The sequence below is a fragment of a genome, unplaced genomic scaffold (assembly GCF_019419815.1).
Source record: "Pyrus x bretschneideri cultivar Hongxiangsu unplaced genomic scaffold, Pyrus_bretschneideri_v1 Contig21, whole genome shotgun sequence".
NCBI classification, from domain to species: domain Eukaryota; kingdom Viridiplantae; phylum Streptophyta; class Magnoliopsida; order Rosales; family Rosaceae; genus Pyrus; species Pyrus x bretschneideri.
In genome coordinates this window covers 3,724,659-3,796,747 of record NW_025999513.1, presented here as the reverse complement: position 1 = coordinate 3,796,747, position 72,089 = coordinate 3,724,659, and the positions used below count along the sequence as shown (strand labels likewise).

General features: G+C 38.2%; 6 protein-coding genes across 6 annotated transcripts; 3 read left to right on the top strand and 3 right to left on the bottom strand.

Annotated features, from left to right (window-relative positions):
- Positions 1-22,970: 22,970 nt before the first annotated feature.
- LOC103930794 (ARM REPEAT PROTEIN INTERACTING WITH ABF2) lies at positions 22,971-28,723 on the bottom strand. Its single transcript, XM_009340168.3, is given in 20 exon segments — positions 22,971-23,286; positions 23,471-23,595; positions 23,691-23,808; positions 23,892-23,956; positions 24,072-24,151; positions 24,295-24,358; positions 24,722-24,766; positions 24,768-24,862; positions 24,972-25,095; positions 25,208-25,267; positions 25,478-25,546; positions 25,646-25,774; positions 26,162-26,269; positions 26,537-26,612; positions 26,722-26,816; positions 26,932-27,006; positions 27,094-27,214; positions 27,301-27,473; positions 28,176-28,333; positions 28,464-28,723. Coding segments are annotated over 20 exon segments (2,115 nt in total). The 5' UTR covers positions 28,705-28,723; the 3' UTR covers positions 22,971-23,192.
- Positions 28,724-31,872: 3,149 nt separating this feature from the next.
- Positions 31,873-35,722, top strand: LOC103930792 (probable LRR receptor-like serine/threonine-protein kinase At1g67720). Its single transcript, XM_009340167.3, is given in 10 exon segments — positions 31,873-32,073; positions 32,185-32,716; positions 33,095-33,330; positions 33,333-33,557; positions 33,707-33,842; positions 33,965-34,036; positions 34,120-34,188; positions 34,501-34,572; positions 35,152-35,223; positions 35,310-35,722. Coding segments are annotated over 10 exon segments (1,533 nt in total). The 5' UTR covers positions 31,873-31,994; the 3' UTR covers positions 35,350-35,722.
- A 1,039-nt stretch (positions 35,723-36,761) lies between these two features.
- On the bottom strand, positions 36,762-38,049 carry LOC103930791. The gene has a single exon (XM_009340166.3). It carries the CDS (start codon positions 37,770-37,772, stop codon positions 37,047-37,049), a length of 726 nt encoding a protein of 241 aa, XP_009338441.2. The 5' UTR covers positions 37,773-38,049; the 3' UTR covers positions 36,762-37,046.
- A 7,142-nt stretch (positions 38,050-45,191) lies between these two features.
- Positions 45,192-45,791, top strand: LOC125477294 (uncharacterized protein At5g39865-like). Its single transcript, XM_048584250.1, has one exon. It carries the CDS (start codon positions 45,192-45,194, stop codon positions 45,789-45,791), a length of 600 nt encoding a protein of 199 aa, XP_048440207.1.
- Positions 45,792-51,702: 5,911 nt separating this feature from the next.
- On the bottom strand, positions 51,703-53,193 carry LOC103930790 (probable membrane-associated kinase regulator 1). The gene has a single exon (XM_009340165.3). It carries the CDS (start codon positions 53,012-53,014, stop codon positions 51,833-51,835), a length of 1,182 nt encoding a protein of 393 aa, XP_009338440.2. The 5' UTR covers positions 53,015-53,193; the 3' UTR covers positions 51,703-51,832.
- A 12,101-nt stretch (positions 53,194-65,294) lies between these two features.
- LOC103956614 (cyclin-T1-4) lies at positions 65,295-71,536 on the top strand. Its single transcript, XM_048584282.1, has 8 exons — positions 65,295-65,515; positions 66,121-66,452; positions 66,510-66,751; positions 66,949-67,030; positions 67,344-67,478; positions 67,815-67,990; positions 71,018-71,163; positions 71,260-71,536. Exons 2-8 carry the CDS (start codon positions 66,126-66,128, stop codon positions 71,289-71,291), a joined length of 1,140 nt encoding a protein of 379 aa, XP_048440239.1. The 5' UTR covers positions 65,295-65,515; positions 66,121-66,125; the 3' UTR covers positions 71,292-71,536.
- The last annotated feature ends 553 nt before the right edge of the window (positions 71,537-72,089 follow it).

Here is a 72,089-nt window from a genome sequence, read left to right as displayed (position 1 = left end):
TTCGTACTCTGCTTCGTTGTTGGATGCTTTGAAGCCTAGAATAATTGCCTGCTCGAGCATTGAATCATCTGGGGTGACAAGGACCACACCTGCACCTGAGCCTTTGTAGTTGGAAGCGTCGTCGACATGCAAATGCCAGAAGTATCCATCTGGTGAAGCAGGCGTGGCTAGGGGCGTGCTCGGTTACCTCCGAGGCGTCGTTGGGTAGCTTTGTTGTGTCGACTAGGCTAGGCATGAATTATGCTATGAAGTCTACCAAGGCTTGGGCCTTTATCGCTGTGTAGGGTCGGAAAACTAAGTCGTATTGGCCAAGTTCCAATGCTCATTTCATTACTCATTAAAAAACATATGGACCACGTAGGATTGATCGTAGAGGATACTGAATCATGATGATGACTATAGTAGCTTGACAATTTGGTCTGAGATTCCGAGCCACAACAACTAGCACCAAAATTAATTTCTTGATCTTCAGATATTTGGTTTCCGCATCGAGAAGAGCTTTAGAATTGTAGAATAGCAGTAGTTAGGCCCCTAACTCTTCTCGTATGAGGGTAGAGCTTACTAGAGGTGGGCACAGGCCCGGCCCGGCCCAAATTCGTAAGAACGGGACTCGACCCGTTTTAAAATGCAACGGACAAGGATGGGCCGGGTATATGAATTTTGAGATTTAGAACCAAACTTAACCCGGCCCATTTAAAACAGGCCAATTCGGGCCGAGTCCACACGTCCAAATTACTTTTTTTTTTTTTTTTTTTTTTAAGAACAGGTTAGTTAGATTATATATAAAAAAAAAAAAATTTGTATCATCTACTTTGTAAATATTTGCCAAGTACAGACTATTGCATCAAAAAAGAAATTACAGGCTAAATTAGCAACTATATAAATCATTTGAACATATAGAATAGCAGCCTTCTCCCAGTTCTCATCCAGTTCTAAACAATGAGAAAGGCTCTGCTGTCAGTACAAGATGTTCGTAGCCTTCTCCCAGTTCTCAGAGGGGTGAAATACATCTTTCTCTACCAATAGTTACAAATAAAAGCTTATAAAGAGGAGTTTACATTCAAATCCAATTTGCATGAAATGGTCATAGTTAAAACTTAAAGTGGGATTTTGAATACCTCTTCTGATCATATTTGGTGTCAACTTGTTGGGCTTGCATACGTGATAGTCTACAAATTGCAAACATATATTGCATCTCAACGTCAAATTGGGGATTTCAAATCGATTAAATTTCAGAACTTGAATCAAGTGGACTTGCATATTATCAAAGATTGTTGGTCCACAATGAAACTAAATGCAACTGTGTAACTTATTTGACTGGAATTACAAAATTCTCCACCAAATTTTCTCATCAACCAACAATTATCTATTTACATTACTTGGATTTACATAAATGTTCCACCAATCATTCAAACATAATCTAATTAAAAATACCAAAATATGAAATAGAAGATTCAAATATATACAAGTCTGAAACTAGTCACAGAACACACAAATAAATTCAAATTCAATTTAATTCAACAGAAGATTCAAATTCAATTCACCAAAAGATTTGAAATTGGAACATAACAGAGGTCAAGATTTAAGAACCCAAACAAATCCCTAAATCTAGTGCACCATCAATCTCTCGTTCAAGCACAACAATTTTGGTTATGTTAATCAAAGCATCAGCATGTGCAGCATTCATTTTGTAATCCTATGAAGGAAAATTTATGAACCCTCTAATTCATATAAGTTAAATTTATAGATTGGGTTTGGGGTTTTCTTGAAATCCCATATGATTACCAAATGCAGAGACTCAAAGATTGTAAAGTCAGAAAGGGCATATATCTAGAAAACCTTAAATCCTTAAATCTAAAAAATTAATCAGAGATTGCAGAATGCAGAGACTCCAGAGAGTTAAGATTTAAGAAATTATACTACATTAATTTGGGAGGACATGAGATTTTGATTTCGATTTGCAGGATGATAGTGGTGTTCTAGATGGCGATGATGGGGTAGTCGTGATTGCAAGATGATGGTGGTGTTATAGATGACGATGATGGAGTAGTCGCGATTGGGAGGAGAATGTGGTAATGTGGTTGGTGATTGTGGTCGTACTCGCAAGTCGCGAGAGAGAGAAAGAGACAGAGATAGAGAATTGGTGATAGCTACTGTCAAGAAGAAGAAGAAGATCGATTTTTCTGTCTGAGATGAGACTGGGTGAGGAAAAATATGCAATCAAATGGTGGAGAGTGAAGGTGTGAATAATCCCACGCTAGAAATGGTTTGGGCCGAGGGCCCGTTCCTCTTAATATTTGGATCTACCCACCCCATTTCTTCTTTGAAATATTTAAACCCGCCCGAACCTGTCCCAAACCACGAGGACCCACCCTAACCCGCATGTCTAGGGCTCGTTTGCCCACCCCTAAAGCTCAAACCAACTTCTCAGACTGCCAAGTAGATGTTCAAGCTTAGACGTGAGTCAATTCTAGCAGTCTTCTCTAGCTGTTGGGGATCAAGAATGATGTGCTCGGCATCCTCTTTAGGTTTCCATCTGTCTCGTCTGTTGGCATTGATTTGAACACCATCTTCTTGATCTGGTTGTTGTAGTTTTTATTTGGTAGCTTTGTCGTCCTTTTAGACCTCAGTAGCCTATACAGGGATAAAGGTTTTCGGGATGTGAATCAGATTTTTTGATACTTGACGGACGTTACGGCGCCCAACTTTATCAGCTAAGGTCACCCTAGAATCCTATTGTAGGGAGACGAATCGCTTACTATTGTGAACATCTACTTTGAGACAACTGGCGGTGTTCTCACGTCAAGTGTAATGTTGCTGATGGCAGTTGAGGTCTGTCCGTTGAATCCAACGAGTACCTCTACTTGGCGTATGATTGTGCTTTCCAGGCCCATCTTATGAATTACTGAGAGCTAAAGTAGGTTGATTGCACTTCCGTTATTAACCATAATTTTGTCGACTATAGCATGGGCTAGTTGGACAGATAGCACTAGTGCATCGTCATGTGGGAAGTCGACGTCTTCAACATCCTACTTGGTGAACCAACGATGGGTTCTGCTCGATAAGTCAACAATAGGTCCAGGTTTGGTGTTGACTGCCTGGACCTGTGAGACTAGTAGAGCCTGCTGGATCTTCCTCTTCTTTGAGTTGTTGGTAGCACCTAAATGTTCAGATTCAGGCAAAGATGTCATTGATCCGAATCATCTTGGTTGGCAGCTCTTCATCGACGTCTGCACTCCTTCTAGGCTGCGCAACTGGCTTGTCTAAGTATATGTCGACCTTGCTCTCTTTCACCAGCTTCTCTAGGTAGTTTCTCCAAGTGTAGCAATCGTCAGTTGTGTGACTGGGACCTTGATGGAATGCACAGTTGTAATACCCTGAAAAAAAATATATATATATATATATATGATTATGTGGAATTTTTTTTTTTTAGAAAGTGGAATTACTAAAATGTCCTTCGTTGACTAAACGTAATAATACGAGGATGTATTTTAACCTCATATATTTTATCATATTTCTTGGATACTTGGATAGAGCTCGATCTCACGAATGTGTAGGCGCAAACCATTTGTGAAATGGAGTTATAACAAATGAGGTACGAACTAGCAAAGTTAGGGGTGAAATGGTCATTTGACCATGATCTGGATTTCTCCAGAAATTGTGAGGTGCCATGTGTATGGAAGTGGCTGGGAGAGAAATGGGCACTGCCCAATGAGAAAATGGGGGATGAAGGAAATGAGAGAACAAGGAAATGAGGGGGAAAGAACCAGGTCACCCTCAACCCGTATGAACAAAACTCCGACGTCGATTCTGGCATTTTCCAGATGAGTTAGGCGACGCCACCACTACCAATCCACTCCTCGTCGTCCCAACTTCCATTTCCACCTAATTTGGATTGCCGTGATCGAGGTTTAGCGACGAACACTCGTCGTCTTCTCCAGCGAGTTTGAAGACACCCACGGCGGCGATCCATCCTATTCTGAAGCTACTTGGTATGATCTTTTCAAGAAAATTGAGCTAAAAGTAAATGCAATCAGGAACTCAAAGATAAAAGTGCTGTCATATTTCTCATAGCTATCAAAGAGGCGCAACCTTACAGATATATAGTCGAATGAAATGGAAACCCTAATGATTTGGTGCTCTGCACCCTACTGTAACTATTGGGAAAAGGTTTACAATATGCCAGCTATATAATAGATATATCATACAAGGGTCTAAATGTAATTGTACGCATCAAATCCACCCCGCTGAGAAGCAGGCCTGCTCTCAGGACTGAAACTGAGGAAAACGAGCAATGATGTCGTCAGCATTTTCCCAAGTTGCATCTTGTTCAGGAAGTCTTGCCACTGAATCAGCCAACTGAATCATAGCTTTGTTCTTGACTTTAAACATTCCTCTTTGCAAAACTTTTGCAAGTGTCCATTCATTGTTCCAGTAGGTGCAATCCAGAGGTGGGAGGGTGGGTGAGAAAGGGATAGAATCACTTATTCTTTTCTTGAGCAGTGACACATGAAACACATTATGAATTCTGGAATTGTGAGGAAGCTGCAAATGATATGCCACTTTGCCAGCTCTTGCTAAAATCTTATAAGGGCCATAATACCTTGGAGATAACTTGTGATTTTGGTGAGAAGCTTGACAGTAAGGCTGTAGCTTTAGAAATACCAAATCACCTACTTCAAATTCACGCTCTGTCCTGTGTTTGTCAACTTTCTGTTTCATTCTATTTTGAGCCAAGAGCATATTGTGGCGAAGACGAGATAGCAAGTCATCACGTGATTGTAAAGCAATGTCTACCTGATTAACTGCAGTGGAGCCAGGGATGTAAGTTTGAACTGTGGGGGGTTGTTTTCCGTAAAGTGCTTCAAATGGAGTCATCTGAATACTGGAATGGAAAGACGTATTGTACCACCATTCTGCCCAAAGTAAATATGTGGTCTAAGATGATGGTTTATCACCCACAAAGCATCTCAAATAATGTTCAAAGCGTCCTATTCAATACTTCCGTTTGCCCATCAGATTGAGGATGGTAAGCAAAGCTTCGACAAAATGATGAACCTTGTGATTTGAAGAATGCATTCCAAAATTGACTGAGAAATGTGGGATCACGGTCACTTGCTATGGATCTCGGCATTCCATGGAGACGAAATATGTTTTGGATGAAGAGATTAACCACACTGACTACTGTGTAGGGATGTGAGAGTGCTATGAAGTGCCCGTACTTAGTAAGTCTATCCACCACAACGAGAATCGCATTTTTGTGTTATGATGTAGGCAAACGTTCAATAAAATCCAAAGATATGTCTTGCCAAGCATCAGTGGGGATTAGTAGAGGCTGCAAGAGAACTGGTGGTCAAATAGCTTCATAATTTTGCCTTTGACACGTATCCCATGCTGCCACAAATGCCTTGATATCCTTTCTCATTCCTGGCCACATAAAATTTTGACACAATCATTTTTAAGTTGCCAAATATCCTGAGTGCCCTGCAGTAACAGAAGAATGAAATTCTTGGAGCAATGTTTGGTGCCACTGCGAAGTTTGAGTAAAAAAAAAGTCGATGCTTATAATACATTGTGCCATTTTGAATGAAGTAATTTTTTTGGTGCGGTTGGTTGTTCTGAATGTTACTGAAAATAACTAAAGCTTCATGATCATTTGTACAAGCCCTTTGTATCTCTTCAATACCCTCAAAAATTGGTTGTCACAATCCCATCAACATGTGAATTTCCTCTTTCCTTGAAAGTGCATCAAGAACAATCTTTTGAGCACATGCCTTGTATTCAACCACATAGTTACAGTCAAGTAACTTAGAGAGCCACTTTTGTTGATTTGGTGTGGTTATTCGTTGATCCAAAAAATGTCGAATTGTCTGGTGATCTGTAACAATTTTGAATTGTTGTCCTAACAAATAAGGTCTCTATTTCTGGACCGCATACACAATCGCAAGAATCTCCTTATCATATACCGACATATTCAAGTTGGATCCGGACAGTGGTTTGCTCAAAAATGCAATGGGATATTTGTCCTGTGAGAGGACTGCTCCAATTCCAATGCCCGAAGCATCATATTCCACCGTAAACTGCTTGTTAAAATCTGGTAAAGCTAGCACTGGAGTGGAACAAAGGGCAAGCTTAAGCTGTTCAAACACTACTTCAGAGGCTGGAGTCCATTTGAAGTTGTCAAGTTTCAACATATCAGTAAGTGGGCGAGCAATTTTACCAAAATCTCACACGAACTTGCGATAATATCCAGCCAAATCTAAAAAACCTCTCAGGCCCTTCACATTCTGGGGTTTACTCCAATTACGAATAGTTTGTATTTTTTGTGGATTAACTGCAACTCTACTTGTAGAGATGATGTGACCCAAATATTCCACACTACTCTGCCCAAAGGAACACTTCGACATTGTCAGTTTCAATGAATGAGTGCGCAGCAAAGAGAGAACCTCAGAAATATGTCGTAGATGATCTGACATATTGGCACTATAAATTAGGATATCGTCAAAGAAAACCAGAACAGATGTGCGCAACAGAGGACTAAATATATCATTCTTCAGTGACTGACAAGTTGATGGGGCGTTGGTAAGCCCAAACGGCATCACGATGAAACTCGTAATGCCTTTCATGAGTACGAAAGGCAGTCTTCAAAATGTCCTCCGCATTCATTCTGATTTGGTGGTAACCAGATCGTAAATCCAGTTTTGAGAAGATAGTTGAACCGTGCAACTCATCCAACAATTCATCTATTACCGGAATTGGATATCTATCATTCACGGTTGCAGCATTCAATGCTCGAAAATCAATGCAAAGATGCCAAAAGCCATCTTTCTTCTTAACCAAAAAATTGGGGAAGAGCTAGCTTGAATTATACCTGCATCCAACATTTCCTTAAGAATATTGTCAATCAATTTTCTGAAAGTGCAGATACTTGTATGGGCGCACATTTATCAGGGAAGTGCCAGGGATCAAGGGAATCCAATGGTCGAACGTCCATTCTGGAGGGAGGTGTGTTGGCGCTTCAAACAACATCTGGGACTAATACCAACTGAGCAATGACCCCCATTTTCTCTTGGTTAAGGAATTTCATCATCACAGATGACTTAACTACAGAGGCATCAAAGGAAGTTTGTCCCTGTAGACGATAATGTACTCCATCAACATCAAAATCCATGGTCTTATTCAGGAAATGCCAACCTATCATGCCAAGAGATTCTAGCCACTCTGCTCCTAGAACCAAGTCACAGCCCGATACCGCTAACAACAGAAAATCTCTTTTTAAAGTATAGCCTTGCATTTCCACCATTACAGCATGTGTCAGGCCCTTAGTTGTAAAAGTTGCATCATTGGCGACAATAATGCTCTTGTTAATGGCAGAATTGATTCTCAGTCCCGCTTTCTTTGCAACAACCGGATTTAAAAAATTATGAGTTGCCCCACAATCAATGAACACTTGAATGACCTGATTCCCAATCTTACCCTCAAGTTTCATCATTCGTGGTCACATGGATCCGGTGAGAGCATACATCGAAACTAGTTCTTCCGTATTTGTTAAATCACAAGTATCATCATCGTCTTTTAATTCTTCTTGTGCGACTTCAATTTCATCACTATCCGGAGTAGCCACAATCAACAGTATTTGGGATTGAGACCTTGCACACTTATGATCAGGAACATAAGTTTCTGGACAAAAAAAAAAAAAAAACTCATTCTTTCTCCTTTTTTTCTTGGTATTCTGCTTGAGTAAGTTTCATGGTGGGGAGAGATGAATTATGTGAAAAATTGTTGGGTTTGTAAGAGGAACTTGTGAAGCTTGTGGAAGGGCTAAATTTACAGGTTCTGGAAGTTCTGGGGATTAGATGAAGCTGGCTTAATGGAACGATTAAAGGTTCGAATATTTTGGGTCTTTACATTGTAAATTTGAGCTAATTTCATGGCCCCAGATAGTGAATGGGGAAATTAAGCCAACACATCTGTTTCAGTTCTTCCTTCAGCCCACCAATGAACACACCCTTAAGTTGGTCATATGTCCAATCAGGTACCTGGCAAGACAAGCGAGTAAACTCTGTCATATAATCTTCGAGAGACCTATTTTGTTGAATGTGAGATAACCGAGCCGTGAAACTGGCATGATTGCCTGAGCCAAATCGCTTAATCAATTCCTCTCCAAATTTTCCCCAATTGTTGCTTTGGAACCGTGATTCAAAAGAGCTCATCCACAAGGTGGCGTCTCCGGTTAGGTGCATTGCTACCACTACCACCTTCATATGCCCTGGAACCTCATGATAGGTCAACAATCTCCCAGCTATGGCAAGCCAACTCAACGGATCATCACCAGAAAATTTAGGCAAATCCAACTTCATAGGTTTCATCCCACTGTGCAATCCTTGGGGTGTTGGTTCTAATTGGAACATATGGTTACCATATGGGCTAGCATGGGAGTGAAATTGGTAGTTTGGTAATGTTGATGATGGTATTTCAGCTGTAGGGTATGGAGGAAGGGTGGCGTTTAAATATGGCGAGGGGTAGGGTATGGAATTTGGAATCGACGTGTGATTAGGGCTATATCTAGTGGTCGACGGAGATGCTCTGCAGGTCAGAGTCGGTCCCGCTGTTGTTAAGTAGGGGTACAACGGCAATTGACGGGAAGAATGTGAAAAAGTTGTGGCGTAACCCAAGATGGGATTTGTAGAAATAGGGCTCGGTGGTGGGATAACTGTCGCTCCCAACACTGTGAACGAAGGTGGCAAAGAAATTGATCCAAAAGTAGGGACCGATGATGTTCTCTCTGTCGACGGCGGCCTCGTTTCAACTTGAATCTGACGAATCTCCTCCAACATCGTTCGTCAGACTGTTAAATTGTTGGTTTTGCAAAGTCGCCTGAAACTGGGCTTGCTGATTTGTCAACATCATGATAGATCGTTGCAACTCCACCATGCCGGTCTGAAACTCATCCCGGTGTGTGAACAACGTCGCTACTATCTCTTGCATCACATAAAGTTGGGTGGTGAGATGTTTTGTTTGGGTGTCCATGGCTACCACCCGCAATACTCGATTTCATCGGTGGAGCTTGGTTTTTTCTTGCCATAAACCTGGCTCTGATACCAAATTGGTATGATCTTTTCAAGAAAATTAAGCTAAAAGTGTTGTCATGTTTCTCATAGCTATCAAAGAGGCGCAACCTTACAGATATATCGTAGTATGAAATGGAAGACCTAATGATTTAGTGCTCTGCACCCTATTGTAACTATTGGGAAAAGGTTTACAATATGCCAGCTAGATAATAGATATATCATATAAATGTCTAAATGTAATTGTACGCATCACTACCACCATCGACCACCACCATGGGTTAACTCCTCATGAACCCAAGAACATGTCCCAAGCCTTGATTGGGACGGCGGAGCACCGAAGGTGATGGATCAAGGCCACCAAATTTCTAGGGTTTACCAAGGCGAATTGGAGTTTTCCTCGACCAAATTGGACTTGGCCACATGTATAAAGTTTGTTCTACACTTCGAGATCTTCATTTCAATAATTTTTGAGAATTTTTAGAAATAGTTGAAATTTTCCGATGAGTCGGGGCAGCCAACTGCCATCCATGCGGTGCGTGCGATGACGCATGGCCAGAGGGCTATCAATGCTATTTTTATGCTAAATTAGATGTCTTCAATTTAGTTGTGATATCCGGATGACGTAGGTGGATTGTTTGAACCTAAATTCACCACGATACGTTACTAAGTCATTATATGAACAGACGATCCGACCGTTAGATTATCACCAAACTTTGAGACCTTATTGTACGTAATATTTGAGGACCTTAGGAACTTATGGATCAAGAATTGGACGTGTGGATCTTCCCGAATTGGATTTGCAAGTTTGTGAAATAAAACATTGACTGCCATTTGATTTCGCGATTAACGGAGATCCAACCGTTGGATCGGAATGAAATTTTAGTATGTTGTTCGAGAATCATAAGGTGAACTACGAATGGCTTGATCCTTTCATTTAGGGTACGTGGGCAGTCTAACCAGGATGTTAGATGCATCCATAAATTAAACAAAATGATTTTTTTTTGTATGGTTAGTTAGAATTATAATTAACCATTATTTTATTGTGGCCTACCTGTGTGTTTGGCTTCCAAAGTAGAAATTTTGGGTCGTTACAGCAGTACTTGGTGTGGTCCAACTTGGAGGTACCTCCTTTTGATTACTTCGGCAGCTTGAACCCTTGTTCACTCTTGATGTCGTGGAGGATTTGGTAGATCAAGATCGAGAACTTAAAGTATTTATTGGGTATCAAGCCTTCTTTAATCAAGGATCAGTCTCTGGGTTTGGCCTCCTACCTGTTTTAGTTGTTGTATTGCTTCCCATCTTCCTTCTTTTGAGCTACTGTCGATTCTTTTCAAGGTTACTTGGGTGCCTTGTCTACTCGTCGAGCCTCGTCCCAAAGTGCATGTTTCTCTACTAGAGTGAAAGAGTCTGTCAAAGTTAAATCTTCTTTCATGATTAATTATCCGAACAACAGGTGGTCAGCTATGAGTCCTTTTTGGAAGGTTGCACTAGTTATCGAGTCGTTGTATCTGACTATCTTTGTTTTCTCTACTTTGAATCTCTTCACATAGTCGCAAAGTGACTCTTTTGGGTTCTTTTTTATTGTGAACAAATGGTAGGATTTCCTTTTGATCGAGCGATAGGATGAATATTTTGTTTTCTCTACTTTGAATCTCTTCACATAGTCGCAAAGTGACTCTTTTGGGTTCTTTTTTATTGTGAACAAATGGTAGGATTTCCTTTTGATCGAGCGATAGGATGAATATTGAAAACCAAAGAAAGTTCATCGAAACTCCGGATGGATTGTGGCAGTAGGGTGTGGAACCATTCTTGTGCCTCTCCTTGTAGAGTGGTGGCAAATATCTTTCACATAAGAGTGTCATTGTTCTGATAGAGGTTCATTGCATTTATGTAGTGTTTTAGGTGTCTATCCAAGTCTTCATCCCCTTTAAAGAATGTGAAATGCAGCATGCTGAAATTGGTGGAGGCTCTACCTACTCGATCTCGTCTGTGAAGGATGACCTGCTTATTTTGGTCATGTCCCATTGTAGTGCCTCTTTAATAACCTCGTTGCATTGGAAATCGCATAATTGTTCAATCAGAAGCCTCTCAACTTCTTCCTAAATTTGCCTTTGTTGGGGTAGCGGAGCTCTCGGCTGCCCCCGGTTGTGTCCTGTTGGTCTAGGCTACTCTTTATATGCTTGGCTCGTCTATGTCACGGCTGCAATACATATGGTACGTTCTTAATAAGTGAGCGAGTTCCTCGTAGGTTGTCGATTGAACTTAAGCCGGATTGAGTGATTGTTTCTCTCAATCTGTCGTGCTACTTACTCCAATGTGAGGTGGAGGATGCTCATTGCAAACCTAGTCGCGAATGAACACTTCGCCTGGAAGGTTGCTCATGTTTATTATCGGAGTGTGGCCCCAACCGTAAATGTATGCTTATTTGTAGGCCTAACCGATAGTGCATGCTCCTACGCGTGCTAAGTATGCGCTATCTGAGGGGCCGACTTGGGAGTATACATTATCTAAATACTCAGTTTGTGACTGGTCGAGTGACTGCTTACCAAGACGTTGTTGGAGAGGTTCATCGTCTACCCTTGTCCTACTTTGGGACACCTCGTTAGGCCACGCTGCATCTCGGTACACTATAAAAGCTGATTCACCAAGGTCGTCTATTGCGTGAGGGCGCTTGTCAACTTTATGACTTGTCAAGACAAGTGTTGTTCGTCGTTTGGGGTGAAAGAGCTTGGACTATAGTCTCATTGAATGGTGGAAGTGTAATGGACTCCGGGCATGAGATTTAAGTTGGGATATATCAAATCTACGGAGAAATAGGGTGAAAATACCCCTGGTTCAATCATCGATCTAGAAATCTAAAGCCAGGACGGTTGAACTGGTCTTGGGCCTATTGGGATTACTTAGAGGGCCACAGGAATGGGTTAGACCTCGAATTGGACCGCGGGAACGAGTTGAATCACCAGAGCAAGTCGGGAGGCTGGCATGGATTACTCCGCTTGCGGTGCACGTATGCGCTGGGCCTAGGCTCGGCTTAGGAGCTCACTAGGCTCACGCTGGCCTTGGGCCATTGAATGCTAGCCTGCTTCTCTTGCTGCAACTGCTTGGGCTTGCACTGCAAAGTGGCGTGGGCCTGGGCTTATGACTGACTCGCTACTCCCTGCTTACAGTGGGCTGGCAGCCACAGAGTTGGCACACTCCCCACTACCATGGTGGTCCCCGTGGTAGTGGTGCTCCTTGGTGTCAAAGTTGCTCATTTTGCCATCGTATTGAGCCTCGTGGATCGTCGTGCTGGGGTTACGTCTCGTCCTCCATCATTTGATTTGGATCTTTGAACGTATGAAGTTCCGTTCATCGTGGTTTCTGAATTTCCCGTCATTGTATTTTTTTTCCTCACCTCTATTCAAAGAATTAAAAAATTATAGGAATAAGAAAGTACGAAAATTTTACGAACGAACGAGAAACGAGAAACTTTGAATGCGAAAGCCTTCTTTGAGCATGTTAATCAAACTCTCAATAAAAGCTCCAATTTGTGGATGCAAAATTCTGCCATCTTCTCATTTGATGAAAATGTAGCTGCAAAATAATAACACCCAAGATTAAGGCCAAAAGCCTCACGCGCCCACGATGAATGGGAGAGGTTTTGGCAGAAGTATCTCCAATGCCAAAGTTAGAATTCTAAGAATAATGTGTTTAGGAGTTTGTGGGTAACCAATGGCTTAACTTTTTAGTGGGAGAATAGGGTTATTTATAAGGGAGTGGCCGACCCTATTTGGAGAATAAGGATTGGCCATATATTGTGGAATTATGAGTATATTGCAAGATATTATGTGAAATAATATCTAAGATTAAGGTCATTTTGATGAGGAGTGATGAGAGGGATCTGAATAAATACCATTTTGATCACATTTGACTCTTCCTTGATTGAGTCGTTATTTTTCGTTGCATGAGCGTGCGAATCCTGGTGTGCCTCAAGGGTAATTTAGTCCTTTTCACCCAAAAGTACACATGTCACCTCCATAATTTTCTTGATTTTTTTTTGCTCCACAGTCTATTTTTCAAGTTGCATCTCATAGATCATCTTACAAAATATTAGCCAAATTGGAAATACTTAAGACATCTAATTGAGTTCAAAAAAATTAACGAATATTTTGTTACATAACAAATAATGAAATTTTATCTTGATAATTAAATGGACAAATGGTTTCAGATTAAATTGAATTTTTGTAAGGATGATCAATGAATCAAGACTTACAAAATAGATGGTTTGGATCGTTGAAGTTCGACGTTAATTGAGCCCCACACATAATTCCCATATATATATATATATATGTTATATGTTTTGAAGGAATGAGGATATTTTGTGATTGTAAAATTTGGAACATTTGGTGAGTTATGACCAAATCTGAAATTATTAACTTTCCTTTTTTGCAACCCGAATAGTTGATTAAGGAAAAGGTCAAATACCTCCATGTAATAAAATTTACTTAGGGTGAAGTACCAATTTAGTTTTTGAACTATCACATCAATGAAAATTAGTTCTCTGAAGTGTTTTTTCGGTGAAATAAGTCCCTAAATTCATTAAAAATTGTTAATTTCATCCCTACTATTATATTCAAAGCTATTTTATCAAATTTTTTGTCAACTTAAGTCACTTGACACACTTTAAAGTGTAATACCATCATTTTCTTGCCTATAAGCCTTAACATTTCATAAAGGTTGTGAATCTAACGTCTAATTTACCCTCCAAAGTTAATTTACTCTATTTCTTATGAAAAAACTACCAATTTACCCTCCAAAGTTTACTTCATACACGAAATCTGAAGAGCCAGGGAACGAGAGTCGAGAAGGGGAAAAGGGGGAAATTTCTAGGGTTAGGGTTAGGGTTCACCCTATTACAATTATTCCACTTGATTAATCGTGTGTGTTCTGCAAATTCTAGCTAGAGTGTAATCATTTGGTTAACTAGTTGGATAAGGGAGGTGAGGAAAATTGCTATCTAGGCAATTGATCAAAGGAAGTTAGAGTGCAATTCCGATCAAGCTATTAAGGTTACTTGCTTAAATGAATCTATGTCTCGAGGTGGTAATGATAGGAGCATATTCATGCGACTTAATTAGCTTGTTCTCGTGCATTTATGTTGTGTTTCCTTAGCTATTTTAGTGTTTAAAGTCACTTTGTTGCATTTTCAGATTATAAGGCCAAAGTGTGCAAGAAGATGCAAATTGGAGTCTTTTGGAGCGAAAGAGGAATGAATGAGTTGAAGACTTGAAGAAACGACGAATTCCTACTCCAACGATGAATTCTTACCAAAACGAGGAATCCTACTCAAACAAGGTTTCCTACTTGAAGTGGGAAAGTTAACCCTAAGTTTCCCGTTTTGGTAACCTTTCCTAATCTAAACGTCCATATTTTTCTAGCCACTTTATAGGCCTCGTATGCACTTTAGGACCCAAAACAAAGGCCCTAGCCCAAATTCTAGCCCTAAGCCGTGCCTTTCCCCTTCTTTCCTTCCCTTGCCGTGCAAGGGAGGGTACTTTGGTCCCATTTTATGCACAAAAACCCTAACCCTAATCACCCTAATTACATAGCAGGCGCACCCTTTAATCTTTCCCCCTTTAATTTCTGATTTAATTCCCTAATTCTAGCAGCCTTTGAATTAACTTTAATATAATTTTAATAAGCTAGGGTTTATTTTCTAAAACCCTACACATTTTTACAACCTAGCCGCACATTATTCTCTATTTTCTCCCAAAGCCTTGCATTCCATCACACAAAAACCTAACAGCCGCAAGTCCCCATCCATTGATTTTCACCCTAATAATTCATAAAACCATCTCAGCCATTGATTTTCACCCTAATAACCCTATTTACCATGCAACCATTATCCCATTTATTTTCTGACCTAAGCCGTGGCCCCCCCCCCCCATTTAATTATTCACCCTAATTTCAACCTAGCCGCAAGGATTCCATTTTTCTCTCCTAATTCACTCCATCAGCCGTGCATCCCACCATTCCATAATCATGCACCCTAATTCCTTAAGCCGTCACCCTTTTTCCTCCCATTCATTTTTCAAACCGTAACCTAATCTTCCCATTCTCTCCATAATCCGCATTCACCCTAATTCTCCCATTCATAAATTAATCAGCCACCATATCATTTTTATTCTTCCCAACCGCACCTTTTCCCCATTAATTTCAGCCCTTCCCCTCTAATCCGTGCACTACCATAACCCTAAATTCATTCACACAATAATCAGCCACAATAACCCTCCCATTCTCTCAACCAGCCGCAGCCATCTCCACCACTCCTCACACAATTCCACACCATCCCCCACCTTCTACCACCATTGCCGCACCACCAAACCTCCATAACTCCAACCCTAAACGAGAAAATCACCCAAAAACACCATTTAACCTCACTGCCGCAGCAAGGAGAAGAGGAAAGAGGAGCTTCGACGCGCACCAATTCACGTGGATTCGTTGGGCGTTCTAGGTGTAATCAATCCTTTATGCTTCATGTTTAAATTCATTTGTAATTCTCTTTTTGTGAACATGAGAGGCTAAATCCCCCTAGTTAGCTAGGGGGTGATTCGAAACCATGTTTATGCTTGCAATATGAATTGATTACTTTTGGTTGGAATTTCATGAATGTTGGATTCAATTCATTTAACCGTTTGATTGATAACTTGTTTGTGTATGTTTATTGAGAGTGCACGCTTAATGTTCATGCATGAATTTGACGCTAGAATATAAGTGAGTTTCACCTAATAGTTATGAACTTATATTCACAAGTAGTGGAGGTTGCTTATAAACAATCGCGTTGAATGAATTCTTGGCACTAGTTTCATGCTCATCATAGTAACGAATGCCTCGTCAACACTTATAGTTTTCATGATGCTTAATGATCTGTGATTGTATCTTTAGTGTGCTTTTCACGTAAAGGACTTTTGGAGAATGTTTTGAATTGCGTTGCGCTAACCCATCCAATTCATTAACTTAAGGAAAACTTGACGGTTAATTTAAGCGGACCTAATTAACCCGGGGTGTTGAGTTTCATAATTCATCGAAAGACTAACTGAAAATCAAAGTGTATGCAAGTGTGACATGTGTGGAGAAAAACCCCTTAGCTATTCCATCATCCATATTTTCATCAAATTTATATTTAGAATCTGCCTACTTTACAATTTGTGCATTTTAATTAATTTCGTCAAAAACTCAATCCCCCTTTACTTTAGTGTCCAATTTAGTTAGAAAGTGTCTTAGTTTGTGTTTTTAAGCATTTTGATTCATTTTATTACCCAAATTCGTCCAAAGTTGTCAAAGTGCTCAAAACTGCCCAGAAAGTGATTTTAAGGCAGTTTTGAGTGTTTTGGGGCTGTTTTGAGTCTTTTGATTTGTTTTAGTGTTTTTATTGTTTTGTTTTGCATTCTTTGAGTCTAGTTTAGTGTTTCAAACTTTATTTTACATTTTTGAGTCAGTTTCCAAGTGATTTTGCAATCCCTCCTAATCCCCGGTTAAGAACGATCCCTACTTATTTATATACTACAATTGTCACAAGAGGGTTTTAATTTATGTGCTTACTTAGTTCGCATCAGGTAACTATAATCATTATGATAAGGAAGGTGTGTAAGATGAATGTATACTCAATGAGAAGATCAAGAGGCTGATGATGTATCCAAGGTGGGTAATTGGGGTGGTGATGCAAGACGGCATAAGCTGCTACATTATCAAGAACCGCCTAATCGGAGCGTGCAAGGTATGGTTTATTTATCATTGGTTATTATTGGGCAAGGATAATCATAACACCTCCAAGAAGCTTTACAGTCACTTTGATTTGATGGAGGGTTTAATGTATAGGCTTAATTACATTTGTTTAAATCCTATCTTTTGGTTTGGAGTGTTTTGGCGTTTAATTAATTTGTTGTTTTGGTTCTCAGTTAGTTCGGTTTTCGAGTTTTTGATTGTCATTTACACCATCTGGGCTAGTCTTAAGACTTTGGTGTTAATTATTGCTAAGGGCTATTGTGTGTCTTTTAAGCTTCTGGGTTTGCCCGTTTCATCTTACTGGAATTGTGTCAGAAGCTTGACACTTAGTATTTATAGGTATGGATTGGTGAGGCTTAGTGTTTCATCCTAAAACTTGTATACCTTAACCATGATTGTCATCTCTCAACTTGAGGCCTCCTCCTCCAAATATGCTAGGATTCCCACCAGCCCTAGAATTCCTGATTAGGGGAACAAGTTTGCCGACCCACTTCCCGGTTAGCCCCATGTTGTGGTTGAGGGTGCCCGTGGCACCTTCACCATGGAGAATGGTGTTACTAGAGTGTTGACTAGTCTCTACTCAAACCTGAATGTTGAGTACATGAAGAGTAGGGTCCTTATGGGTAAGTTAGTGGGAAAACAATTGGATGCTAGGACTATTAAATGGAAGTTGGGGTTAACTTGGGGTTCTAGAGTTAAGAATCCGTTCTACTTGAACCACTTTGGGCATAGGTGGTATACCATTGAGTTTACTGTATCATCCCACATCGACCAACGGAGAGGGGGTAATGTGCCTTATATGTACATGCCCACCTTCATATAGCACGAGGCCTTTTAGGAACTCACTAGCTTCGGATTCCATCGGAACTCTGAATTTAAGCGAGTTTGGGCTAGAGCAATCCCAAGATGGGTGACCCACTGGGAAGTTGCTCGTGAGTTCCCAGAAACAAAACCATGAGGGTGTGGTCAGGGCCCAAAGCGGACAATATCGTCCTATGGTGGAGTCGAGTCTGGGATGTGACAGAATGGTATCAGAGCCACTATGCCGTGTGGTGCGAGTATGCCGACGAAGACGTCGGGCCCCTAAAGGGGGTGGATTGTAACATCCCACATCAACCAACGGAGAGAGGGTGATATGCCTTATATGTACATGCTCACCTCCATATAGCACGAGGCCTTTTGGGACCTCACTAGCTTCAGATTCCATCGGAACTCCGAAGTTAAGCTAGTTCACGCGAGAGCAATCCCAGGATGGGTGACCCACTGGGAAGTTCTCGTGTGAGTTCCCAGAAACAAAATCGTGATAGAGTGGCTGGGGCCCAAAACGAACAACATCATGCTATGGCGGAGTCGAGCCCGAGATGTGGTGGAGCCCAGGTCGGGATATGACATTTACTAATGAAGAATAAATGGAGTTTACTCTAGATAACAAGCCTTGGTATGTGAGGGGTCAGATTTTCCATATAGAGAGGTGAAATTTTCATTTCAGGGACACAGATTTCATTTCTAATATGAAGGTGTGGATTAGGATTTCTAGAGTCCTAGTTAAATATCGAGATGCGGAGATCTTGGAAGTTATCACATAACTTGTGGGCAATTCTATCCATGCTGATAAAACCAATTCTAGAAGTTGACTTGAGGCTGCTCCTAAAGAGAATCCTAATGGTGAATGATGATGAAGATTGCCCTTTGTTGCTCAGCGACGAGAAACTTTTCGAGATTTGCTTTTATTGTGGGAGGAAAATGAATGACAAGCACTCGTGCCCTACTGATTTTGACAACGACGGGTGCCTTCTTGTGGACAGAATTTTTGAGGATAAACCATTGGTGTGCCCTGCAGATTTTCTAGTAAGTGATGAAACTAAGAGTGAGCTTCATGAAGGGGTAATGCTTTTATTTCCCCAACCTAATCTTGTTAATGAGGTTGGCCCTGGTGAGGGAAAACTACAATGAGGGGTAAGATGGTCCAGGAGCAAATGGAGGATGAGGATGGTTAGAACATTGTGCCAGTTAGAATGAGTAAGAGTGCTAGCAGAGGTAGAAATTCTGAATGTATGGATGGCAAAAGCTATGAAAATGTGGTTTGTGGTAATAGAACATGGGTGTCTAAGGCTAACCTTGTTTCTAGGTGGGGTTATCATATTGAGGGAGGGTCAGGTTCTGGAACTGCTGGAGGTAAATGTGTGATGTCTAAGAAGTCTACGAACAGTGAGCTTAAGGGAAATGGAGTGAAGGAATTTACTGATCTGGAAACCGATGAGTGTTTTTGGAAATAGAGGATGGAGAGTTTGAGCAGGTGCAAGCTGGGGGTAATAGAAAGATAGTTAGGAGTGAAGGTAAGAGTGGTAAAGGTCTGAACTACAACTTAGAAGATGTCGATTGATGAAGTTACTACCGTGGAACTGTGGGGTTAGGGCATGCCTAATTTTGCCTCGCAGTTCAATTTCCTTTGTGTTTATGTTTTCTGGATTTTTTTTGCATTGTTGAACCTAGATCTAGCCTTGATAGAAGGCTTGAAGCTTTATTGCCTAACAGGTTCTCTACTATTGTTTTTGCTAGTGGAGATGGTAGGGCTGGATGCCTCTGCCTTTGTTGGAATGATCGAAATATCATTCTGAATGTGAATGTTATGAATTCTCATTTTATCCATTGTGATATCTTAGATAAGCAAACAATTACCAACTTCCTTTGTACCTTTATTTATGCATATCCACAAAAACACCTGCAGCCCCAACTTTGGAAAGATTTTCTTGATCTAACACTTGATATCCCTGGATTTAGACCTTGGCTTCTAGTTGGGGATTTCAACAATATAACTAATCTTGCTGAGAAAATTGGTGGCAATAAGACTATTAGTAATTACACGATTGAGTTCAATAGGTTCCTTAGTGAAGAAAATTTAATCTCAATCCCTGCTTCAGGTGTGCTTTTCACATGGTGTAATGGGCACAAAGATAACACAGTTATTTATGAAAGATTAGACATGGCTATTGCTAATTCGGATTGGATTAACTTGTACCCCAAGGCATCTCTGCACAATTATCCCATATTTAGTTCAGATCATAGCCCCATTTTATTGGATACCAATAGTATGAACAATACTAATGGTGCAGGTAGTACTAATTTTAAATTTGAGGCTATGTGGTTAGCGCATCCTGATTTCAGAAATGTGGTGAGTAGAGTTTAGAGTGAGGGTATGCTTGGAAACTCATGTGATAAGGTTAGGGGCTACTTAGGTAGATTCAAATTTCTTGTCCATAAATGAAACAAATGATACCTTTGGCAACCTTTTTGATAAGAAAAAGGCTATCATGAGTGAGTTGAATAAAATACAACAAGATAACATGAGCTTACCGGTGTCTAACTATTTGTTAAATAAGGAGTGTGATATCAAGAGGCAACTTTATCATGTCCTTGGAGATGAGGTGATTTTCTAGGCGCAAAAAGCTAGAGTTAATTGGCTCCAACTTGGAGATAAAAACACTAGATATTTCCAAACTGTAACCAATATTCGAAAGAAAAAGAATGAGATTTCCAGTATTCGTGACCACCTTGGTAATTGGTGGGAGAAAGGTAATGGCTTGGAAAATGCTTTCGTTAAAGATTTTAAACAACGGTTCACTACTTCTCTCACCCCTTCTAACTCAGATATCAATGATTTTTTTAATATTATTGATCCTTGTTTAAATGAGATTCACAATGCCTCCTTAAACCAACCTATTCTTGACGATGATGTCCTAAGAGCGGTTAAAAGTATCGGTGCCCTTAAGAGCCCAACACCTGATGGTATACATGCAATTTTCTATCAAAACTGTTAGGATCTGGTTAGCCATTCGATTACGAATATGGTTAAAGATTTCTTTAGCATAGGATCCAGTTTAAGGTTGATAAACCATACGCATATTGCCCTAATTCCTAAGGTGGTGTCCAATTTTAGGTCCATTAGTTATGTAATGTTACTTATAAAATTATCACTAAAATTATGGTTAATTGGATTAAACCTTTGCTAACTTATTGCATTCGGAAGAGTGCTCACTTCAACAACACTTGCTTGGCAAAGTTAGGGTGGAAAGTCCTGACTGAGGAGCAAAATTGGTGGGTCCAAATAGTTAAGAATAAGTATATGAAGAAGGAAGATTTTCTAAGTAATAAAATTAGACAGAGGGAGGTTATTATGATGGGTTTGAGGTGGGTGGTGGGAAATGGAGAAAATATTTTTTTCTGGACCCATAATTGGGTTTTTCCTTTCCCACTTACTAATCTCTTATCTAGCAACCAGATTACCCATGTTGATCTTGATATGAAAGTAAGACAGGTTATTGTTAATGGGCAATGGGATAAGACAATTACTATATCGTATGGTTCATGTTGAAGTGGTTAACAAGATTTGTAGTATTCCCCTTCCTTCTAGCCCTCAAGGTGATTAGTGTTGTTGGGGTCCTAATGCAAATGGTAAATTCTTTGTCAAATCAGCGACTTGGATACAAAATTCTACTACCAATAATGTGCATTCTAGCAAGATTATGAAAAAAAAAATGTGGAACTGTATCGTACCTCACAAAGTTAAAATTTTTAGTTGGCTTCTTATTGTGGGAAAACTCCATACAAGAGACCAGTTGGTGAGATTTATTAATAGTATGGCTACTTCATGTCCTATGTGTAATGTAGAAAATGAAAGTATTAGACATCTTTTCATTGATTGCAGTTTTGCTAAGCAAGTGTGGAATAGTCCTGCTATTCCTAATTCTGTTAAAATAAATCAAAGTCTTAATTTCAATGATTGGTTAAACTCCTTGGACACTAGAAATAGTGAAGGATTGTGTGAGCTGAGTATGGTACTCATAGTGTGTTGGCATATTTGGAAAGAGAGAAACCAGGTTGTTTTCCAAAATAAGAATCCGAATTATACTTGAATTGCCTGCTCTGCTTTTAGTTTGGGCAGGGAGTATTGGGCAGCTAATAGTCAGCGAAGCAGTGAGCTATCTAATGACAGGGTGATCAAGGTTGGCAATATTCGGTGGTCTCCTCCGGAGGTTGGTTTTGTCAAACTCAATTTCGATGGTTTGGTGGTTAACCAGCAGGCTGCTTCAGGATTTGTAATTAGAAATGAGATGGGATCTCCTTTCATCGCTGGGGCTCGAAGGGTTGGTCAAACTACCATTAATGTGGTGGAATGCTTGGCTCTTAGTGATGGTCTCTGGATGGCAAAAGCGAAGGGTCTTAAGCACATCATTGTTGAAGGGGACTCGAAGCTGGTTATTGAGGCTATTCGTGGTTATTATCATGCCCCCTGGCGTTTGAAGACCATTCTTGCAGACATTCGTCGGCTATCAAACTCCTTTGAGGTTATTTGCTGGAAGCATGTTTTTAGGGAAGCCAATTTTTAGCATATGCAATCACTAGTGTAGGTTTTTCTGTTGATGACTTTCATGTTTGGGATGGTACCATCCCCTTGGCTGCTCACCCAGCTTATCTATTTGATTGTACTCAAACGGGTTGCCCGAGGGGCTTCTCTCTTTAATGCATTTCCTTGTCTATCGAAAACAAAAAGTTTACTTCAGTACACTATTTCATTATGGAAAACTACCAAACTACCCTCCAATGTGTCACATGCAAGTAACATGACTTAAATTGACGAAAGTTTGAATATAATAGCTTCGAACATAATATTAAGGGTGTAATTAGCATATTTTGATAATTTAATTACTAGTTTTTCTAAAGAAAACAAATAGTTTAAGGACTTATTTTTTACTGAGGTAATAATTCAAAGACTAAATTGACAATTCACCTTACTTATTAATACCCCCTACATCATCAAAAGAACATCAATTATGTATGTTTTCCTTCTTATGGTGATACAAGTTGCAATGTACTGATAGTTGTTTTCTCACATTATGTTGTAATTTAGAGCAAGTTCATCTAACTCTTTAGGTCAAACCCACAAGAATCTAGGAACTTCGCCCCAGAGACCAATGACCGTGATATGAACATTTGGACACCTATATGTTAGTTACTGAAAATATAGTTGTAAATAGACCTCCACACTGTAAACAGTGTTGCACATTGTAGGTACTCAAACATTTCTGCTTGTTTTATACAGTTTTAAAACCAGTTGCACCGCGCGGGCACCGTTGCTAGTCTCTTACTAAATACGATTTCACTAAAAAAGAGCAAAGCCAAGACAATGGGCGACGGTAATGACGGGGCATCGTTTTTACAAGTAATTGAATCAGAACGGATCGTAAGCAAACTACAATCAAAGAATTAGAAAATTCTCATGGCTCGACAACAGCAAGAGCATCTACTAGCGGTTTCTGTACATCTGGGTGTTAGGACTCAAGAATTTAAGGCAGCAATTTATAGCCGCAAGCTATGTGGGTTAGGCTTAGTAAGCGCTTTGGTAAAGTAAGTGCAGATCTCGGGTAATATACGCATGATCAGATGAGAGTTCCTGCAGTGTTGCAGCATTGAGACAAGTTCAGTAGATGAAACCAAAAAACGAAACTTCGGACAAAATAAGCAAATGAGGAGGTACCCTTTTTAGCTAAGCAAAAGAAGACTAAATCTAGGGACTCATTTGGCCTATACATAAATAATCTTCTAAATCAGAACGAAAGGTTGGAGGGAGCACGTACCCTGGTCTGGCACTCAATTTATCGAACTGCTCCAAAATAAACAAAATGCATGTGTGCCTCAATGACATCGCATGGAAGGATTCTGAAAGTTCATACATGTTTGAAACGTTGTCCAACGATATGTCCTATTCAAAAAAGAGTAGAATAGTAATTAGGTGGCTGCCTTTTTCAACTCAGAGCGGGACATGAGCAGAGAGAGAGAGAGAGAGAATCAGGTCACCTGTGCTATTGTATACTCACAAAGCCGCTTGAGTCCCTCCAAAAGATACTGATCAGCAGCTCTGAGGAGATCTTGAGCAATATCAATAGTAATGTCGACTGATCCAGTGTATATAAATCTGTGCAAAGTCGGAAGTCTCTGAGTTATCAAAGCTCACAAGACGGCTTTTGTGAAAGAGGAAAAATACAATCTTCAATTTACCTCATCATCAACTCGAAAACCTCCCATCTAATATTTGGTATCTCAATGTCCCTCGCATCCTTCTCCTGTCATAGTTTAAATGGAAATTATAAAGATATTGCACGCTATTGAACATGAAGACATCCTTTTTACCATGTTACGTGTACTTCAGTGTTTATTTGTAAGAAAATAGATACCCACCCGGTAACCACCATCAAACATTGCACGGAAGGCATCTGAAGAAGCTAGCAGGCAAATTCTGTGAGCATAGAACCGTCTACCTGCAATTAGTCAGCAAACAATCAAACATTTAAAGAGGTCCTTTATGTTAACACTACAATGACCCATGGTAATTGAATATTCTGTAATGTCAACTAATCTAGCATAAGTAGGACAAGCTTAAATAAAGATAAAAGATTTAAACCTTCAACTAAGAAAATAACATCGGACAGCGTAGGATTGTTTACATACTGCTCCCCCAGATAGACCTGCATGAAGATTTATCCACCATCACAAGCAATTTATACCAAAAAAATTACTTTATTGCCTAAGATGACAGTAATTTTAAATGCAAATACTTTATTGCCTACGATGACAGTAATTTTAAATGCAAGAAAGCAGCCATAGAATAGGCATATCGGATTCGATTTCTTTCCAGAAAAACTGTACCGAATTACAATGAGTGGTGTGGTTGTAACTTTCGCTTATGTTTTAGAGGTTCAAAATGGCCAACAATAATTTGAATAAGTTGGAAAACAAAACATATATAATGCTTCCACATTGACTTTATATTATGTCCACAAACACAAGAATTCACCACAAGCAACCAACTGTTTGAAAAACACCCCAACCTGTGGTGTTGGAGATGGAGGAGCTGCATCCACAGGAGAAAGAGTACATGGCTTTGTTGGCTAGCTTATACAAAGCTGTAGCACCATCAAGTTGCTGTTTATGGGCACTGGAACCAAGAAGCCCAAGAAGTAACTCCAAACCTGCTTAATATATCAATATGAGCAAGCACAAAACCAGCAGAAATATAATACAAGTTCATATGCAAAAGAAACCACGAACAACATGATATAAACACGGGAAGTGACATGCCATTGTTGTCGATGAATATTGTTCTTAGATCATCTGGCGAACAAAGATGAGCAAAAGCCAAAGCAACTCGTCTTTGGACAGCCCTCTCTGCTACACGCATCAAATATAACAAATGGGACAAAACCTACATTGAAACAATAAGAAGTTACAATCTCATATATTTAATACATTAAACATACCAAATGCTAGAAATTACAAAATAAAATTAAAATTAGATATAGGCATGACACACTCACTCGTCCATGAATCTTCTCCTCTAATCTTTTCAATGTTTTGGTCACACAATCCTTTGTTGCCTGATAATACGACTCGTCAATTCTTGGAGGTTACAATTTATAATATGTAGCAAAGAGCGAAGGAAAATGGAAGAACTGAAAACATCCATTATAGTTAGTACTAAGATACTTAAGGAATGATTTAAGAATTATAACATTTAGAAACATGCAGTATTTAGAGGAACTACAAATATAAATAAAATCTTTAGAGAGAGAGTGAGAGAAAGATACTTGAAAAATAAATTCTCCCTCTTGCAGCTTCTGAACACCTCCAACCCTGATATAATCGGAAACATTATCCTAGAGGAGAATACGAACCAACAAAATAACATCAATTAAAATGGTGTTAAATGTCTACCTCAACATAATTTTCATGAAAATTTATTAATTATACCACACCTCATTATCTGCAAGGCCATAAAGAGTAAATGCGGCATTATGTTGTAGAGAACCATTTTTCGAATCAAGAAGCTTCAGCAATGGCACTAAACCACCATTGTGAGCAATACCAGCTTGGTTGTTTGTGTCCTGAATTAGCAAATACTTGAATCATTATTACAAAAGAGCATCTCGCATAGCACCAAAAGACAAAGAAAAAGCATTACTTGAATAGTAAATCAAAATTAATTCATTGGATCACTATGAGGAAAGCTGAGAACTAGTGATGATATTAGTGACTAGAAGAAACTCAAGTTTAAATCTAAAACTTCTGCTCAACAGTGAAAACATATGACCCATAAATTCATCTTCATTTCTAGCGGAACATGAAATAAGTCCATCTATGCTTAAGTATATTCTCAGCGCAAAATCAAAATCCATCCTTGAAAGGTAGAATACATCCACTGGGATGAAGACTATATGGCCAAAGAATTGTAATTTACACAAAAGAAACAACATATGTGAAGAAATAATAACCTGTGCCAGTCTCCCCAATGCAAAAGCTGACATCTCCTTTAGTTGTACGTCAGGGGACTGAAGCATCTCAATCAGAGGCCGAACAGCACCCCTCTGTACAATGTGAACCTACAAAAATCCTGACTATTTCAGTGGAAGGGCAAGGTCAATGTAAGGAGTACGGACCCAAAAGCAAAGAATCAACAGGGAAAGAACAAAGCTCTATCTACAAGGATAAAGCAAAGCCTGCAAGTCATAGGATCATTATTCGACCAGAGAGAAGATTAATGATGTTTTCATTCCTAACATCTTTGTGGTGCCAAACGCAAAATCAGGGGTGAGAATTTGACTCAAATCATGGAAAAGAATTGAATGAAAGAAATATATCTAACCCACCTTGCAATCAGAATCAGTTGCAGCAAATTGTCCAAGTAATAAAGCTGCTTCTCTTTGGCTCTCAGAGCAGCAGGAACTGTAACCCAATACAAAAGACTTGAGAAACTTCTTCACGTTACGAAATAATGGACACTAAACAATCATAGTATAGTTTCATCACGTGACATGGCACTACTGGGACACACCTAAGCAATCCAATAACAGGTTGTAAAGCTCCCGCAAGAAGAACTTCTTTCTTTATGATCGGAGACGAATGTACCAGATTTCCAATAACACCAACCTGCATCACATTATAAATGGTCTGATTTTGCAAAAACATGAAGTGCGAAAACCTAATTCTGAACAATATAAGTCCCATTGTGCATAGTATAAATTCAAGTAAAATAAGATCCTACTGCTTCGTAATGTATTGCAGCATCCTCAGACCGAAGCATTAGAATGAGAGTAGGAAGCGCATTGCATTCAACAATCTGCAAAGCCATAAATTGACACCATCAGGTTCTTGTTCAAACCAACCTTTTATCATAAGTAACTTTAAAAAAAAAAAGACCTATCACCTGATTCTTATTCTCGTCATTTTTAAATGCCAGCGTTCGTAATGCTCCAGCAGCTGCTCTTTGCACCTTGGTATCAGCAAATTCAAGCAACTCAACTAGAGGTGGAATTCCACCTTCTATTCTGTATATGCATTCCTGATGATCATTAGAATCGTGTTGCTACTGTCATTTTTATTGAGAAAGAAGGTACTTGAGACATAAGCAAACCTGACACGGGTTTTAATGTTGCTATTCTCATGAGCAAGGTTGGTGATGGCATCAGCAGCTCTACGAATGACGCTATACAAAGCTCGAGATACAGGACCATCCTTGTGCCTCTTTAACAAATCCACAAGATGAGCTAATGCGCCAGTGTCAACAATGAGTTGTTGGTGCTCCGGCTGTTGACACATATGACAGCAAGAATGAACAAGTTTAGCAATTATACGTAGAGTAAGCGTGACGGTGAATTAGATCCTATCCAAGAGTGTCCCACATAAATATCCATGCAACATAAAGAAGGTCAAGAGTAATACTGGATACACCGAGAATCAAAAGCAACCCAGACATATCGGCAACCATAACACACCAACTTACTATAGCAAACCGGCAACTACAATACCACCAAACAACCCAACGAAAAATAATCACACTACACCTCCTTACATGTATACCACAGCCAAAAAAAAAAAAAAGAAAATACTTTTGCCTCACTATTGTGAAATTTTAGCTTCATAGTTCATACTAATTGTCGGTGCATTCTAATATCAATTAAATTAATAATAGGCCTAATTGTCTGTGTGCTTCTGGGAAGAGAATATATTATTTTAGTATATTTTCGAATTATAATTTCCCCAACTCTAACTGTAATTTTATACAAATTTTGAATTTTAGCAACTTCAGTTAGTATCCAAAATTCCAAATCCAACTAACATAAATTCCAATTCTTGAACCTCTGTGAGTAAATTACAAGCTCAATTGTACCATCACTGAAAAAATTAAAACGAGAAATCTATTTATACAGAAAAGGAAATTTCCAAGTCCACAGAAAATTTTGACCAAAAGTGGACTGAAAATTTGAAAAACAGTAAGAGTAAAGTGACCTTAACTGCGAGAAGGCCCAGGGCAAAGGCACTTCCCTTCTCAACCTCGTGTTCAAACGGCTTCGAACTCCGGTCGCCGTCGCTTAACGGCGGCGCTTGAAGATGCTTTACCAGAGCCGGAACCGCGCCGCCTTCGACGATCACGCTCACTACCTCCTCTGCTCACACACAAACGCATAAAATCGTTAAATCCGAGCTATTCAAGAACCTCGAAAGCTTCACAACCGATAAGAAATGAGGGGAAACAGCGAGATCGGAGGGTGATTTGGGGATTTCGTTTCAACCAACCGTTCTTGCCGAGCTCGGCGAGGACGTGCGTGGCGCGCTTGGCAGAAGCTCGATCGGCTTCGCTCCAAGAGAAGGTGGAGTTGAGGACCTTCACCTGCTCGCTGACCTCGCTCAGCAGCGCCTTTCTGGCTTCGCCGGACTTCACCGAGATCTCCCGCTCGCCGCCGGTTTCCTCCTCTAGCTTCCGCTTCTGCCCCTTCCTCTCTGGACGTCTCTGGTCCTGGCGCCTCTGCAACTCCATCAACGACGACGGAAGCGACGAAGAAGAGAAACTGATCCGAATTGGAAAAACAAACTTCGGACTTGAAGAGGTTCGACTGAGAGACAGGGACAAGTGAGAGAGAGATCGATCCAAGGGTATTTTCGGAAATTAGAATTAAAAAAAAAAAGTGAAAGTTTTTTCCTTTTTGTTTTGTTGCTTTCTCCTTTCTTTTCCTTTCCCGTGGATGTGTTGGGTCAAAATCCGCCACACGATTTCCGGTATATCTACATATCCATTTATTTATTTAATTTTTTTTTTCACTAAATTATTTTTTGAGAATAACTAAATTATTAATATATGGTTTAACGTGCGCTCCCGCTCGGAGAAGGCACAGAGTGGGACGACGATATCAGCTAACGTGCGGACGGTGCGTTCTGTATAGGCCTGCCAGAATCCAGAGGACCCCGCCAACTGCCATGCTAGTTCCGTCGTGCTTGCAGGTAGTTGCCGTGTGGGACTTTCGTTCAAGTTTTTGGGTCGGGTGTGTGAATAAATGAACCCGGGAAGTTAGCCAACTGAAAGTGATGTCTTGGCAGAAAGCACAAGACCGCGTGAATTTGGCACCCACCCGAACCAACCAAATCTACAAGGAACGGTTTCATTAAACAAACACCACTGTCTTAACGTCTCTAGCTACTGGTACAAAGTTATTTACTAAATCAAAATGAAGAGTTTGAAGTTATTGTTATGTAATATTTTGAGCTGTTAATACAAATTTAAATCCTGAACTACGATGACAGTAAACTCATTCTCTAATTCTCGTTAAGAGAATGTGATTTTTCACACACGAGGGGTTGATTATGATTGTTTCAAACATTCAACTGGGTTCACATGCCTAACATTTCATGAATTGATTGCATGTGAGTCAAAAATTGAGGTCCACCCAATTTTTATATTTGGAGAAAAATAATAGCTGCAGAATCGAGCCTAGAGAAATGGAGAGAATCCAATGGTGATTACACAATAAAATACAGGGCGTGGGTGGACCAGTACAATCAAGTTTTGGGCCCATTTTCAGAATTGTCACTCCTTTCTTTGGACTTACTCTATCACTAGACCCATTTGTCCTCCCGATACCATTTTTTCAGCTTTTAAAAATAAGGTTATTTGTCATTCAGATCTAGTTATTTGTCATTCAGATCTGGTGATATTCCTCTTCATTTGAAAGTAAGTGGTCGTAAGTTTAAATCTTGTAGATGGTGAATTTGTTACCAAACTAGGCTGCCCATTATGTGGCTTTACCGAACTCTCCCTCCCCTTAATGTAAAAATATCGATGGATTAAAAAAAAAAATGAGGTTATTTGACCCCAAAAAAAAAAGTTCCTTGTAATTGAGATGTTTGTCTGATAGTATTGTTCTTTCCTCGTAATTGAGATGTTTTAGATTTAATTTTCGTTAAAAGCGAATTTGAATCACATTATTGTTAGTTCATTGTAAAATTTAGTCTAATCTCCTACTTCTTTAGTGCAAATAACATCATTTGCTCAAGAAAAAAAAATGGGAATTCTTTATGCACCCTATTTTTTATTTTGAGCACTCCATTTTTTTTCTTTCTAGTTATTGATGAAACTGATCAAAAGAAAATTAAAATATTGAATTAACTAGGGAGTGTAATTGTGAAAGTGAGTCTGTGAAAAATCATTGTTGTTTTAAATTAATCATGTTTCCTAACAAAATAGGGGTGTGCTATCGACACACCCATTTTTACTTCTCACACATCTCTTGTTCATTTCTGTATATTGATCTTCTTCAATTCATCCGATCCGACGACCGAAAACCAAAAAGGCATGGGATAAGTAAAAAGGGATGTGTGGATATCACACACCACAAAATATATTCTATATCAATTGGTTAGGATGTAATTTTTTTTTTCTTTTTTTTTAAATGTGTTGGTGTTTTTGACATAAAATATCACACATGGAGGTCCAAGAGAATGGGGCCTCAACCATGTATTCGACTTAGGATTTAAGTTCTGAACAAAACTAATACAACTTGTGCAATTAGTGACGAGCTAAGATTACAAGGGTACAAAACATGGTATTAGAGCCGGGTTTGACTTGGGACACATGACAAATCATCATGGAGCACATGTAATCAATTGCCTAATAGACGGAGGATGGATGAATTATGATTTGATTCAAGGTCGAGATTGTGTAAGAATGGTGGATCAAATACAATTGTGGAGTCGCCGATATTCATTTTCAATTGAAAATAAGAGGTCTTAGGTTTGAATTTTTTGGATGACGAATTCAATACAAAATTTGGTTGCCAAGTATGTTGCTTAGCTGAACTCTCCCCTCTTAGTGTAAAAATATATCGATGTACTCAGATATACAATTGTGCAAAATAGAAGGATTGATTGCTCATAAAAGAATATTAATCTAAGAGTTGTTGGTCTAGCCGTCTAGTCCTTGGTTTGCTCTTAAATTGTCTGAGGTTCGACTTTCTTCCACGGTAACCACCTAGCAAATGCTAGAGTTTCTCGCTCCCCAAATGTTGTGGGGTTAAGTGAGTAGTCGAGTCTAAGACTTGGATACACTAGTCAAAAAGAAAATAAAGAAAATATTAAGTGCATGGCATTTTGAGATAAAATATCACTTACGTCACACTTGAAATTACATAAAGTTCGAGCCCTACCATTTTTCCTTGGATGTAGTGGTTAAGAAAACATATACAACTTTATTTTGGTATAATGATGAATAACTATAGACAAAGCCAGTATTTGTTCGAATTGATATAAAGTATAGAGCAGAAAACAGTCCCTTGAACTTTCATAAACTTAATTTTGCTTAAGCCGATTTAAAATATTTATTAATCTTCTTCTGGTGGTTTGGTTTGGTTTGATTTGGTTTGGTTTGGATCTTCTGTTTGTCTTCGCTTCTACAGTTTGCTGTTGGGCTGTCGTTTGAGTTGGTCTAGTCCTGCTGGCTTCACTTGTTTACAGTTTATCCGTTTACTTTTTCCGGTGGGCCGGGTCTTCATTTGGTCTAAGTGGTACCCCACACACCCACCTACCCCACCAAATCATAATTACATTAGTTAATTTAGCAATTAAACTACCGACTCTTGACCAAGCCCTTGTTTTCCCGCGTTTACCCAACCGAAATACCTTTCCTCTTCCCCAACTCCACCTTCGCGGCTCCTTCTCTCTCTCTCTCTCTCTCTCTCTCTCTCTCTCTTCCTATTCCTTCCTTGCTTATCTCACTCACCCAACCAAAGCCCTTCCATTCTCTCTCTACACCTCCTCTTTCTCTCCTCGCCCTCCACCATGTTTATCTCCCTCCTCCATCTCCTCATCCCCCTCCTCCTCCTCTCCCTCCTCCCCCTCTCTCTCTCCCTCCCCAAAGGTATGCCCTTTAATATGGAAATGTCTAGTCCTTTATTGTAAAATTCATTTTCCGTCTTCCAATTGACTTTGGGTTGAATGCTCACATTCTAATTTGAAAATTTTGAACCAGGTACTCTTATTAACTGCGGCGCCGCCGTCAAATCCGAAATCGACGGCCGCGAATGGCTCCCGGACACCAGCTTCGTATCCGCTGGGACCCCGAGGAACTTAACGACCCCGGTCCTCGTCCCCATCCTCTCCACCGCCCGATCGTTCCCGAACAATCCCCACCGCAAGTTCTGCTACACCGTCCAGGTCTACCGCAAAGCTAAGTACATGGTCCGGACCACGTACTACTACTACGGCAACGGCTCGCCGCCGGTGTTCGACCAGATTGTTGACGGCACTTTCTGGGCCGTCGTTAACACCACCGAAGACTACGCCAAGGGCTTGTCGTCTTACTACGAGGGGGTCTTTCTCGCTCAGGGCAAGACCATGAGCGTCTGTCTCGGGTCGAACAATTACACCAAATCCGACCCGTTTATCTCCGCCCTGGAGTTTGTGATACTCGAAGACTCGCTCTACAACTCCACGGACTTCAAGTCGTACGGCCTCAGTTTGGTCTCCCGAAACAGCTTTGGGTACACCGGATCCATCATTCGGTATGCGCCTCTCTCTTTTGCTGTAGCTTGTAAAAATCTGTAAATTCAGTGACTTTTGAAGTCAAAGTTTGAGTGAGTTTAGAATCTAAAAATTGGGTTATCATCAGATACACAGATGACCAATTCGATCGATTTTGGGTGCCATTTGGAGGGCACATCCCATCTATGTTTTTGCATCACCGTATTGATTGCCGTTAGATGAGTTTAAATTTTAATTTTTGTGTAGTTTATAGATTAATTTGCATTCTTTTAATGACAATCAATGTGATGGTGAGCAAAAATACACTGTTATCATTTGTTTAAGTTCTATATTTGTGTATTCAGTGACTTTGAAGTTAAATTTGTGAGATTTTAGTATCTGAAATTGGGTATTTTCAGATACCCAGATGACCAATTTGATCGATTTTGGGCGCCATTTGAAGAACACAATCCAATGATTCCGATCAATGTGAGCAACTCAAATGCGTCTGTTTCTGGCATGTGGAATATGCCCCCTTTGAAAGTTTTTGAAAGCGAATTGACGACAGGAAAAACTGAGGCCATGGAGTTGAATTGGCCTCCTCGGTCAGTTCCTGAATCGAATTACTACATAGCTCTGTACTTTGCTCAGGGCAGTCCACAGGGTCAAGAGTGTTGAACATTAGCATCAATGGTATTCCGTATTACAAGGATTTGGATGTGAAGCCAGAAGGGCTTGTTGTTTATGCATCAAGGTGGCCTCTTTCTGGTTCTACTAGGATTACTTTGACCCCATCTGCCGGATCAAGCAGTGGTGCTTTGATTAATGCAGGCGAGGTGTTTGATGTGTTGCCCCTTGGAGGAACAACTCTTACTCGAGATGGTATGCTTATCATTGATGGTTTTGGGTGATATTTTAGTTTTGAACTAACTGATGTTAGAAATTTGTAAACAGGCTTATTCAAATTGCAACATTAGATTGTTCCTAGGCTTGATGTAATACTTCATGGAGTTCCCTTTTCATATCAGCAGTTATTGCTTTGCAAAGAGTAAAACAAAGTCTTCTGAACCCTCCACCTGACTGGAATGGTGATCCTTGTTTTCCCCGTCAGTACTCGTGGACAGGCATTACATGCTCTCCAGGCCCTCGAGTTCGTGTGGTCACTTTGTGAGTTGAAACCTGTCATAATCATTTTTCATGCTCGATTTTTGTATTGCTTATAGTGTGCTTCCCTTTCTTTTTCCATCTCAACATGGCCAAAACTTACTTCTATTTCCTCATGCTTACAGAAATCTGACAAATACGGGCCTTTCAGGATCGCTATCACCTAGCATTGCCAACATGACCGCATTGTCTAATATGTAGGTTCCTGAGAATTTAACCGTATTTAGTTTGTTCACAAGTATTGTTGAATGCCTGATTGACGATTTAGTACTTCTGACAGCTTGCTTGGGAAGAATAACTTTACAGGGCATATTCCCGATCTAAGTTCGTTGAAGTTACTGGAGAAACTGTAAGTTGTGACAATTTACTTCCCACCGTTTGCCCTTGCCTCTTCATCATTTTATTTTTGAACTTGCAATGAAACACATTATGGCATATGGAAACATTGGCCACCATAAATGGTATTCTGCAAGTCAGTGGCCTGAAAGTTGAAACTATACTGCTTGTGGTGTGATTAAGTGATTAATAATCTATTTTAGCGGTTTTGTGCTACTTTGTCATTGCATTGGTTGTCTCATCTGATTCCTGAATATTCTGAGTCTCCTTATTTTTGCCTGAAATGGCTTTCTCTGATCCAATTTTTCTTTTTCCCTCATTTAAGGCACTTGGAAAACAATCATTTCAGTGGAAATATCCCCTCATCGCTCGGGAGCATTGATAGGTTGCATGAACTGTAAGTGATGTCAAACAGTCAAAGTCGCTTCTTCTTTCTTGGTATTAATTTGAGTTTTTTAATTGCATTTTCCAAAATGTCTATTTGTATTGAAAAATGGATGAGAAGAATTTGGTTTCGTTATGTTATTATTGGTTCACGTTCAAATATATGTATATTTTATACTGTTTAATTGTAGAATTGTTAGCGCTGTAATTTATTGGAGGCAAAAGTTAATTGTGACTGATTTGAAAACTTTATGGTGTAAGGTCAACTTGTGGTATAACCCCAGTACTGATACCTTTTGATTCTCCTGTAGTTGGAAACACCTACTTTTTAAAGCATATAAGAATCTGGAATGGCTGCAACAAAAATTTGCATGTTCAGCGTGCTGTATATTACAGACGAATACATTAGGGCTTCCAGATGTTCTGTCTGTTTTGTTTGTCAGAAGCAAATACCATTAGAAGTGTATCATGGTCTAAACCTTGTGATTGACAAAGGATTCTCACTAAGTTCGGAAATATATGCACACACGGCTCATTTATCTCTATACATAGGACTTTCTGATTTCCTAACTTGCTTCCATGTCTCTTTCAGTTTCTTACAAAACAATAATTTGACTGGTGAAGTTCCAGATAGCCTTATTCAAAAATCGGGACTGGACCTAAGGACCTAAGGTAGTTGAATTCCACTAGTCTTACCACTCAAACCTTAAGAATTGCACCTTAAGCTGATTGTTTTAATTTGCATTTCAGGACGTTTGGAAATTCTTTTTCAGCACAGCCACCTTCTTGAACAGCTAGTATTGTGCATTCAAAGGTAAATATCTTTTCCAAGAAACTTGATCCCAACATTCAACATTAAGAGCTCTACAAAATTTGGACTGCAAATTTTCCCTTTGCCTGCTCTTTGGTCCTGCAGTCGAAAGTTCTTGCGCTTATCTTTAGTTTTGATGGGGTTTGAGACCTTCATTGAAATTTTACCCTACAGTTTTATACCCGATTGTTCATATACGGTCACGTTGATCCGTAGTTGATGCTCTTAAGTTGTCCATAGTTGATTTTTCTTACTCTTTAATACACTTTTAATTTTCCTTTCAAATGTACACCATTGTATTGTTTGTAAAAGTTATATTTTTGTGAAGTGATTGATGTTGATCCTTTATTTACTTCCGTTAGGTGTATGGTTCCCTATTAAATTCACATATGTACTTTAGGCCAGTTGGCAGAGTGCCAGTCTCCTTGCACCTAAGTTTGAATCTCCATCCCTGTAAATTAGAGTCGGGAATTCGACTCCCTGTTACATTCAAACCATGCATCAAAGAGAACCCTACGAATGTGGTCCTCTTCCCTTTCTTCATATGCTAAAAATAATTCAAACATTCAATGGTGGTTAAGGCCAAAAATCAGATTCCAAAAGCTGCAATGGCTCACATGTTGGACCCACCGAGTCACAGATGTGCATCTGCATCTTGCATGATTTTCTCACTTTCCTCCTTGCTTATTTGGTAGAGCCAGTTGGCGGATCATTGTATGTACATTTTGGACAATACAAGAAGCCAAAAGTCATTTAGTACTGCAGTTTAGTAGTATTTCTTCTTGTTTGTAAATAAGAAGTTTTAGGTTCAATTTTCATTAAATGCAAGATTTGAACCACATTATTACTTGTCCGGTGAGGTTTAACGCACTCCCCCATCCCTTCGTGTAGATAATATCGTTTGTTCAATAAAAAAAAATTTCCAAAAGAAAGAAAAAAAGACAAAATAATCAAACAAATTTCTGTTAATTTTGTGACAAAAAATACTAGAAAAGTTAGCATTTACATTACGATTCTTCAAATTCACCATAATCAACACTGGGTGTATTCAATTGGGATTTTAAGGAATTTTAATTCTTTAATGAATTTAGGGGTATTCAATCAGGATTTTAAGTGTTTCTTTGAAATTAAAGGTGTATTCAATTAAAATTTAAGATAGTTTATTAAAATGCTATAGAAATCCGGATGTATTCAATTAGGATTTTAAATAAGTTTATAACATTCCAGATGTATTCAATTAGAAATTGATTTTAAAGAATTTTAGAGAGTTGAGGAATTTGAGGGAATTTGAGAGATTTCGTAGTGTATTTTAAGCATCCACAAATCTCACCTCTTCTCATGAGATTTCAAGGAATTGAATCAAAATTTTATATGTAATCTTACAAATCAATTAAACTCTACAAAAATTCATAGATTTATAAATCCATTAAAGTCTCGAATTCTTAATTGAATACACCCTTCTAAACATGAGACAGAAATTTCAAATGAAAGAAAAAAATATATGGAGAAATTTGAGAAAACAATGAAAATCTTGATTTTCCAATATGCACGGGGATCCTTGGATGTTGGATCTTTGGCCGCACTCTTACGCCGGAGCATAGTAGGGTTTTCGTCTTACGGCGGAGCATAGTAGAGTTTGTATGACACAATTAATCTTGCAGATCGGACCAACTTCTCTACCTCTCTAGTACTCTTCCTTTCCTGAGAGGAAACAAAGGTGGCAAGACACTGCTCTTCACCTGTGTGCAAATTGGCACATTTACCATCGGCCTTATTCTTATGCTTGCGGATCTTGTTCGTTCCAACCCTTTCTTTATCCTCTTCATATACTTCTCTTTGTTCCCTTCCTTCTCTTGATCCGTCGTTGTAGCTATATCCGCCAACGAGTTCGAGGAAGAAGAGGAAGACGAGGACGAGGAAGATGGGGACAATGTCGAAGCGCGTTGCTTCTTCAGTCTCAGTAGCTCCTTCCACAAAACCGTGCACTTAGGCGGCCTCGGAGATGGATCGTCGTCCACAAACCAACTCCCCCGGCTCTCCTCCTTGTTCACCCCCTCCTCATTCTCGTCTCCCTCAACGTCCTTGGTGTTGAGGTTGAGCTTCGTGAGCCGTTCGGCGTGCTGCTTTTGCCAATAGGGAAGGAGCTTCCCTTCGAAAAATAGCTCATCTGCAGACAACATGGCATGGCTACTCACGTTGCTCGAGAGAAACTCAAAATCCGGGTTACGTACCTTTTGGTGATCACCACCCTCCATTTTTTTGTCTTGTACTTCGCCGCGCGAATTCGGGGTGATGGAGATGAAGTTGTTCTCGTCGAGGAACTCAGCGGAGAACGAAATCCGCGGACTCGAAGGCGTGCCGACGGATCTAGGGGTTGCCTGAACAATTTCTAGGGATCCCATTTTTGTGGTAGTGAAAGAGTGGTTTTGAGCAAATGCATGAGGGTATGTGGTATATATAAAGGGAAGGAAGAGATGGTTTGTTGATGTTAATTTTTAAGTCAAGTGTTAATCTGTGTGTTATGTGATGGCTAATTGGGCAGTAATTATCGTTTGGATTATAAAAGTTAGGTGGTCTGGTGGAGGCGAAACAAGAGAGCTCAGGTGGTGTTTAGAATATAGAAGCAGGCACATGGACAACTTCACCTTATTGGGAACTCAATAAAGACAACAAATTTATATATTACCATAGCTTCTCATGCAATTCTAACTAGTGTTTTCTTTCTTGTTCTTCCAAAACCCCAAATTTGATTAGAAAAAGTGCAAAGTAACTTCCTGGAAAAGGATTTAACCTCTGCTCTTTTGAAGAATGGAAACTTTTTCTTTTGTTTGAACCCTTAGTGCTCATATGATTTATTCAATTCAACCACTAGAGAAAAAGAGGGAGTGCTAGAGGAGAAAAAGTGAGCGTAAAAATCATTTTCCTATAAATTATACAAAAGGAGAAGATATTTTCTTTTGTTAGACGGTTTGACATATTATACTATTAGATTTGTTGATTTGAACAATGCATCAGGTTACATATAATTTAGATTCATGTATCATAATGAGAGAAATTAGAAAAATTTTGTTACTTAAATAGAATATGAGAAGTGATTATCATACGTCTTTTTTTATATCTAAACATCGAATTGAATAAACCAAACTGAATCAACTAGTCATGATTAAAAAGAAGTGTATAAGAGATTAAAAATGGTATTATGTGTTTATCATTTTCGAATAAAAGATAATCTTAAAGCTTTTCATGCTTTGTCTTTTTATTGTTTTGTAGGTATTAGATTAGGGTAAATCCTATCAACCTTGCAAGATACATGTGATTATGTTGGAGAGGGGGATCTTTTGCTTTTTCAAATTTAAAACAGCACATAGGAGCAGGAAACTTTAAATTAGGATTATCTCATGGATTAGTGGTAATTAATCTAAATGAGTTTGGATTAGTCAAAGAGAGATTTGACTCCCCTGCTTACAGGGGTAGTATAAGTTATAACATGTTAGTTAGGGGTCCCAAGCATGTGGCCACATGTGCCATTCTGAATCATAGATACATTTTTATGACCAAACTAACCTTCTATAGGGTTTGCCTCTTTCTGGTATTTCATGTGAATTCCCCTATCTTGGGTTGGTTTTCTTGTCATTTTGAAAGGTTTTTGAAGTGGTAGATATCATGCCAACAGCTTAAAAAGCTTCCATTAAGATTTGGGGAGTTATAATTATAATTAAATCAGGACAGCTAATGAATATTTTTAGGGTAAATCACTAAATCTAATTATTATTAAGTATTGGGGTTGTTGTGTGGTCCTTCAGTGTCCTGTATTATATGTCTTTGTTGTAAGACTAAGGGAGACAATAATGTCTCAAAGTGTTTACTCATATATTAAACAACATTAACCACCATGTGATACCCAAATTATTTCTTGATTTTAACAGTCATCAATTAATGCCTGCATTTGCATCACAAGTCATAAGACTCGTTTGAAAGTACTTTTAGAATTACTGAAAATGCTTTTAGAGAAGAAAATTTTTGGGTTTCAAAAGTAGAAGCACTTCAAGTGTTTTTTTTAAGAATTTACTCGCATTTTACTAAGAATTGGTTCCAAATAAATTTTTCATCAAAAAACTATTAGTCAGTTTAAAAGCAATTCCAAACGATAGTTGGTGAAACCAAAGAGAATTAGGTGTGTAGATTAAAATTAATATTAAAAAATGTATGATTATGTTAAGAAAATATAGCACAACCATTACAATTTTTTGGAAAAAAAATCTGTCGAATAAACTTATTTGAGAGATTCCTCGATTATAAATATGTGATATGTTGATTGTCACTACACATAAGATTGACCTTACTCAAGACTTTCCTTGTAACTAGGTGGTTAATATGGTAAAGGTCTGTTTGAGACTGCTTTTGGAGACGTTAATAACACTTCCTAACTTATAAGTGTTTTTGGTTGATACAGAAGTGTTTTTATTGAGAAGTATCTGCCAAGTATTAGAAACAATTCCTAAATGCTTTTCCTTAAAATACTTTGGAATTCTAATAAAAAGTTACCAGTTTTTCAACCATGTTTCCTACTTAAGTAGTTTCGAACGATTGATAAATTGTAAATAAGTTCTGATGTTATGTACCTCAAACATAATGTTCACGTGCGAGGTGATTGAGAAATGGGTCTATAACTTTCTACATCTAAACATAAGGCTTGTGTCTAGTTAGACCATATGATTAACATAATTTTTTAACGTTTCCAACATTGTTCGTATATGTATCACTTTGTGAAATCGAAGGCTAGTACGTACTTGTTACTATTTATGTATAGTGTTGTCACAGACAATAGTAAAGGATTAAGACACAAGAACATAGTACCCTTCCTATCTGTCACATACGTGACTCGTTGGATTGTGTAAGTTTGTAACGTTGGAGAAAGGGAACCACAAATTTTGATATGTTTTAGACGTACTTACTTTTGCAAGAAGGATTAAATGCACCCAAAAGATAAAAGAGGTTATTCGTTGGAGGTCATAAAATATTTTCACTCCTAGTTATGGCATCCTTTTTAAATCTTGCACGCTCTTGTTTCGTTTTAATTTATTCAATTAGACGACTAGAAAAGAAAAATAGTGCATAAGATAAAAAAGAGAGCGCATAAATCACCGCTCAAAATAAAAACTCGGAGGCAAGGCAATGTGGGTGGCTAACTGTTGTGGGGGACCATTAAATATTAGCATACAGATGATAGACCACTGTATTAATTAAAGATTAAGAGGAGGTTTACTCTGGTTTCATGCAAATCCCAGCTGTTAAATACTCCATCATGGAGCTCTAGTTAGAGAGAGAGAGAGAGAGAGAGAGAGAGAGAGAGAGAGATTTAAGTTCTTTGACTATGTGTTTGTTTAATTACTTTCAGTTGGATACTTAACACTGTAATTTGTAAGACTCAGGCCACAGAGTATAATATATAGGTTAGGTGGATTGAAAAGTTTTTCTGAGTGTAAAGATACTTTTAGTGGTTCATGAACAGAGTATTGTTATAATTCTAACAACAACAAAAACTCCAGTGACAATTGTAAAGAAATGCTCCACAACTGAAGTTTATTGTCGCTTACTTAAAAACTGCTTATAATTAGAAGTGAATCCTACAAAAGCGCTCTCTAACCCAGTCTATTTGTTAGCGTTATAATAGAAATATTTGAGGACGAGAAAAGTTTAAGCAAAAACGAATGAGTGGATTTAAATGTGGTTGCGGTTAGCAAGGCCCAAAAACCTCACTAGAGTATCTCCCTGCAGTGTAGCGTGAGCATTTTCATCGGGCCGTGATCATAGGATTACTTAAAGGAGGAGTGTTAATTAATCTCTGCCTCCAACCAAAAAAATTAAAAAAAAAAAAAAATCTCTGCATGCAGTCTTTCAAGTTTCAACTAGATCTTCTGCTATGAATCATTTTGGAAGCTGCACTCTGACACCTTCAAATAATTCCACTACTTGAGGGAGCCACTTCTTTTGTTCTTTTGATGTAGATCATCGAACTCTGGACATAATCCAATCCACACCCACATTTACCAACGAGGAAAGATTGGCTCTTTAAATTAAGGAAGGAGTTCTTCCTCAAGACACTTTGTAACCGATTTATAAAACTTTGTGTTTATAATTAGAACCGTTCATATTATAAATCATTCTGTAAGATTATCTCTGCAAAAAAAAAAAAACAATTTAAAATAAGGTTGTTTAGTCAATCAACTACAGCAACACAAATAACGGTTCATAAAGCTTTTACGATATCTGACTATTTGTTTTTATATAGTTCGATAACTAAACGATCTCTTATTTTATTGATTTTCTGCAGAGATGGATCGTTACAGAATGATTTTTAATATGAACGAATCTAATCACAAACACAAAGCTTGTGAATCGGTAACATCTTGAGGAAGAACTCCTCATTGAGGAGTCAAGTTAATTCTTGTTTTGCCACCTAAGCTATCTCCACTCTCATTTTTAGTAACTTCTAAGTATGGTTTTACCAATTGTAAGGGGCTTCTAGCTCAAGTAATTAAGAGCATTTATTTTCAGTTTTTTGGACTTGAAATTCAATATTTGATTCCCCTCCCCCAACTATTGATTGTTATAAGGAAAAAAAAATAGGCTTATTAGTCGAAATGCTCCCTGAATCTGCCATTGAGTCTCAGTTTACCTCTTGAAACTGGTTTTGTCTCACTTTACCCCCTGAAACTAACATTTTCAACTCTTTTGTCTCACTTTACCCACTTCCGTAATGAATTGTTAAATTTAAGCATATTTTAGACATTTTAGTTTTTACACATTTATTTACCTTTAGCCTAATTTTTGACAACTCTAATTCAAACGCATAAATTTTGGGCATTTTTAAAAATAAATTATTCAATTAATAGAAAATTTCAGAGCAACAAAATCATTGTATCAATCAGAATAACGGTTACATTTGTTCGTAGAGTCATTTCACTGGCAAAACATCCATGTATTGGCTCGAAACTTCACAATTGAAAAATATTCGTTACAATAAAATCAGTATACCATTAAGCTATCCAAAATATTTCCCAAACCAAAAAAAATCATTTAAAGTAAATGTGCACAGTTTGAACAAGCTCATGCCTAGTGGAATCAGTGCTCAATTTTTTTTGTTTCAAAGTGTGCACATTTGCTTAAATGATTTTTTTTGGCTGCAAGTGAAATTACTCTTCAAACAAATATAACTCGTATTTTGGTTGATACAATGATTTGTTGCTTGAAAATTTTCTATTGATTGAATAATTTATTTTAAAATGCCCAAAATATATGTGTTTGAATTAGAGTTGTTAAAAATAAAATTGAGACTTGTTTAGTGTGGAATAAATGTGTAAAAACTGAATTGTCTAAAATACCCTTATGACACATCCCAACCCGGAATGTCAACTAGGACTCCGAATTGAGCTATGCTGGTTGACACCAAGAAGGTGACGAAGCCATTAAGTGTAGTGATGTGGAAAATATAAGTAAATTTAAACCTAAAAGTGTCTAAATACAAGAGTGCACCGTGAGCGGGAATGAACCCAATTCACATGTGATGACAGAGCATAAGTACCGTACAGTAAAATAGGGTGAGAATTATATCATCGATGATACTTGCCTACACCAAGATTTGCCAATAATCCTCGTCAGTACGAAAACTCTGCTACTAACATCTAGAGGGGCAAAAAATAAGGGTGAGTGGGCCTAAAAATAAAGTTTTAATAAAAATCTTTTGAAAGTGTTATAACCCCTCGCCGTAAAACCCGTATAGTTTCCAGAAAATAATATTACTACATAGGTATAAAAACCAATGCCCAAGAGCAGCGAAAACTAAAGTATGTCATGTCATAATATCTCAGCATTAATAAATGTAAGCCAGGTGTGAAACCAATATAAAATAGTATGACAGTCGGAGTCACCTAACGTGACCTGTATGACTGGACTTATAGCTCATCAATCTAGGCTAGCACACGAGTTGGAGTCACCTAGTGTGACCTGTACAATAGGTTGGGTATAAATATGTACGCTCAAGTACTACGATCACATGAAAGATGTGCGATAAATCACGGGTCACCTATGAGTCGGAACCACCTATTGTGGTATGTACGACAGGTTGGCACAAGACTTGGATTCAAGGTAAGCGTGTGGTGCGGGAGGTGAATAATCACGTGAAGGTTGGCCCTAGCCCTAGGTGGGAACATTAATACCCATGCAATACAATCCATTCAATCACATAATATTCACATAAAGCTTACTTGAGTCTTCGTAGCATCACACAATACAATCACAAGTGTAACAATGCAATATTTAAAATGTAGCTTATTTACGACATGGCAAGCAAAGCATAGTTCCATATAAAAAAAAATGTTTCTGGAAACCGTGAAGTTTATATATATATATATAAGAAAAAGACCCACTCACCTAAGGTCTGCGCTACAACTTCCTAGTACGAATATCGAGGCGTCACGAACGATCAGTGCCTAGAACAATTATCAAATCACATCTCAAAATCCTTATTGATAGGACACGTACCTTACATAAAACACATCCCCAAGGATGTTCTAAAATGACCCATTGACCAAAAGTCAACCGTCAATCAAAGATCGACGGTAGGGTCCACAACACTACGTAACTTGATCCGGAAGATCCGCATCACATATTTCCAATCCGTAACTTCCAAAAATTCACATTATGCTTCTAAAATATCATACTAAAGTTTCATTACGATCCAACGGTTGGATATCCGCCAATTGCAAATTCAAGTGGCGGTTAACGTTTTATTTGTGAACTAAAAATTCCAATTCAGGAAGATCTGTATGTCAAATTCCAAATCCATAAGTTTCTAATATCCTCAAATATTACATACTATAATGTATTAAAGTTTGGTGATGATCCAACGGTCGGATCGTCAATTCGTATAAGGATCAAGTAGCTGTCTCTATCAAAACTATGTTCAAACGATGAGATTTCATCAATTGGACTTCACCTATGGAATTGGGTTATCAAACTTAGCTTAGGAAGGTCAGGGGGTGCCTCGACCCACGCACCGCCGCACACGACGGTCGGCCGCCCCGACTTGCCAGAAAAATCAACTATTTCTAAAAAATATCAAATTTTATAGGAATGAAGATCTCAACGAGTAAAGCAAGTTTCATACCTGTGGCCAAGTCCAATTTGGCTGGGAAAAGCTTCAAATCGCCAAGAACCCGCCGAAACCCTAGAATTATGTGTTCTTCAATTCAATCAATCTGCAACACCACCATCCATAAAACTGTTTGGGCTTTGTTCCTGACCTCCAGAGAAGTGTTTTGGTGGTGGTGACTAAAGGTAAGTGTTTCAGAAATGGGTGGATCGCCACCTAGTACCTACCCAGCCGTGCGTCGACCTTCACGAAATTGGAACCAAAACTCTTTGTTTTTAGGTTGAGATGGTGGATGGGACGCCACTAAGTGATTTTTAGGTGATTAAGGGTGGTGATTCAACGAGAAGAATAGCATGATTTGCCCGGAATCAAACTGGGTCACAAACGGGTTGGTCGTGGGTGTGCACAGGTCAACGGGAAGGAAACCCCTCTTTCTCCTTTCCCGATTTGTTGCTTCTCTCTCATCTGATTGGTCTTTACCCTTTAGGTATGGTTTGGGGTTGAGGTGATTTTAAAAAAAGCTGGTATGAAAAAAAGCTGGGAGAGTTTTTGGTGTTTGGTAAACACCCCAAATCAATTTTTTTTTCAAAGTTTCAGATGAAAAAAAGCTAAAAAGTGGAAGCTGCAAAAGGCAGCTTAAAAAAATGGCTTATTGTGGAAGCTGCCAATGTTGCCCTCCTTTCTTCTTTCTCATTTCTCCCAACTCGGCAGCTCCACGTTGAGCCACCACATCGTCTCGCTGACTTCCTCTACCTACAACCTCCTCACTTCCTTTATTTTCCCAAGTCCCTTGTCCCATCCTAAGTCTCTCGAGTTCGAACCCAAGTCACTATTGTCTGACCCGAGACCGCTGCCTTCCGACCCAGAAGTCATTAACTCATGGGAGCTTATGAACGGGCTTAATGCCAACAGCTTCAGATTATCGTTGCTTTCGCCACCCAAACCCTTCGTTTTCTTAGAAAACTCCAACCCGAATCGCGCAATTCTTAAATCTCCGTACGAAAGCGTCTTCCGAGTGAACAACAAGAAGGATCCACTTGATCGGTTAGAGAAAATACGCCCGCCGGGCAGAGAAAACAAAGTCGTTGTCTACAAGACGACGCGAGGAGTGCGGCGGACTTTTGAGGAGCGTAACGTCGTCCGGGCAGAGATAGAAGACCTTTGGGTGATGATTGTTGAGCGTGACGTGTCAATGGATCGCGAGTTCAGAGAAGAGTTGAGCGACTTGATGAAGGGGAAAGGGAAGGAGGCAGCAGTGCCGCCATAGGTGTTTGTGAAGGGGAGATATATAGGTGGCTCTGAGAAGGTGCTGAAGATTTTGGAGAAGGGTTTGCTGGGTTAGATTCTTGTTGGATGTCCAAAGAGAAAAGCTGGGTCTGTGTGTGAAGGGTGTGGGGAGGCAAGGAACACTATCATATTGCTTTTTTTTTTTTTTTTTTTTTCCAAATGCACTTTTACAAAAAAAGTTTACCAAACACTATGCTGCTTTATTTCACAGCTGATTATTCTTAACAGCACAGAAGAAACAGCTTTTTTTCAAAGCACAGCAATGCCAAACCAGCCCTTAATCTGATTGGTCAGTCTTCCCGCAAGGTGGGAGTTCAATTTATTTAACTGAACTTTAAATAACTAATTTCAAACGTTCGTAACTATATCATTATAATCCGAACTCGTAAACAGTTTTCGCCTATGCGTTCATAGTGATGAGTACTACGAGGATACGCTAAAAGAATAAGTCCTACGTCTCTCTAACCAATGGTCAACGAAAGTCAAAATCTTTGCCTCAAGGGCATTTTCGTAAAATCACTAATTTAAAATTTATAAAGCTTAGAATTAGGGACAGGTTGTCACACTTAAATTTAATAGTCCATTAACGGAAGTTGGTAAAATGAGACAAAAGAGTTGAAAATGTCCAAAATGAGACAAAACCAGTTCCATGGGGTAAAGTGGCAGTTTCAGGGGGTATTTCGACTAATAAGCCAAAAAAATATGGTATTGATTCACTTATATTATAACATATTATTAACTGATGTTATAGCCTAAAGTATAAACTCGTCACTAGCATATAATATAATTTGAGAAAATTAGTAACACAATGTTGGCATGCCATGTGATGCTATGTGCGGTGTTAACCGTTAATGGTCAATTAATACAAAGTTTTGTTGTGACTATCAATCCTACATCAAAAGAAATGATGGACCTTGCATCTATGCTAATAATAAAAGTGTAGATGTAATACGAGAGTATGAAGATCGCTTCCCTTACTAATCTAGATTGCCTCACTCATCTCTTTCTTTTAATTAAGTATTTTACAAATGCATTCGCAGGCAAGATAGGGATATGGTTAACTCAAATGGTGATGATATATATATGATCTATTAATTTGTGCATGTCGATTGCAATGTGATTATGTGGTAAACTAATTTAGGCGGTGGTTTAATTTTTATTGTTGTTTTTCTTTTCTACTAGTGAATTAGATCGATTGGTGAATGACTATATTTTTCTTAAATCATAAAGTACAGGAGAACGATATTGATATATCGATCTAACTGCATGTGCATGTGCATGCAGCAAGCAACCCCCACAGAACTAGTTATCGTCGTCCTTGGGAGGCTGGTAGCACAACACTCAAATGCGAGAGCAATGCTGAGGAGCATAATCATGCCAAATTAAGCTGTCCCTCGTGCTTAGCTTTAATGTTCAAGACTACTAGAGTTGTTCAGACATGGCGTTTTCCAATTAGTTCAAGTATCCTATCATTGCATGTAACAAAGTGAAACAACTAGGATACATAAACTATTTATCCTTCTAAACACAAATCCTGTTTGCATGGCATTCTCGTCCTCTACCGTAATTAGGATATATAAACTATTTGTCCTTCCAAACATAAACCCTATTGCAATCAAAATAGGTGCATATCAGTATTTTTTTCGCCTTCATAAAGCTCAACATTTTTACTCGATTTTTTTTTTTTTATTAACACTCGTCAAATATAAACTCTATATAGTCGAGTGAAATCGTGTGAGTGGCCTTGAAAAAGGTATTGTTTTTGTCTACCATTATTTGACGGAAAGGTGAATGGAAGTGAACATATTTGCCAAATTGTAAGATAAATTGAACTCTGGGTGGTTAATGGTGAAGTTGTTTAGTTTGGGATGTTGGATTAAGTACTGGTTTGGTACTAAGGTGCTTTTATAAAAAGTGGATATAAAAAAAAGTTTAGCTAAAAAAGGTGTTTGGTAAACACTTAAAAACAACTTATTTAAATTGGAAAACTTCATATGTCATTTGTTGAAAATTTCCTTTCAAAGTTAATGTAAACCACATGTAATTACCCCTCTCTCTATATACATATATATACTTTAGGGTCTCTTAAAATATGGTTCTCCGCTTGCCCTGCCAATGAGGCAATCGCACTTTAAGTTCACTGTGCACTATGCACTGTAACTCTCTCATGTTACAACGTGTGATTAATTTAAGATACAGATACAGTGACTTCGTGTAGAAAAACTTCTGCAATGGTTGATAGATACTATTCAAACTTTACAAATATGGCCTCAACCCCCAAATACTGTACTAGTAGTAATACGTGGTGTGAAAGGGGTGGCTATTGTTCATTGAGGGGGCCATTGTATTATTTGCTTAAGGTCCGCATGAAACAAGTTAGATTCAGAAGAGTGTCATCGATCTGGCAAAAGACAATCTACCAGGTCCGAATTAATGTGATTTTGTCCACCTCCATAATTTTGTTTCTGAAATATTTACCATAATAATCTATAAACTTGATTTAACTGTAAATGTGTGACATATACAAGCATAGTAATGAATTAAAATGTTGTTCTTGTTCCATATTCGTTTTGAAGAACCTCACCACGCAACGAATTAATAAAAAACAAACAAATTTTTTTTTCTTGTGCTGTTAGTATAACGAGTTAAGATTTTGATAGGTTCAAATCTTTCATCCTACAGCCAAACAAATTCGTGGAATATCAAAAACGCCGGAAAACAACCACAACTTTAACGGAAATGGTAACCTTACTCATCCAATTCCAACCAACATCTAGGGGTCTACTCTGTTATCTGAATTTTTTGTACTTACGGAACTTAGATTTGAAAAAATGTCCATAAAATTGGAGGCTTGGCAGCTGCTTCCCGTATTAAAATATCCACCGTCTTTATCCAATCACGACCTCTGAAGCTTTACGCACATGGCTGACCTCAAGTCAACCCTCAACGAACTGAAATGACCATGTGCCTAACTTTCTCCCATTTAATTTAATTTTCTAATTTTTCTTTTAATTGTTTTAAAGCCAGAACTTGAAAAATATATTATGTGTACCCGAACACAAAGTACCGAACACAAAGTATTACGTAACGTATTATAATATAAGTAAGCGACATAATTGATATGTCTTATTTTAGAATATGCTTTCTATGTTAATGTAGTCATATTATGACATATATTGTATCGACTTATATAAACTTGATTCGTACAAATAATTTCCAAAGGATTTTTAGCTAAAAATGGTTCATGAGATTTAAAATCGATAGATTTGGTCCCTGAGTTTGTTTACCATCAATCATTTTGGTCATTCCGTGAAAAATTTTCGTTAAAATAATAATAAAAAAACAAAAGGGTTAAACTCTGTTTACTACCTGAAATTTTGTGGTTTTCAACATTTTTTTCGTCCCAGAGTCATACCTAAAGTGTAAATTTTGGGACAGTCATATACATCCGTTAGTCAAACTGTTAAGTCTCATGTTAAATGTGACGTGGCGTCCATGTGGACAATAACTAGGCACCACGTGTCATCCACGTGGAAATTAAAAATAAATTATTTTATAAAATAAAATAAAATATTTATATAATAAAAAAATAAAAAAAAACCCTTCATCTTCCCCAAATCCCACTCGTGCCCACCCTCCCATCACCTACTCGTCTTCTACCTCCCCCAACCCCCTCCCTTCCTTCTTCCCTCTGCAACCCGCACCCTCTTCCCCAAAACCTCCCCCAAGCTCACTCCAACCACCAAAACCAGTCTCCCCCAACCTTCCTTCTTCCCTCTACAACTTGCACCTTTTCCCCCCAACCTGCACCCTTCTTTCCTTCTTCCCTCAGATCCAAGCTCACTCCCAAAACGATAACACACGGCCAAAACGACAACCCACAACTAAAAGATTTCTCCGGTGCTCCTCTCTGCTACTAATTTTCGACTTTCCCGACACATCTCCCTCCCCTGATCCCTCTGTACCGAACCTACTCCATCTCCACCTTCTTCACCTCCCCTCCCTTCTCCTAATCCCCAAAAAAATTCAATTTTCAGAAAAATTGAGCAAACCCAAAATATTTTTGACCCATTTGACTTCAACTTCGATTTCTTGCCGTCGCGGCTGAACTCCAAACCAAATGGTGATGGTAGATTTCGACGATGTGGGGGTGCTCGGAGAAGTGGCGGCGTCATTGTACTGGGCGTGCGACCTATTTGGTCGAAAACTTGAAGAATTTGGTGCGTTTTAATTTGAGGATAAGCTGGGATTGAATCCACGTGTTGGATTCAAAATTTGGTCGTTTTTTGGGTGTTTGATGGTTTCGAAAATCTAAAACCCAAAAAGTAGAGTAGAGCACTACAGGGAAAGACAAAAACGACCACGGGTTGGGTGGTCGGGTTTTGGCGATAGGTGGAGAAGTATGGGTCAGTGGAAGTTCCAAAAGCACAGTGAAGGAGCTAGTGCGAAAAAGCAGCGACGTCGTGGGTCGAGGTACGTTTTTGGCAGGAGTAGTGAGCGGAGTAGGGACCTGGAGGTGCTGCTCTGTTGGGGCTTCAGCGGGGAGGTAGGTGCAGGTAAGCGATTTCTGGCAAGAGTAGTGATTGGAGTAGAACCCGAAGGTGCTGCTCTGTTAGGGCTTCGGTGGGGAAGTAGGTGCAAGGAAGAGAATGAGGAAGGGAGAAGAAGGGAGGGGGTCGGGGAAGGAAGGGGTCGGGAATGAAGGGTGGTGAGGAGGGTGCATGAAGTCTTTAGTTGGAGATTGGACATTTTGGGGGGTTTGATTAAGGCTGGCTAAGTGCGAATGAGGGTGGGATTTGGGGAAGACGAAGAGGTGGGTGATAGGAGGGTAGGGCACGGGTGGGATTTGGGAAAGATGAAGGTTTTTTTTATTTATTATATAAATTTTTTATTTTATTTTATAAAATAATTTATTTTTAATTTCCACGTGGATGACACGTGGTGCCCAGTCATTGTTCACATGGCACCACGTCACAGTTAATGGGAGACTTAACAGTTTGACTAACGGATGTATAAGACTGTCCCAAAATTCACACTTTAAATATGACTCTGGGACGAAAAAAACTTAATGTACTAAATATTGAAAACCACGAAACATGAGGGTAGTAAACAGTTTTTTGCCCAAAACAAAAATACCTCAATTTTTGTTGAAACATTTATTAAATTGAAAATATTTTGTCATTTTATTCCTTATTTAACAAAGACTTCTCATGGAAGAGTCAAAATAATTGACGGTGAACAAATTTAAAATATCTATCATGGAAGAGTTAAAATGATTAACGGTAAATAAATTCAAAGTATATATTAATTAATGGTGAACAAATTTAAAATTAAAATATAAAATTGACTAAAAAGTCAATGTCCATATAAAAGTCAGAAACAGTCGTACACATTTCCAGAAAAAATCTGATGCATAAAAGGTTATGACAACTGAAATAATCATCACAAACAAACACGGAAAAAGCAAAAGCCAAAAGCATAACTTCATTCCCGAAAAAAAAAAAAAAAAAAAAAAAGCATAACTTCATGCTATAATAATTTACGTTTAAGTACAGTTTTAGTTTTTTGCGGTCAAATAATCGAAAAACCAAAAGCTAACAAACCAAACACAGCCCTAGAAAAACAAGATTCAAGTTCCAAGGGGCTAAAGTAACCAATTTTGATCGATTCCTTAATATTTGAGACCAAATCCAAATGAGTGTTTCCAAAGTACCACCCATCACATGCATCATCTGAAAGCAACTTGCATGTAAAAATTTACTATTATACGGCGTTTTGATTAAATAATGTAATGATACATAAATATTAAATTATATATGTTATTATATTATTAAACCAGAACGTTAAGGTATATAAATTTGTTCCGTAAGTTTTTCTAAAACCGTCATGTATGCAGCTAGTTAGATAACCTAACTCTCTCTTGGTAACAAACACAGAGATAAAAATACTTATAATTAACTTGGGATCTAATTAGTCATACAAATTAATTAATTATTTTACATTTAATAATTAACTTGGATCTCAAATCTCATGACTGACCATGGTTGTAGTGCTCTTGCCATGAACCAAGGAGTTCTTGCAATGAGCAATTGCGCCTTGAATTGCACTCTGAAGCTCCTCCATCGACGATCTGTCCCCGTACGATGACGTGCTACTACTAGGGCCACCACCACCCGAGCCCGTTAGACCCCCAGTGCGGGAAAGAATCCCCGAGTGGCTCGGGGATCCCCGCATTGAAGAAGGGCAGCTAGAAACGCACCCTCTCTTTCTAGGGTACCTCAGGTTACCGGAGAAGGAATGGGAAAATAATCCATGATTATTAGAGCCATAATCTTTATGAGTATTCCTTGCCGTCGTCGCCGTACATTTGTCGGGTGTTTTCGTTGTTGTGGTCGTGACCCCCACTCCTCCTCCTCCTCCTCCCCCCATTTTTTGTTGTTGTTTTTGGGAGAGTTTTTCATACAAGGGCTTCACCTTCTTCAGGTACTTACTAATAACCTCCTTGGCAGTAGTGCTCATGCGTTTAGGTTTCACTGCATTGTTAGATCCGAGCCCCGCCGCGGCGGCGTTGTTGTGAGGATCTAGAGTGTTGTCTTTCTGCACTTTCGGTTCCTTCTTGAACACGGAGGAGAATCTCGATAACGAGAAGTACTTCTTCTTCGAAACGCCGTCGTTGGAGTGGACGCTCACGTACTTATTGTTGTTGTTATAGTTGAAGGCGCGCTTGAACAACGACTCTTCGTTGTTTTCCTCCGTGACGGAGCTGGGGCGGCGGGAGGAGTCGCATGATTGGTCGGCCAAGAGCACGAGGTCGCTGGCAAAAGAGGAGGTAGAATCTCGTGACTCGTTGGAGGAGCTGCCGGTGGAGTCACGCGACGTGGTGGTGTCGGAGGAGGAAGAGTAGGACGCGGAGGAGGGGAGGAGGAGGGTCCGGACCATGGAGAGGCGAGGGGAGAGGTGGAGAGGGAGGATCTGTCCTTTGTAGAAGAGCTCGTCGGCGGGGCAGACGGCGTTGGAGGATTTGCGAGGGGAGAGAGAGATGGTGAACTCGAAGTCGGAGGAGGAGGAGGAGGAGGAATGGAAGGAGTGGGTGGGTGAGGGCGGTAGGGTTTGAGATTTTTGGTGGAGGTGACGGCGGTGAGGGTGAGGATTGGGTTTGTTCATATTATTGGTCGTATCTTTTGCCGTGCTCAACGTCTCCATTTGTGGTGTGTTGAGCAAATGAAGTTACATGTAATGATTTTTGTGAGTTTGATGAGGGTTTTTGTGGTCCGTCAATTTTTGGAGAGGTGGTGGGTCGTGTTTTGTACGTTAAAATTTGCGTGGATCTGGGTTTTTGAAGCTCACATGGGATGATGGGTCTCCAAGTTTGAATTCTTATTTTTCTCTTCATCTCTTTATGGTTATGAGTAACATAAGTAACATGTTTTTTTTTCACCCCATAATTGAATCATATTTTATAGATTGCATGATATAACGATTGATGATTTAATTTTTTATTTAAATAATTAAATAAAGAATTTAACCATCAACAACTACATCATAAGATTTCAAATAAGAGTTAAAAACATAATCTCCCCACTATTTTCCTAATAAGAATTAACAACTTGATTAAAGCGTCCCACTTACATCAATAAAAAAACAAATATATATATATATATATATATTATAATTTAAGAAAAATCATAAGATGATACAACGGTGTCATGAATGAATGAAGAAAAATAATAAGATGATACAACGGTGTCATGAATGAATGAGGATCCTCTACGGATCCTCTTTGTCTCAAAGATTCTTCAATTATGTTCGTTCATCGTAAATTATGCAGTTAATTTTTGTCCAGTACTATTTATATTCAATTTTAAATAAAAAAATTTAAAATAATTCTAATTATACAATATACAATGAATTAATATGATTGAATGATCTCTGAAATTCTCACAAAGAAGATCGATAGAAGATCTCATCGTCCTAAATAAACCGAAAAAATTACTGCCCTCTCTTTTGGCTGACTGCTGTGTATGACGATAGCAAGTGGCCAGTGGGTACTGATTAGATTGTAGAGATTCACGTGTCTGAAACGTGAAAGGTGGGGTTTACTTCATGTATTTATGTAAGGTATCTTTGAGCTAATTGGTGCATTAATCGAAGAAGCTAGGGTGCTGAAATAAGGCGAGCACGACCTACTTAAATAAGGCACGATATGTTTTAAGTTTATTTAAATAAGAAATAGTACAGTCATTCAATACTACGATCTAGTGGTATTACCTTTTTACCTATAAATAAGATGTCTTAGGTTCGAATATCATAGATGACGAATTCGATTTTAAATTAAATTGTCCATTATATGACTTAGCGAAACTCTTTTTTTCCCTTAATGTAAAATATATCGTTGTACTAAAAAAAATAAAACTCGATACGACGTGATTGGATTTGTAAAATGTGGACAGACCTAGCCTAAGGTATAGACGTAATGGACTAACCAGTTCACGGCCCATTGGTCCGTCATTGGCCGAGCACAGCCCGCGGCCCTAACTCATTATGGAAAATCTCATTTATTCATTATGTTTTCAATTACAAACATACATTTTAAAGTTAGTAAAACTTAATATTAGTTATATTTAGCTTAGTAACATGTCCAGATAATTTTTTTTCTAATTTTAAAATAATTAAAAATTAAGTTTTGCTGAAGTCGGCCTGTTTAATGACTCAAACAACACGATATAGGTCCTAAAAGGTCAGGAACCGAGGGCTAGGCAGGGCTAAATATTTTATTAATTGAGTAGTCCCAAGTACAAATTTTTTATTAAATGAGCCTACTCAAACGCGACCTAAGTCCACGTGAGATGACCTTAAATGGGCCGAACCGCGTTTGCACCTCTAGCCCGTATTGTGAGAGCATTGCCACTGTATGCTGGACGACAGATGGCTTGTATGATCACCAGAATCACTACAATAATACAGTTAATGTGGTTGTGTGTGTGTGTGTGTGATTTTAAAAGGATTAAAAATGCCAAGTAGGTCGTGTTTGATCCAACAGGATCTTCTCCGGATCTTTTTGGTAAAGATTCTGAGGATCCGTGAATCATGTTCGTTTATCGTATATCGTGCGGACAGTTTTTGTCATATACTATTTGTATTTAATTTTATATAAAAATATTTAAAATAATTTTTGACTGCACAATGTACGATAAACGGACACAGTTCACGAATTCCTGGGATCCTCACAAAGAGGATCCGGATTCGTGTTTGATAATAACGGGTTTAAAATGATCAATACATTTTCAAATAACCAAAAGGGTTTATAGCAGCTTTTGACGTGAAAAATTGAAAGTGGTTTGATCACAAATGCATTTTGAGAAATTTTATTTGAATCCATGCAATCTCTTTATACAATCAGCTTACTCTTTACACCCATATTATTTTTAACTAAACTATCAATATATTTTTTAAACCCAAATTTACCACATAAATTACCCTCATCACAAACCCAATTTGATAAGTAAATCTATCTTTACACCCATTTTCAAAAGGTAAAACATCTAAATCAAAGCATATGTTTTCTTCAGGCCTAAGCAATCTTGTAATTCTTCAGGCCCTTTAAAAGCAAAATGTTATTGAGGGATTGAAAGAATTGTTTAAGGAATGGGATCCATTTGCTTTAGTTTTGATATGAGGTTGGCAAATGTTGCTATATGTGGGTAACTCAGTCGGGGCATGTATGAAGAACCAGAATTGGTCTTTGCAAGTGCCTGTAAGAAGACTAAAGGGTCTTTCATGAAGGCTCGGGAAATGCTTACGGCTCACGCCTTGAACACCCGTAAGGTGGATTTGGCTGTTTAGCGAATTGTGAGCTGCTGTTTCGGAAAGCAAGAATGAGGAATTGCATCCATCCCCAGATACCAAAATTGCATTTCTCAAGTATTTTGAGGATGATAAAGATGTTGATGATGCTGAGAAATTTTGTGAGATTCTGAAGCGTCTAGGTTGTCTCAATTGCAGTGAGTATTATTTGCTGCTTAAGATTTACATAGCTGCAGGAAAATCAGATCCTAAGATGCACCAAGGATGGGACATCGAGTGAATTTTTTCTTTGAGTTCATAAAATAATTAAAATAAAATAAAAACTCAAAAATCGATTCATACTTTAGTTGGAAGATCAAAAACTTCAAAATCACTATCTATTTATAAAAAAGAGCTTATTTTCTCTATAATAGCATATTAGGATTTTAGCCAGAGTAGGACACAATAGAAAGATTGGATAATAGTAAGGTTTGATTATTGAATGTGGGTTTATTGATACATTTTAGTTTTCTTGTTAATTTTATCTTATACTTTATGGTAATTGTGCAATAGGATAAAAAAGACACTTCACATTTAAAATTTAAGTTGAGTGTAGAAAGAGGTTATATGGGTTCAAATAAAATTTCTTATGCACTTTTCAGGAAGCTTCTTCAAATGATTTTGAAAGAAAAAAAATTGAATGAGTACTACGACATCATATATACTAAAACTGAGTTTCCCCCGGCACTGTTTATCACCAGTGTTCGGACAGATTTGCCCTCGGTTTTTCTGAGAGTGTTCTTTTGGCTTTTCTACAGTAGAAAGTCTGTTTCGCCCCTTTTGGCCACACGTCTTTCATCTCTGGTCTCTCCATTTCGTCCGTTTCTTCTTTTCCGTTTTACTTTTGCTTCACCTCTGTTTTTGCCATCTTGCTTTCGCTCTTTGTCTTTCTCGAATTCTCTCTTGCTCTCAAATCTTTAGTCCTCAAATCTTTAGTCCTTATTTCACAAAATATTGATAGAAGAGATCCTGATCTTTGTTTTTGGGAGTTTTTTTAGCGAAGCTGTGTTTCTTTGTGAAGTTAGCTGTAAAGCTAGGGTTCTGGGAGTTTTTCTGGGAAACGATAAAATTCGTTTATAGGGTTCTTAAATTTACAATTGGCAAGCCAAAACCTCATAGTGTTTGTTTATTTTGCCGTTTGGGGTTTCACTGTTGTCGTTTGATTTCTACCCAATTTGTGGGTCTGTGTGGGAGCGGCTTATCTTCAAATCGTGGTGAAACAAATTTTATCGAACTCGGGTAGATTTTATAATAGTTGTATTTGAGTTTTTATTTTCGATTTTTGTTACTTTAGACCAAACCCTAACCGTTTGGTTTTGGGATTAGTTGCATTTTTTGTTATCTCAGTTCATAAATCTCTAATTTGGCGAGGATTGGAACGCTGCTAATAATTTTTTGGGTGTGTTGTCTCTGCTTCTGTTTATCCCAATTTTAATATGTAATTTTTTGGGTGTGTTATCTCTGCTTATGTTTATCCCAATTTTAATATGTATTTGGAATTATTGGATTAAAAGGGATTTGTGATTTGTGAAAACAAATGAGTCAAATGACTCCAATTTTGTAAAGTTTTCTGGTTTTGGTTTCTATCGAAAACAAGAAAACTAAGAGGGAAATTATGATATAAAGTATTAAGTTTAATTGTGATTTAAATTTTTTTTATGATGTTGGAGGATGAACCCATGTGTTGGTCGAATTGATGGATGTAAAAAATGAATATGGAAAGGTGTAAATAGTTGGAGGTTTACACTATGTTTGGATGGAGAATTTATAAATTTTCATAGAATTCTAAATGACGGGAATTACAATTCCCAGTAATTGAAATCCTGTTAATTGAAATTTCATTGTTTGGATGTTGGATACATGGAAATTGCAAAATGAAGGTGTTGTCCCTAAAAATTACAAAGCCTACGTGGTGCGCAGGCCGAGTAACTAGTAGGCTAACTAAGTCCTTCGGTTGAATGCGGGGCGTGCCAACTCATCGAGCTCGGCCAAGGAGTAAAATTCGTTGTTGTCGCGTTGAGCGCGTTGCTGACTTCTTAATCTTGCGACTACGACCGAGGAAGGAACACTCTCGGTCTTTGGGTTCTAGAGCCTGAAGACGAGGCTGCTAGTTCTGCGAAGTTCACAAATCGTCAATGCCTGATTCGATCACTGTGATTATGTTCGTAAGAGTATAAGCACGTCGAATCGACACTAGACTATACGGACACAAATATTCAAAGGTGATGTATGTCTTGATGGTGAACGTGGTTCGGCCGTCAGAATGCCGAACTCTGAAACTTACCTGAGAATACCCAATCATAAAACCACTCGGCGTCCGATACGCCGAATGTCGTAACTCGTGACACCTTACTTCGCCGAGAAGGCTGATAAGGTGACCCCTGCCAATAAGGATTCGAAAACCCTTCTCGGCCAAGACTTGGATAGGTAACCAATCGGCCTCGACACAGTGCTGTTTATCTAAACTGAAGATGCTCCTCGGTCGGCTGATTTTACGGCGACAGTGCTGTTTATCCAAACTGAAGATGTTCGCCGGTCGCCTTCACAGTGCTGTTTATCTAAACTGAAGGTGTGTTGGCAGAAAAAGAAAAGGAAAAATCTCAAGGTGTGAGAGGTTTTGCGCAGGGCAGTTGTATGTTGAATTGAAGGTCCCTGGCATATTGCACATCGTCTCACATTTATAGCAGTGAGGTCTCCTTCATGCTTTTTAGTTGCGGCCTACCAATGCATTTTCCAAATTGCACCCGTCTCTTTGTGATGCTTATCGGGATATTCTTGATATACCGCCAGTGACCAAACCAAATCCCTTTTGATTTCCTTGTGAACCTAAACTTCTCGAGCCCAATAACGTGGCCTTCCATTAATATTAAAAGAACTTATCCAGCCATGACATCTAATTCCACACACTTCAACATGCAAAGCTAATTGCAAGCAAATTACAATATCACCTCACTTGTGATTATCACATCACATTATTTTTACCTCATCATTGTCCCTTGCATGCATGAAGATCATGCATCTTAACAATTCCGATTAAACCCATGTTTCTCCAATACGATGACAAGAATTTTAATCCCATTCGAACTACACTGCTTGCTTGGGGATATAATCTGCATCCTATCTATCTTGTTTAAGAATATGCCAAGATAATTCATATTAAAAGATAATTATTATGATAAAAACCATAATATTATCCTTTAATAATAACAAAATTATCTCCACTTTTCCATCCGACGGTTGAGAGTTATGCTCACTTAACGGCCTTGATTACTCGGGCCGATAGTGTAAAATCGGGTCCAAACATAAGGGAATTACAAATTTCATTGTTTGGATATTCCCTAGAATTTGTATTCCATAGAAGAATACAAATTTGAAAAAAGAAAAATGTTAAACTGATAACAAAGTCATCGATGATAAAAGTCATCAAACCCCCAAGATTGGGGTTGCCAAACCCGCACTAAAGGGAAAACTGTCTAACTTTTCTAGCAATTAAGAACTTATCAAAGGTTTACAATAATATTTCATTGGAAAAAATGTCTGCAATAATATGATAAGAGTTAATTAGCAGGGAATACATTAGCCTTAGCCACGAAAATATTTCTATTCTACAACCAACCGCTGCATTGCTACATGCTATATTTACAGATGCTGTTCAAAGACATACTACTCTTCTAAGCAAATACTTATCCTAGTACCCTAGACAAGCTTTAGAACATAAAATTCTTTAGACATTATTGTCATATGCAGAATAGCAGAAAACCTTGACACTGTGGTGCACTGACTAGATATCACAACATTTTTGTTTTCCTCAAGAGTTACCATTATACAAACTTCCATACACACACACACACACACACACATAAAGTATTCTATTAAAAACAGAAGTTCAACTTTCTACCTTGAGATATATTGTAATCAAGTGACCAGGGAGTAGGACTTCATGATTTTGTAAGGAATCTAAAGACGCACAAAGTGTGGGAAATGATCCAAACATCAAACAGCTATGGACAAGAGTTGATTGAAGTAGGAAAATCCCTGTAAAGCACACTTGCAAATGTTAACCAACATTCATGACATGCGGGACTTTTATTCTAACTAATGTCTTACTGAAAAACACTAAAATGAGAAACATAATGAAAACAATCTTATGCGCCTCGTGAAGTAAGCAATAATACCATATTCTTTTCTTCTCAATTGGGAGTGTCTTCAACATGAGAAATTGCTTGTCATTTTCGATCAACCAAGCTCATGCTTTGATTTGTTCTTCTTTGTTGAGATCTGGTATTACATTTACTTCATCATATACCTCTGCTGGATCAAGTTTCTTTGTGTCTGCAGAAATATAGTCTTGAAAGGATGAAGCCATCTTGGCAAGTGAATCTGCAATCACATCTTTAAGGGTGGTTGTTTTCTTTTTGTATGAGGCACATCAACAAAACTTGCTGCCTTTCTCTTGCTTTGAGTCTTTTGACCATTAGCTGAACTAGGTGAAATCTTGTTAATAATTTCAATATCTTCTAAACCTTGTGCATCGCCAATCAAATCTATATGATCAGGTTCATTATGTGGAGGAGTCATAATCTCAACGGCTTCTACACCTATTTTAGCACCCTTAACCGTGGCTTTATCTTTGCCACATAAATCCACTATATCATCCCAATTTGGAATGACCTTCCAACGAAAGCTTTTAGCACCAGCATGTGACTACCAATCAAAACATAAAATATCAAAAAGCAAAACATAAGTATAAGAACAATTAAAAGAATTTCACACACAAAAGAAAAATAATGAATTTGTTACCTTCACGTACTCTTGCCAGGCTGGGTCTTCATCTACACTAATCATCTTTTTGGTTGCATCCCAATTAAATCCACTTTGACTTAGTATATTACTCACTATTGCATAAAACTTTTTTCAAAACTTCACACGATTTCGAATGTTATCAGCAGTTATATGAATATCAAATTGAGCAGATAATATGGCTGCAATAGAATTATAAGCAGCTGTCTTCCAACCACCATCTCCTTTGTTTCCCAATCTTCTTTCTTCGCGAAGAATGTCAGCCAATGCACGTTCCATATCTACATTCCATCTAAAATAATTATTTTCCTCTCCTTCATTTTCAATTTGTTGGTTCTCTTTCTTTCTCCTTGGTTTTTGTTTGCATACTGGTTTTCTATCAAATCCTTCCATTGCTCCTAACATAAAAAATATATTATTGAGACATTAAGTCACTCATAGACACATTCATGGTAAAAATCCGAGTATCAACTCATATTTATACATTCATAATTATATGGAACTAAGCTACAAAAACTTGAGTATAGTTGGTTGAAATAGACATACACTAAATGATAACATAGTGGACATAGCTGCACGCACATTATCTTTTAAAAAAATAGCATTATAAATGAAACAGAACATGTTCAAGAAACACATAAAACCATAGTATTCATATGAAATCCAAATTCACTAGATACACCTATAAGGGCGGAGTAGTATATCAAACCTTTTCACTAGATACATGTTCAAAAAACACATAAAGCCATACAATATACATCACTAGATACACCTATAAGGGCGGAGTAGTATATCGAAGCTTCACTTGCAAAAACAGGAAATTATGTGTTTCTGATAGGGTACTAAGAACTGGGATTTACATATAAAATGCATAAACATATCTCAGAATTTTCCGAATAACAGAGAATTATCCTGCATTCTTATAAGTCACATAGAGCAAGCTAAATCTGCACCCGAAAATCGACTTTTTCTAATAACCTGCAGTTCATGATTTCACAAATAAATAGAATTGGCAATTTGGCAGGACTCCACATGCAACTTACCACAATAGAAACATAAAAATTTCATTTTTTTTCTTGACGAACATGAGTTAAAAACACAGATTCTAAAAAAACCATCAGGCAAAAGAACAAACAGAAGAATTCGAACCTTTTTTACTGCAACATGTTCAAGAAACACATAAAGCCATACAATATACATCACTAGATACACCTATAAGGGTGGAGTAGTATATCGAACCTTTTTCAATAGAACATGTTCAGGAAACACATAAAGCCCTAGTATTCATAATTATATGGAACTAAGCTACAAAAACTTGAGTATAGTTGGTTGAAATAGACATACACTAAATCATAACATAATGGACATAGTTGCACGCACATTATCTTTTAAAAAAATAGCATTATAAATCAAACAGAACATTTTCAAGAAACACATAAAGCCATAGTATTCATATGAAATCCAAATTCACTATGACAATACAAACTAAAAGCAACTATTTTTCCATTAGGAATTATTGGCAGCTCTTTGAGCTTGATAATCGTGGAACATCTACAATACCAATGTATCACGAAACAATGTCCATTCAACTGTAGCTTGAACAAATGTAATCCCATCAGAGTTATTTTCATTTTCCTCTCTTGTTGAACGATTTAACAACTTTGAGTCAATAGATGCTAAAAATTGTAAATCTTGAGCTTCTAAAACTGGATCAGTAGCTTGCTCGGTTATAATAAAATTATGTAAGACACAACACACATTTATAATCCTAACTTGTGTTTTAATGTCGATAAAGGATGGTGCGCGTAATATGCTCCGTCTCTTTTTTAACAATCTAAATGCCCTCTCAATAACATTCCTTGCCCTTGAATGATGCAAATTATATAGTTCTTTGTAGTTTTCAGGTTGACGGTTTCCAACCCATCTTTCAAGTGATATCTAGTTCCACGATAAGGTGCTAAAAACCCTGGTCCATTAGTATAGCCAGTGTCCACAAGATAATACTTATCTACAATAAAAAATTTAGAGAACAAATTTAGATATATTTTAAAGTTTTTTCTTTCTAATATAGAGCTAATTGGTATCATACATTACCATTTGGAACATGAAACTGGTTACTCCTATGTAAAGCATCACGCAAAACACGAGCATCAGATGCAGAGCCTTCCCATCCAAGTAACACATAAAAAAATCTTAAATCTGGACCACAAACTCGTAACATATTAGTGGATATATCACCCTTTCTATCTCGATATCTTGGTCTTTCCTCAGCCGTTATTGTTACTGGTATAAGAGTTCCATCAAGTGCTCCAAGACAATTCTAAATAAAAATGTCATACACATGAAAAAAAAGAAGATAAGTCTAAAAAGCTAATGAAGATATCAAACGAAGACATATTTTTTTGGTATAGTTGTTGATTGATTACCTCAAACCACGACCACTTCTCTCTTTCAGAATTGCCAATAACACATGGTTGATATTTCATTTATTCTTGACTTATTTTCATCATTGCATGCAACACATTGTGAAATTGCCAACTAATTGTTTCCTTGGAACGATAATAATGAAAATCGATGACTCTAAACTTCAAGTTGTGTGTCACATCCCGGTCCGGGCCCCCACCACATCCCGGGCTCGACTCCACCATAGCACGATATTGTTGGCTTTGGGCCCTAACCACGCCCTCACGGTATTGTTTCTCGGAACCCACACGAGAACTTCCCAGTGGGTCACCCATCCTAGGATTGTTCTCGCGCGAACTTGCTTAACTTCGGAGTTCCTACGGAACCCGAAGCCAGTGAGCTCCCAAAAGGCCTCGTGCTAGGTAGAGATGAGAATATACATATAAGGCTTACAGGATCCACTCCCTTGGGCGATGTGGGATGTTACAATCCACCCCCCTTAGGGGCCCGACGTCCTCGTCGGCACCCGACGGGCAGGGTTAAGCTCTGATACCAAATTGTCACATCCTGGCCTGGGCCCCCACCACATCTCGGGCCCGACTCCACCGTAGTACAATATTATCCGCTTTGGGCCCCGACCACGCCCTCATAGTTTTATTTCTGGGAACTCACACGAGAACTTCCCAGTGGGTCACCCATCCTGGGATTGCTTTCACGCAAACTCGCTTAACTTTGGAGTTATTACGTAACCCGAAGCCACATTTCTTGTGCGAACTAATCCACCAATCCCTTGTAAAATTTCACATAACTGCTTAAATGCACTCTTGTTCACTCGTAATTGTTCAATGCACGTTGAATCCTTTCCATCGAACAATTGGCCAATGAAAGATTGCCTTTCTTGATTCCAATCATTTGAATTCGAGAAGAACACTCATACTATACCAATGCATGACCATGACAATAACATATATAATTGTACTAACAATAATTTTCCTTTTTTTTCCTATTTTCCTCTTCATTTATAGCATGCTTTTGCTTTAACCTCGTTAGCATGTCTACAATATGAATATTTTCCATATCTGTTTGAATGTATGAACAAATATATATTGTGATATGCAACAAATATTTAGGGGATATGAGTATTTTCCATTGAAGTGAAGTAAACAATTTAGGGGAAGAAGAAGAACCACCCCCCCCCCCAAAAAAAAAAAAAAAAAAAAAACCAGCACCATCACCAAAAACCTTCCACCTTTCCCAGATAAGGTTAATTACAAACCAAATAGACAATTCAATCGGAGAAAAAAAAAACATAATAAGCACACCAAACATAAAACTATCAACAAAATTCACAATTCTATAATGAGTGCCATATTCAGTCTGCATAATTTGAAGAGTGAGGAATATTTTGATAATGTTCAATCTCGATCTTGGATCTGCTTAACGATTCCTTTTGCATATAGTTAGATATCTTGTATTCTGAGGTACCTCTTGCATTAAAACGCAGTGGGAGAAAACAGAAATGAAAAAGGACAAGTATATATATAGACGATAGATATATGAATATGTTTGATTAGAGAAGCAATATGCTGGCCTTTGGAATGTTTATGCTTGGGGATCAATAGTAATGCATTTTCTGTGTGAAAATGCATGTAACAAGAAAGACTACTCGAAAGGATGGAATGAAACCAGAAATACATGATGCTTACAGTAAGATCACACCCAAAAACTAAAAATAATTCAAGAAAGAAGAGAGTAGAGACGCTGACCTAGAACAAAGGAAGAAGAAGATTGCACGAGCGAAAATCCCTTCGAAGATTGGAGAGTTAACAGAGTGAAGATCATGCAGCCCTTTTATTGTGAAATTTGGCAGTATACATCTCAGTTTAGCGCCCTAATCCTGAAATTTGGTGCGCACAAAATCTCCCCGCAAATGAATTCGGGATTCTCATCGTTGTTGGAATTATGAAATTCAAACTCGGAAATCTTCATCCCCAATTTCCACCTTTTTTCCCCATACAAATTGCCGTTTCTCGCGCTGCAAGGTTCCCAAATGAGGGAAAACTGCTTTCCCATCCTAAATTCCCTAGTTTAAGTGAAATTCTTTTTTATTTTACCATATCCAAACAGAGTGTTATTTGTTATTTTTTCATTAAAATTAAAGTTTTTTTAGACTTTTCGTTAGTTTTCTTTAAAATTAAATCTGATCACTTAGTAATAGATCTAGTGATATTTCTCTTCACTTGTAAGAGATATGTCTTAAGTTCGATTCTCGCAAAAGACAAATTTGAACCACATTATTGCTAACCCATTAGTATAGATAATATTGTTTGTAATTTAAAAAAAAATAAAATAAAAATCTAGAGAGAGATTTTTACTCCAAAGAAATACAAGATTCCAAAGCCGGGTTAAACGGCGGATTGGATTGTTTGTTGCTGACCTTGCCTTACCTCGCCAATTACAAAATATAAAATGCTCCTCGCTTTTGGTTTGGGGTTAAACTTGGCATGCTCCTTACGCTTTCTTCCTCCCAAACCCTAATCACTTCGCGTACGATCGCATCCAACCGTGTGATCAGATCGCCATCGCTGCCGATCAGGTCATCGCTCTTATATTTCACGATTGCGATTGTTCTCGACGTCGTCGTTTTGTAGTTGTAAGGTTTTCATCGTTTCAATCTGCCAATTTCTGTGCATTCGGACATCCATAAACTATAGTTGGTTAATTATTCGGTTTGAGGTTCAAATTACTTTACTTTCTGGTATGATCTGTTTTCATTTATCGTTTTTTTAATTGAATTTGTTTAATTTTAAGGGCAGAGCCATAGGAGGATCTGAAATTTATAGGTTATTCAATTTTGTATTTATTTCACGTATCTATGGTTACATGCATGTGTGAGAGATAATTTGGAAGTAGGTGAATTGTAAATTCTGTTTGCTGGGTGTCAGGGATTTAATTGAGGTTTCAAAATTGGAAATTGGTTGAATTTAGAAGCAGGTTGGTTCTTGTGATAATTTAGAGGTTCTTATGTTTTTGAGTTGTTGATTATATGAATTTAGATAGGCTTCGATCGAGTAGAACCATCAAAAATGCATTACGATAACGTACTTTTTCTTGTGATTTTGTTAAAGCAATGTTTAACCAGTGTATATTTTTCGTAATCTTCCATGCGTTGTTTGGTTTTTGTTAAATTTAGTTTTGCAGTTTCTCAGGACTTTTCTCTGTTGGTTTGTTCACTTTTTTATTTGTTGTTTTTAACTTGGCAGGAGTAATGTCTTTTGCACGTAACTATCGTTCACAAGGGGGCACCACTGGTGAAGAGTATTGGCCCACCTTTGGTAGAAATGACTTCAAAAACTTCCACAACTTCAACCACCGGAACAACAACAACTGGAACAGGAGCAGGACCAGTAGCTTTGCTAAGAATTATAACAATTTCCCCAATTTCCAGAATTACGTGGGTGGTTATAAGGAGCACGCTGATAATTCTAATTATTTCAATCCTGACAGTGCACCATCGTTTAAGAGGAGAAAATTTTCAGATTCTACTTGGGGTGATGGTGGGAGACATTATCTGCCACCCAACACATATGAGTTTGTCTCGTCTACCTGCAATAATTATCTTCCTTATGCAAGATCACCCAACACATATGAGTTTGTCTCGTCTGCCTGCAATAATTATCTTCCTTATGCAAGATCCAACGGTGATGCCTCTGCATCTACTACTGGTAAACGTGACCGCTCAAAATTAGATGAGGATGAACTGCCCTTTATGTCAAGGGATGAGATAGAGAGATGCTCCCCGTCTAGAAAAGATGGTATAGATTCAGTACGTGAAGCGCACTTGCGCTACTCATATTGTTCTTACCTTCAGAATCTTGGATTGCGGCTTGACTTGTAAGCTTCTTTCTTTTCTAGGTGTATCTTTGTTATGTTTTCATTTTACATTCGTTTCCTTGCATTGTTGAACTGGTTTTGTCCAGAACTAGTTGTTATGGTATTTTTAACACTTTGCTAATTGACTTTCAGTTTCAATGTTTTCTTCTCTTTTTTAAGAATTATGTAATTTACAAACTGAATCATGTCTCTTCCAGGCCCCAGACTACTATCGCTACAGCAATGGTTCTCTGCCATCGGTTTTTTGCCCGGCGATCACACGCTTGCCATGATAGATTTGTGAGTATTGAACTTATTTTTAAATTCATAGCATCTTTTGATGTTATTAAGGTTTCTTTTATCTTAGATACCATAAATTTAATTTCTCATATGATCAGTATTTTAGCATTTAAGATAATCAATCATTTGTTGTGTTCAAAGTCTTTTCCCTTTTATTTTTATGTTTTCTTAATATAACTCATTAACGTATGTTTCTTTTCTCCATAACGTGCTGTTTTTAAATTTCCTACAGCTTATGTATTATCTGTGTTGTTGGTTTACTCTGTCACTCAATCTGGTAATAATATTTATGACTATTTCGTTTCTTTTCCAGTTGATTGCTACTGCCACTCTTTTCCTAGCTGCAAAGTCCGAGGAGACACCACGCCCTTTGAATACTGTGTTGAGAATGTCTTCTGAGATTTTCCATAAGCAGGATATCAGTTTCTTGTCCTATATGCTCCCCATTGTGAGTGTCTTTACTGTTCTTTGTGATCCTCTATGATATGATCTGTTCTCTTCAAAACATTCAGAATTAATACAATCTTCATACAGTTTAACTGTCAATATAAACATTATTACATAATCAAATGCCATAACGTTTTTCTTTTCGTTTACGTGAAAAAAACCATTGCATAGCCTTTTTTTTTTTAATTTTTAAATTCAGATGACTTTTCCTGCGTCCGATATTTTTTCCTATTTCATGCTATTCAGTACGTCATGTAGAGCATGAAACAAACCTTTTAAGATTTTTCCTTTCACTGGACACTTTCTAGCATTCTGACATATGTTGGTTGTTAAACAGGACTGGTTTGAGCAGTATCGGGAACGGGTGACTGAGGCTGAGCAAATGATACTGACCACTCTAAATTTTGAACTTGGTGTGCAGCATCCATATGCACCACTTACGTCTATTCTTAACAAATTAGGTCTCTCACAAACTGTTCTGGTGAATCTGTCCTTAAGCTTGGTCAGTGAAGGGTAAGCTCATCAATCTGAGATTTCAGCATTTTGCCTACATTTCGCTGAATGTTTGTACTTGATCATTATCGACATGTTTGTCTTGCTTTTTTCTACTCAGTTTACCTTGCATGCCTTCCTGAAAATTGTGTTATTAGTAAGATTCACTGTGGTTGTTAAAGGGGGGGGGTATCATCAGAATTTCAGATTTTGTTGATGTTTGGGCATGGCTATGGCTGCGGCAGAGGATAAACACTGGTTTTCTTCCTGTTCTCCAAAACTCTGATGCTTGATGCCTGTCTTTGTAATTTTCTTGTTTACAGTATCTACTCTAGTAGTATTTTGAAATATTAATTCTTTTGGCATGCATATAATTGCAGGATCTACACAAGATTAGAGTTGATCGCCTGTATGATATTCTTAGCTGGCGGATTGATTTGCTGTTCATGGAACTTTTGTTTTACTTCTGAAGTTGAACTGCCAATATTTTGTGGATGAATTTACCATAATATTCCTCCATCTTGGTCGTTGGCTGTTGAATATAGCCAATTAGCCTCATTAGCCATTTTCACATCTTCAACTTACTGGTGGAGTTTATTAAGAAAGTGTCCTGTCCTGCTTGCAAAAATACAGTTTGTAAGACAGGCTTTTTGTGTGCTTGGTTTTGGAGGAAAACCATTGACTAGGCTAGGATTTTCATATTGTGATTGGTAGTCCTTCCTGTCCCCATTGCCGTTTTATGAATCCTCCAATGACTTTTTCTAGTTCCTGCTAAAAACGAGGGGTTGACCAGATATCTAGGGGTTGCTTTAGGTTTAAAAGTATGATTTATCAGTTTTGAGTATCAGGGCTTGCAGTCTGATTTCAGTTTTGACCAAACTCTTTCTGATGGAAGTTTAAACCCTGGCCCAAAATGTTGCAAATTGTCGTAGAACTGTGGTCACTGACGCTTGAGTCTCAGGAGCTTGTGTAGGTATTTGCCTGACATAGATGTCTTGAAAGTTTTCGGTGTTGTATCTGTTTTTCCATTACAGAATGGAATGGGAGACATTAGCATTTTGTATAGTACCTGCCATTCATCTACCCCGTCTCCCTAAAGAAAAAAAGGGGAGAGATTTAATGCAACACGTCTGAATGAAAATGACGGAAATTGGCACTGACAGTCCTTATTAATTGGCATTGAGATGCAACTTATTTTCCAAGATGGGGGAATAGGAGCTCAGGAAATATAACAAAATTTTGAAAGTCATTTGAATGCTCTATCATTTTACATGATTTTCGTATCATAATCTTTTTGGTTTAACATATATTTCTCAGGTAATGATTTGTCTGGATCTAGAACCTGCCCAGATATTTATCCGGGTCAAACCCTTGACTCAGAACTATTTGCTTCCATATACTTGGTATCAGATAATGTCAATTTTCTAGTCCCAACTCCCGTGTAAGTGTTTTTACAGTTTTTAATAAATTTGAGGCCACTTCACAGTTAGTGTGTGCTATTTTTGCTTTAAAAATGTATTTTATCTTTGAGTTTTCTCAATTTTAAACTTTATTTGAACATTTGTTCAAGCGATGGATTTTGTTAGTTATTTGTTCTGAAAAAAAAGAAGGAAAAAAAGGTTTTCTTGAATATTCTTTGTCAAAATTTGTTATTTTTGTGAAATATGTTTTATATATTGTAACCGTATCTTCATTTATTTGTAATGATCAGTTTGATCTTAATGCCACTATTGTTGTTATTTGTGATGAATAATTTATTATTTTTATTACTGGCATTATGGACTCCTAGTCCTTCTGTTAGACGACTTTGTTTTACACAGAAGTACACAGCGGAATATTGCCTCACCAGCTAAATAAAAAAATAAAAAAATCATATATGAGTGAAGGAGATATTGGCATAGACTTTTTATATCCTTCTTGGTTACATCCAGGGATGTTTTTGGTGTGGGGGAAAGGCTACCCAAATCTTGGTACAAGTGTTGTAAGATTATGTTGCTAACTACAACCTGGAAATCTTTTGAAAAGAGTAAAGGAGTCCTAATAATTTAAGATACATGTACTTATGTTTTGAACGCTAGTGCTTTTCTGTTCTCCGTCTCATTATTTATTTATTCTGAAACCTTGCTGTTGATATAACTTCCGGCTAGGTGATTAAAAAGGTAAAATCACAGTGAGACTAGACTCCGGAGGAAACATGTTTTTCTCTATAAAGTACCCCAGAAGAATTGATGGCATCCATCCCTGTAGTTGCTTGAAAATTCCTACCATTGTTAGAATCCCGGGTTGTTGTAGGGGGCATTCGCCATTTTTTGTATTCCAAGGTCTCACCAAAGTTTTGCTTCAGTAGTTGTTGATATGAGAAAAGTATACGTATTATAACTCAGATGTGCATATGTATACTATCTGGAACAGACTATAGATGGCAATTCAGCTTCATATCATGCCTGCAACATGGGTGTGGTCGATGATTCTTGTCGGGAACTTAGTAGTTGGGTTATTGTGCATGCTCAATGAGCATCAATGCATGTGTTGGCAAGTCTGTCCAGATCCAGCCATTGATCAGAAGATTGTGGATTTTCTTTCAGAAGTTTAATTGTTTGCAATGTCCTGCTTTTGCTTTCTAAAATGAATCATGTATTCGAGTAAAATAGCCGTGCAGCAGATTGGGGACTGGGAATTGTGGTGTCTCTAGATGGGGTGTATCATATTTGCTATAGTTTTGGTACTCTTATCAGCCATCCTGCAGAGATTGTGGAAAATATTCTACCTGACTTGCTGCTTTTGTAGTTGGTAAGAAATTGACTTGTTATTTCATGCCTGATTTGATGTCGTTTTGCTACCAATTTTTTTATGCTATATGTTGCTGACGTACGTTCTATCAATGTGATGTGAAAAATATGCTACTTTGCACTGAGAATTGCCTGGTCTTTCTACTGTTGCCCCAGATGGTTTGGTTTGATGATGTGCCTTTTGCCTCTCCTATCCCATGGTGGTGGTTCGGTCTCATACTTTCAGAAACTGATTTTGTTTTTTCATTTTATTGTTCAGGCTTCGGAGTTCTCTGTGGCTCCAGTTCAAACCGCATCATATTGCGGCAGGAGCTGCCTACCTTGCCGCAAAGTTTCTAAATTTGGATCTTGATTCTTATAAAAATATATGGCAGGAATTCCAAGCTACACCAGATATTCTTCAAGGTATGCATACATGCTTTTGTTATCACAGCTGAGGGCTAGCGAGCTGCATTTTCAATTGCGTATATCTAGTTTTAATTTGGGTTATGGTTGATGCAGCCGTTGCTCAGCAGTTGATGGAACTCTTCTAGATGGATGGAGCATGTTGTTACGCTAGTTTCTGTGTATAAAATTCGGATCGGGGAAAACATACTCGACTTTTGCAGAGGTATGGTGTGAGGAGACGAGGAGAAACGCCAAGATATGATATCGTTTCTCGCGACTGCTTTCCTCTTGAACCTCTTGAAGGCTTAAAAAGTATAGTTTTTAATGTTTTGTAACTTTTCGGAGTGGTAGCGTACATATTAATGACAAAATCGCTACAACGTTTTTCTTAGATCTTGTGCTCTATGTTCTTATTATATCTTTGTCGATTGTCGAAGGAGGTTTTAGACAACATAATGATGTAACGGTTTGGGGCTCCAAATCCATCGGCCTCGGGCGAACGGAGAGATGCTCTCTTGTCACAAATTCAGTACGTGACAAACGTTTATTGTGAGAGGCTGCTGGACACGAGAATATTTCCAAGCATGACAGGAGTTACCTACCGACTACATGTTGCGAAAACATGAATGTTGGTAGGTTAGGGGATGGTAGAATGTTGCTTTCAATTACTCTCCATATTCAAGAGTTGGAGATTACCTACTCTTCTTTTCATTTATTATGCTCCAGCGTTTGACATGTACCGAATGAATAAAACGCAAAATATGCCACAAAGAATTTGGCTGCCAAAAATTTCAGCGCACACCAAACACTGATGCATACCATATCATTTTGTATCGGTCTCTCTTTTAAAATACATGCTACAAAAGAATTCATATAGTATAGTTGAAGCATACTAAAATTCAGAAGGAATCAACTTTAAATTTTACCGCTATCATGAAGCCATC

Bases quoted from the DNA above. Each gene is read 5' to 3' on its own strand.
- LOC103956614 (XM_048584282.1), top strand. From the start codon at position 66,126: ATGTCTTTTGCACGTAACTATCGTTCACAAGGGGGCACCACTGGTGAA. The intron at 67,479-67,814 runs GTGAGTGTCTTT...GTTGTTAAACAG, and splicing joins TGTCCTATATGCTCCCCATT to GACTGGTTTGAGCAGTATCG. The intron at 67,991-71,017 runs GTAAGCTCATCA...TTTATTGTTCAG, and splicing joins TTAAGCTTGGTCAGTGAAGG to GCTTCGGAGTTCTCTGTGGC.
- LOC103930790 (XM_009340165.3), bottom strand. From the start codon at position 53,014: ATGGAGACGTTGAGCACGGCAAAAGATACGACCAATAATATGAACAAA.
- LOC125477294 (XM_048584250.1), top strand. From the start codon at position 45,192: ATGTTGCCCTCCTTTCTTCTTTCTCATTTCTCCCAACTCGGCAGCTCC.
- LOC103930791 (XM_009340166.3), bottom strand. From the start codon at position 37,772: ATGGGATCCCTAGAAATTGTTCAGGCAACCCCTAGATCCGTCGGCACG.